This window comes from Filicampus tigris, chromosome 3 (assembly GCF_054856515.1).
Source record: "Filicampus tigris isolate MCC_2025a chromosome 3, RoL_Ftig_1.0, whole genome shotgun sequence".
NCBI lineage: Eukaryota > Metazoa > Chordata > Actinopteri > Syngnathiformes > Syngnathidae > Filicampus > Filicampus tigris.
The window spans coordinates 28,167,999-28,221,431 of record NC_141219.1 but is presented as its reverse complement, the minus strand read 5'-3'; the positions used below and the strand labels follow the sequence as shown (position 1 = coordinate 28,221,431).

Genomic DNA, 53,433 nt, shown 5'->3' with positions numbered 1-53,433 from the left:
GTCAAATTTGACCCAAATTTCTGGGTTGTTTTTCGCAGAATACAACCCCAAAAATGGGTCGTACAAAGCAACACGAGATGGGTCAAATTGACCCAATTAGTGGATCGGTCCATTTTTTGACACCAAATTATATTATTTTTAACCCAACTGTTTTTAAGGGTGTGCCCTGGCCAGCACCAACTTCCAGAAGCTGGTGTTCCTCAAAGGGAACATGTCCCTGTTGGTGCTGCCTTGTTGGCCGCCAGCTACAGGGGGCAGTATGAGGAGGAGGAGCAGTAATAGGAATATGTGTGTGCGTGTTGTGTACATACATATAAACATACATACATACATATATATAAAAATACATATGTATATGGATTCATATATATATATATATATATATATATATATATATATATATATATATGGATTCATACATATATATATATATATATATGGATATGGATTCATACATATATATATATATATATGGATATGGATTCATACATATATATATATATATATGGATATGGATTCATACATATATATGTATATGGATTCATATATATATATGTATATGGATTCATATATATATATATATATATATATATATATATATATATATATATATATATATATATATATATATACACATACACACACACATACATTCATACATACATACACACACACACACAGAGCTGGGCATTCCGTCTATGTGATGGCAGTCCATCTATCCGCCTATGACGGATGCCCGTTTTGCTGACGTTTGACAGAAATAGACTAATAGACTAAGCATATTCGGAAGCCCATGTATTTAATCCGTCTTTAGTCTATTTTTCGCAGCGAGGCTTTGGTGGCCGCGGCGAGGAACAATAGTGAGTTGTTTTTTGGGGGGACATATTGGAGTGATGGACTAGGCTGTGAAAGCAGTGAGTTACCCTTTCTTTTCAAACAACTCACTATTATTCCTCATCGTCCATACGTACATGGCTTTTGCGTGCACCCGAGTACAACGATCTGGAAATGTAATGTGTCTTCAATGAGCGTTCCACTTGTCTGACTGGAATCCGGAAATGTAGCTTTGTGCCTAAAAGTGGAAGTCAACCCAAGCATATTTTTTTCAAGAATTTGTTCCCAGCAGGCCCACTCGTTGAAACACGCCATTCTGATTAATTTTGTGTTTGGGGAATAAATTAAGCAGCAAAATGCACTTGTGTTTAGCCATCTCTGGAGGCGGCCATTTTGTCGTCTGTCGACTGAAAATGACATCACAACTGCTCACAATGACCAATCACGGCTGACCTGTTTTCTGAATCAGCACCGTGATTGGTCGTTGTGAGTAGTTATGATGTCATTATCAGTCGACAGAAGACAAAATGGCCGCCCCCGGAGATGGCTTAAAACGAATGGACTAACACTTATTCCACAAACGCAATATTTATTAGAATGCCCTGTTTCAACTAGTGGGCTTTCATATTCTTGAAAAAAAAAATGTTTGCGTTGACTTCCCCTTTAAATCACCTTGTCTGACTGGGAACGTTCATGTCAACACGCTGCTTATATAGAGCCCTTCCCTGCTTGTTTCTGATTGGTGGCCTTCGTTGGAGAATCAACCATCCAATCAGTGCTGATGGGAGGGGCCCCGCACTGATTGATTGGTCAATTTTTTATGTTGTATTTTTTTTATATACACTATATATATACCAGAGCTGGGCACTTGACTCTTTTTTGCCCGTCCGGCCGCGACCCTCCACCTTTGACCTGGGTACCCTTCTGGCCGCAACCCCCCCGGCCATATTCATAAACATTGTCGGCCCCCTTCCCGTTCAGACCCCCGCCCCCCCCCCCCCCCCCAAAAAACAAAAAAACGTGCATGATGGCCCCGCGGAAGAGATGCTAGCGGCACAAGAGATGCTAGCGGAAGAGGTTTATTTAAAGACAATTAGCTGGCTAACTTACTATTCAAACGCGCCACTTACTCACGTACTTACCCAGCTGCGTGTAATTACTTCCATTGCAAGCCCTGGGGTTGGTTTTGTCGTATTGTATAATTATTTGGGTCCAACAGACGACAAGTCTGCAAGCATTCAACAAGTTACTTATTTTCCACAGTTCCCGGCCTTCAAAATAAAAGCATGCCAGCAAACCACTACACAGCAGTTTTGCTACGGCATATTTCCGAAAGTAGGAAAGTGCATGATGTGCCATACTTGAGTGCTGCGCGCAGCTTGAATAAACCCCCGGGACACAAGTTGTTTTGAAAGAAGCCTAAAAAGAATCCTTTCACCGAGTAGGCTGAGATGAAATTTGGCCGCCTCGCGACCACGTCACACGCATGAGGGCCGATTAGTGGGCCGGACTGAAATCCACTTCCGGCCATGCTTAGTCCAGCCATCTTAAAAAATTTGTCACCCTCCGCCCCAAAAATGGGCATCTGGCCGGGCCGGAAGGTCCGACCGGTCCGGCCCAGGGACGGACTGCCCAGCTCTGCTTAACACACAAGCAGTGCATCTATGCTCTCATCTACCATTTTGTATATTCGCATAACCTCAAAACAGAGCTTTCACATTTATGTTTTCATCAGCAGCTGTCGGTCCATCATTAGTGACTGAGTGACTGTCATTTGTCATGCTTTGATGGCCTTCTCCTGCTCTAGCTAGTCATGTGTTCTTGCTGCTTTGTACTGTTATGACACTTAGGAATTCATGTCTCAGGTCAACGCATTTTGGTTAAATCAATCCCTGGACTCAGTCTGGCAGGTAAACCAGGACATTACAACCAGCTTGGGGATGGTATCACAGCCAGACCCGCTCCACAGTAAGCTGTGCCAAGAGCAGTTTCATTTCCATTGTTTGACAAACAGAAAAGACAAGTAAAAAAAAACAATTGATGTATTATTGTGCTGTTTTTACCCCATCAACCTCTACCACACACAATCTCATCAACAACATGGAAAACATGAACTTGAATGTGCTGTGTATTTATTAAAAAAAAAAAAAAAAATCTAGAGAATTTCCCTGTACTTTTTTTTGAAATCCTATATGAGCTAACAATTATGTAGCATTGGTTCTTTGTTCACCATTACGTACTTTAAGAGCAAGATTTGAAAACTTGGGCCTTTTGTTTACGTCTGCTCTTTTGTTTTGTACGGGTTCACTCCAGCTACTTCAACCATCAGCCCAAAATATGTTTGCTAGATTCACTGAAGACTTTGTAACAGGAGTGTCCAAAGTCAAGCCTGCAACTACTTTATTATCCCATGACAGTCTAGCGACACTAGAATAATACATGTATTTTGTTAAATATCATCTTTCTCTGGCCCCAACGTATCGTATCTTAACTTGTCACGGTGAGAACAAAACTAACCAATCCAAGACTGTAGAGAGCGAAGACGTGACCGAACGATACATCAATCACTTGCCCATGCACATTGTGACCTACAGAGGCTCATGAAGAGACACAGGCTTTTGCAAAGGTGGGTATTACAGTTCTGCAGCTGCTTACCCCCTATCTTTGTGTCTTTATCGGGCAGAAAAGTACACGATAGTATTCATTCCGTTCTCAGGACCTCTCTTTGTTTTCTGTCCAAAACACCTGGATAGAAGCAAGGAGAAAGGCTTTGCTTTTATTCTGCACCCGCAACCTGGAATCCCCTACAGAATGTCTTTAAAAAAAGCAACTGGTGTCCTTAAATGTTTTTAAATCAAAATTGAAAGACATGGAAACAGCTTCCATAGACTGCCGTTGTTGTAGCTTGGCTGTTTGAGCAATTGATTGATGGCTTCATCCAAAATGTTGTGCTTTGAGAACTATACGTTGTCTCTCTTTTTATGTTTGTTACTCTGTATTTTGCTCCTACCCGTCTCAGCCAGGTCTCTCTTGGCAAAGGGGTTATCTAGCAGCGTTTTTTTTTTAGTTATTCAAATGTAAAAATAAAGTTTCCCAAATAGTTCATTCAATTCCTCATTAAGAAGACGAAGTGACTATGCCAACAAATGTTTACATAAAAATGGTTTATTCTCTTTCAATATATTGTCTTTTATATCAGAAACCACTCAGTGTTAATATCGGAACTAGATCTCTGGTCACAGCAGATGACAGGCAAAGGATTGCAGCATAACACCTGCATCATTCCCACAGAACAGTCATTTGCTCAAAAATGTGGTACAAGTAATTGAGGTTTGGTCTCGGTCTGCAACTGTACTTTAGCTCCAAGCAGTAAACACGGATCGGTGAGCTCCGCAAAATTGACATCTTGCTCCCGTACGGCTGTTGGTGTGGAGGCAGAGATCTCTGCTAGTTGAGGTCACAGATTCTTCCTAGAGGGAAAGAACAAATACACTACTTATTCAATTCATAATAATCTGTCATAGACAGAAACATCTCACTATCAGTGCTGTGAGGACAGAGGCCAAGCAAGTTGAGTATTTATGGCAGATAGTGAAAGCAATGCCCTGACTACAGCAGAAAAGGACCACCAGATCATAAAGTCGTGGACAATCTTTCAGTTTTTTTGCTGTCGTCCAATGGGATCTCATTTGGAAACTGTTGCGCTGTGCCACTCTCTCAAGTCTGGACAAATGTGCTAAAAACAAAATATGATTGTTCAGCATTATCTGAGGAGGAGATTCTTTCCTATCTGGAGCTATGCTTGAACATTGCATCGAACATTCGCAGCGCTGAGGCTAGCTGCTCCCCGGGTAAATGATCAAACTACATCCTGCAGGCTACAGAGCTGTGACGAAAGGAACTATGGAAGCTCTAATGTGGTTTATTTACAGTGCATGTCTTAACTATAAGCCTGACAAATACTAACAAAGAATATACACACTATTATTTATTAGTACTTTCGAGCGATTAACATTTTTTAACTAATTAATCGCAAAATTTTCCACAATTGATTGCGATTAATCGTATTTTTCAACTACAATTTTTCAACTTCCTGTGGCAGCTGACCTCTGCTCACTTTGCAGCCAAACTTAGAGTTACTGTCGCAAAGACGGACTTTGACATAGTTTTACTTTAAAAAGTCGCTAGACGGCTCATTGGGTGAATCCCAAATAAATTGCGTACTTTACAAAGCCAAATTCAAATACCATATTAGTTGTACTTTGGTGTATCGCTCAACAGTTGTATTTTACAGGAAAAGAATCGTATTCAAGAATCAAAGAAAGCTATTACAGCAGTCTCTGAATCAAAATACTTGAATTTTTTTCCCATATTAATTCCAAGATTTTACTCAAGTAAATATCGGTTCCAAGCTGTGTAAAATGTAGTTGAAAATATGCTTAATCGTGGTTAATTATGGAAAATTTTGCAGTAAATTAGTTAATAAATTGTAATCGTTTGACAGTACTAATACACATATATATATATACATATATACATATATATATACACATATACATATATATATATACACATATATATATATATATATACATATATACAAATATATACAAATATATAAATATATATACATATACATATATACAAATATATACATATACATATGCTCTCTGCCGTTGTCAGCTTTTAGCTCCAGTGTTTCCTCACGGGGGAGCCTCCGCTTTGAGGGAGGGGTGGCTGCCCTTCCCGCGGGGGCTGTCATCGCAGGGACCCCTTGGATCTGGGTGACTACACTGTGTGGGGTCCGCCTGTCTAATCCGGGCCTCTATGGTGGTGGCGCCCCTGTGGCCGTGGGCTGTCATTCCCCTCGGCGCGGAGAGCTCCCCTTGGGTACCCTTTCCTCATATGGTTTCTCTGTGCCTTGTCATGTCTTTTTAACACATTTTATCAGGTTTGTGCACTTTGTGCGGGTGTGTGTGAATGATTGCTGATGTACTAATGGATATCTGTCTTGGGTTTGTTGGGAGGGAGTGCATGAACGGATTTTTTTTTTTTTTTTCTAATTATCTATGTTTTGCTTTGAATGTTTTAAAGCACTTTGAGTTGCATTTTTATGTATGAAAAGTGCTATATAAATAAAATGTGATTGATTGATATATACAAATATATACATATACATATATACATATACATATATAAAATATATATATACATATACATATATACATATATATACATATATATATATATAGAGCATAGGGGCGGCACTTGCAACTTGAAAGAAAATGCCCTCAAAAGCTGGTTATCGATGTGGCAAATATACACCGTTTACATTTAAAATTGTTTTTAATAAATGCACAGTAGAATCAGCCAAAATCTGATCTGCGGAGATGGAATTTTAGCCTCGAAATTGCCCACGCTTTTGCACAAATTTGCTCATTTTTCGGATCCTCTGACAATTCTTTGCCCTTTCTTTTGCCCATGCGCAATATGCTACGCACAGACACACAAACAAAGGCTGAGTCCCCTCTTTGCCATTTTAACCGGCTGCAAGTGTGATTGCTAAATTGTCAGCATCTGATACTTGTTTGCATACAAATAAAGGGAGCATGGCATGCTAGCAATATAATTATTTTATTTGCACATGCTAAAATGTTCTGTCAGAAGTGGTGCATGATCTGTCAGAAGCACAGGGGTGCAAGTGTTTTTGGCCATGACTGTTTTAGTGATGCTGTCTACGTACCCGTCTGCTGTTTATCATGACACAATGGAGGTGCTTATTGCCTTTGTGCTGACTGTATTGGCATTCGAATTGGGTTGTTTTATCACTGGATCTAGGAGACAAAAGACAGTCAGTCACTTCATGGCTATGTTGGAAGTTAACCTGCCTCATTAAAGTGGAAATCAACCCAAACATTTTTTTTTTCAAGAATATGGTCCCAGCAGGCCCACTAGTTGACATTCTGCTTTATATTGCTTTTGTGGAATATGAGTTAAGCAGTCAAATGCAGCCTCAGAAAAGAGGTCAGCCGTGATTGGTGGTTACCCGAGCCCTGAGCAATTGTGATGTCATTTTTAGTCGACAGAAGTCACAAAATGGTTGTCCCCGGAGATGGCTAAACATGGGTGGATTAACTCTTATTCCGCAAACGCAATATTTATCAGAATGCCTTGTTCAACTAGTGGGCTTGCATAAAACACATTCTTGAAAAAAATATGTTTGGCTTGACTTCCCCTTCAAGTTGCTACTAACAGAAATATGGATGCTTCATGGCCTCCAGTGCTGTTGATCTTTGCTGGTGGTCATAGCGCAGGAGCTTGTCCAGCAGATCCAAAGCCTCAGGGCTCACCAGGTGTTGATTTTCTGACTGGATGAACTGCTCCCAACGCTTCCGTGTTTGCCTGAATACACAAAGTAGGGGATGTGCTTAACATTATGGCGGCAACATGACTGTTGAAGCTGGAAAGGAATTACTGAACAAACAACTATCCTGTAGGGCCATTAGTAGTGTTATGGTTCACAGAGCTGACTTTGAAGCTGGAGGTGTGGAGCTGACCGGTCTATCTATGACCACACAAATATCGGTGACAGACTAGGGATCAGTCCATGGTGAGGGGGCAGCCTGTCCTCATGTCGATGTCGCGGCCATCATGTGTTGGAATTTGTCATCAACGGGCCGCCATGCGCCAGATTGTAGTCTGCGACGTTTGGAAAATGTCATTTTCTTGAAATTCCCAATGGCCACCCCACCCCTGTTATCGATACCAAATTAGACGCTGAAGGATCTCAATCTATATGAATGGCTTTATATTAGCCAACAGGTTCACCAAAAACCAAATTGGGAATTACACATTAGTTCAGTCAGCGCGCCCTGATCTGAGCACGGGCCCAGCTGGTGAAGATCAGCCCCATAGGCAGGGCCAGCCAGGGAGGAGACCAACCCACATTATGTTTAGATTTTGAAGAAAATATAAATGTGAGGGCTGCATGTTAGACCGCGGCCCTTTTCTGCCCTCGCCCATCTCGGGTGAGAGCATTCGCGAGGATGGAAAAGCTGGCCAGGTCTGATCATTGTATGATTCCTGAACTTCAGAAATGGTCAAGAAAAACTGACGAGAAAATTCAATCGACTGGTGTGAGTCTTTATTTACATTGGATACCTTCTTGAAAGATAAAACGAACACGCATTGACTAAGTAGTTGTTTTGTAAATTGCTAATTGGGCTTATGGACTCCAGACCTACAAAACATTCCAACAACGCAGAGAATTCTAAAAAAATATGGGCTTTGCTCAACCCCTTTAATTCACTGCATTACCATGGGTCCACATTGAATATTAAGAGGTGTTCACATTTTGAGTACATTTTTATTATTAGAACTTAAATTTCCCAAATTTGAAGCTCCTTCAGTTTCAAAGAGTGTAGGTAGTGAGGCCATAGGTTGATAATGCACACTACAGATGGGTTGGCTGACAGAAAAGCAAATCAAGGTGGAGTTAATTAGCTTGTTTGTAGGTAATTTACTGCAGATGTATAAAAGATCAAAAATGACATGGAAAATTTTATTGTAACCCGATTACTCTGTCGAACAACTTTCATGCTAGATACACATACACACGTATCTCCTTCTTGGAGAGGGGGCTAGGTGGCTGTTGCTATGTGGATTCTGCACTGACCAGATCTGCGGTGGACCACTTCTCTAGAGGCCTTGCTGTGGAGGATTCTGCATAGACCGACTGGGTCAGATCCTGAAGAAAACCATTTTCCCAGAGGCACTACCTGCCTGCAACCCCCCAAATGGGCTTTGGACTTTTCCCTTGCCCGGTTGAGGGGTTCAGACCAAGGCATGTTGCCAATCTGTGAAGCCTTTTGACTTTCTTTTGTGAGGGGAAGCAGAGTGTCACGACGCTATGCGCTGGTCCTCATGGGAAATGTGGTTTTCTTTCAGGCAAAACACTACCGCTTTTGTCCATGTGGCGCAGCCATAAACAACGAAAACTGAAAGTTCTTAAGTGTTGCTTTAAAAGAGCTTACAGGAGACGGGGGAAGGATTCTTGACAATCAGAATATCACCTGCTCAGTGCTGAATGAGCAAAGCAGAGTCAAGAGCATGGGAAATGTGTGAGAGTTAATGAATTAATTATGTAGGAATGTGTCGTTTATTACAACGGCAATAAATCTAGCTAATAAACCAGTGAGGATCATGCCATCACTTACTGTCCCAGCAGGTCTTTGAAGCGAGTGTCCAGTTCTATGTGGTACTTGTGCAGGTAGCCAAAAAGTTCATCAGTACCAAGAACTTTTGCAATGCGAACCAACTGAAACACAGGATTAAAGTGTTGGGATTTTTTTCACTCCCACATACTGCATGGCATCTTATTTCAGTTACAACAAATATAACGTCGCTGTGCGGTGGAAACCTCATATGTCCAAATATGGTCAAATTCATTTTTTCACAAGTCAGTTTTTATGGTTCATCCCTACTTCTTCTGTGCGGTAATTTTTACGCAATTTTAGCCAATTTAAAGCCATGAAAATAGCAAATACACAAATAAGAAATAAAAACAACAGACACACACACACACAACGTGGTGATCGGTGAAATAAAAACAATATGGGGCACACGTCATTGCGTCTGTGGAAGGTAAACAACACTTTTATTTTTTATTTATTTGGCTACGTGTCAGGTGTGCGGCACCTGCTTGTGACGCGGTACCGGTTAAGTCCATTCTCGACGCCGTTTGGCTGACTGGGACCACGTGGGTCGGCTAAATATGCAGACGGGAATTCGTGACGGTTTGGCGATGCCCCAGCTCTGACCAGTATCTCCTAAAACTAAATCCAATTCAAAGAAATGGATGTCATTTTCGGGCTAAGCAGCCCAGAATTACTCAAAAATCATTAACACATCTACAACCCCAAAAAAATGTTGGCCAGTGTAATTGAGGATGCCAACAGTACAGAGGGATTAACATCTTTTTAAAGGGACTATGTATAGAATTTAGTGCCCTCTAATGGTGAACTAATTGAATAACTGTGAAGAGGAGCCACCTAAAACCTTCTATTGTGGAGAAATTATTCTTTTTAAATAAAGTGTAAATACACCTCTCCTTTTGTCTTTTGTGTTCACAAGTACTCTCGTTATAAGAGATGCACACATCTCCAACATATTTACTTTATGAAAGAAAACTTTTTTTAAGGCAACATTGACTATTTAAATGAACACAAACAGTCTTTTTTTTTTTTTTTTTTAAACATTGACCGGTATCATACTTATTTTACCATTATTGCTGAAAGATAGGAGTGAGGGAATGTTTCATTCTTATGTTGCTTTGACTTCTTGCGTCGATGGCTCTCATGTTGCTTTCACCAAAGCAACAACGTTCCGAATCTATTTCGGCACAATTTGAATGAAAGCCTCAACACTTCATCCTTTACCCGCCCATCTCTATGGATAATTGGGTAATCACCCGTCCCCCCAAAAAAAGAAGCCTTTCCTTTCATGACTGAGTTGAAATACTGTCCACTATTGCACCTACTCTTCTTCATTAAAGTCTTCTTCTTCTTTTGTGCTGCGTCTTCTTCTGCTGTTTTCTAGCGATTACCCGTGGCTGTGTTAGAGCACAACTTCAGACTTTGCTTATATATTACCGGATTACTTTAGGGAACGAAGCTGTCTTAAAGCGGAAGTCAACGCAAACATATTTTTTTCAAGAATATGTTCTATGCAAGCCCACTGGTTGAAACAGGGCATTTTGATAAATATTGCGTTTGTGGAATAAGTGTTAATCCACTCGTTTTTAGCCATCTCTGGGGGCGGCCATTTTGTCTTCTGTCGACTGAAAATGACATCACAACTGCTCACAAGGACCAATCACGGCTCAGATTCAGAGAACAGGTCAGCCGTGACTAAAAGCATAACGACGGGAGTCAGCCGAAGGCCGCAAAGTATGAGGAAATGTTGAAAATCAGTGTGCATTCACAGCAGATGAGGAGGACGTGACAATCATTCGCCGAATCAGCGGGCAGGACCCGGTCACGTGACTCTGTCCTCACTGCAGCCGAGCTGTTTCAAATACAGTCTGGAGGAGTGTCGAGCGGCGATTCATAGCGAGGCGCGAGTCCACGTCGTCCGTAGTCTGTAAATGGGGGTTGACAGGACTGACGTCGGTGGGAATAACATTGTTAGATGTGCCAAAACGGTCACCGCGAAGAGCTATTCTGTTGTACCACGAGTCATTTGGATTACGAGGAAAACTTGGCGACCGCGCAAGCACGCCAAACGAAAGCTTAAATACACACACTTACAAAACAGTCGCTGGGTTGAACCAACAAATATAAACGCACGCACTCACGCACACTCAGTACTTTAGCGAGCAAGTCAAACGTGGCAGCCCGGTTGATCGTTTAACATTCAGTTTACGCGGTTGTAGTCCGCATAATTCATAACTAGCCTGTACTGCCGAGACATGTTGTACAAACTACGACGGCTTATTAGTGTGACGCCAGATACACCCAAACATGAATAAAGTCATAAGTCTCCATATTACAGCGATGAATGAAGGGAAAATGCACTTTTCAGTAAATTGCAATTTTGTTAACTTTATTCTGAATACGGTGGCCAATGTATGAGAATGGGTGTTGTCATGACGACGTCTTTTATTTCGCTCCGTCACACATCAATTTTTTTTTTTTTCCCCATTCTGATTGCTATAGTCAACACCTTTTTCCCATTCTGATTGCTCTGGTACAGGGGCGCCCATTACGTCGATCGCGATCGACCGGTCGATCGCAAAGGCATCGTGGGTAGATAGCCAGCCAATCATCCGTCCTCACTACTGTATTGCTACGTTCACACCAACTGCGTTGGGAGCGTTTCTGGCGGCGCATTTCAATTGGAGTCAATGTAGTTCGCACGGGCGGGCGCGGTTGCGTGCGGGGCGGCGCGAATGATGCGTTTGGAGCGGTGGGACGCAGAGCGAAGCACCAAAAATCTGCCCATTCGCACCATTCGGCCCGTATAAAACCAGTCAACTTTTTTGCCATTCCGCCTCACGGCAGCCAATCGGCATCGGGCATTCTACGTTGCACACAGCCATACAGTGTCCTGTTCACCAGGCGGCTTATTTTTTTATTTTTTTTTTTTTACAGTTCTTGAACTCTATCAAGACAGCAATATTGATAGCAATAGCATAGTGTGCAAAAAAGTTGACTTGTTTTATATGCGCCGAATAGAGCGAATGTGCGGATTGTTGTTGCTGCAAATCTGCTTGAGGCTGCCTATCAGCAGCTACTGTCCGGACTATGCGTCCCTGGCTGATTCCATTCAGTGCAAGTCATCAGAGTAAGGTCATTACAAAACATTTTTTTTGTTGTATTGTGCTATTTAGCTTGATGCAGTCACGCAAGGTACACCAGCATATACGGTACATATAAAAATAATCCTCGATATATTTATAAATAATGTGTTTGCGTTTTTAGTAGGTGGTAGATCATTTTGACTCGGTCGTGTCATAAGTAGCTAAGTAGTGTTGTCAGTTCCCAAACGTTTATTGAATGTTGTTCAAAGAAAAGGTGATTGAACACAGTGGTAAACATAAGCCTGTCAAAGCTTTTTTGGAAAGTGCTGCAGCTCTAAAATTCTAAGTTCATGACTATTTGCTAAAAACAATAACGTTTATCTGTTTGGACATTAAATATCTTGTCTTTATAGTGCATTGAATTAAATGAAAGGAATGAAATTAAGTTGAACACATGATTTGCAAATAATGATGTTCTGATTTTATTTGTTTTTAACACAATGTCCCAACTTCGTTGGAATTGAGTTTGCAATTAGCGATTATCCATGATTGTATATTTTTTTAAATGTACGTTGATGGGATGGATCTTTTTTTTTTTTTTACATATTGAAATGAATCGTGTTTTTTTTTTTTAAATGAATGAACATTGAAAAATCTAAACGTTCTACACACTGTCCTTTTAAGGGTGATTTTGGGGTACGCATTATACACCGGTTTGTGTTATTCACAGGATTTTACAGTATTAACTTGCATGAAGCTGTAGGGACTCAGAGGAACCTAGGCTAACAGAAAAATTCCTGCCAGCTAGATAGGATCTAAACCACTCTAGAGCGCATCCACTAATGCCTACTGTGTGTTGCTAACGAGTCAAAAGAATAGGCATATGGTTTATGGAATATGGTTTCATATGGCAAACCGCTTCCTCCAAAAATGTCAAAGAAACCGGCTCAAAGGAATCAAACACTGCTGAACAAGGAACTTGGACAGAGTGGTCAAATGTGGCGTTCGAAAACAAGAGCCCTAGCTGTGGCAACCTTGTCAATGAAAAACTGCAAGACTCTATCGCACATTTCAGGGGACGAGTCCGTGCAAGTCGGTTAACGGGGCCTCAGTACAGAGTCAATTGTTTTAAATAGGGCATGTGGATTTTGGCAATTTGCCTGAATCAGACATGACAAATGGTCTCTCTATGAATGGAGAATGTTCCCGAACTGATTTGTTGACCCATAAAGCCGGCGCAATTGTTGGTGTGGTAAAAGGCAAATAATCATGCTTATTACTTTACTTCTGGTATGTTACCTGATCATAGTTGTCCTGGCCATGAAAAAATGGCTCCTTCAAAAAGATCATGCTTGCCAACATACACCCAAGACTCCACATGTCCAAACTATAGTCATACATCTGGGAGATGGGAATAAATGACACATCAGTTGGGAGAAAATATTCAATCACCGCAACTTGATCCAGCAATTGGTAAAAAAAAAACACACACAAAAATCAGGCTTTGTACAGTGTGAATCCCTAAAAACAGGTACTGTACCTTGTAATCCACAAGCAGCTCTGGGCCTTTGAAATAGCGGGAAGCCACCCTGACGTTGTATTCCTGAGCAGGATGGTAAAATTCTGCCAAACCCCAATCTATAAGACGCAGCTAAAACAGAAAAACTCATGTTCACTTAATGAATTACACATCACAATGTTATCATGCTAGATTCACATATTTTAGACTTTTTTTTATTTCCTAAAGCATCTGCATCTTAAACTCATTCACTGCCATTGATGAATTTGTTTTTTTACAGTCCAGCCATTCAATCCCAGGAACTTATTTACTTACTCAAATTTTTTCAAACGTTAGTGTAAAAGAGGGTCTGAAAATGTCTGGCAGTGAATGAGTTAAGAAGCACACAAATTCCAACGGCAACTGGTTTTGGTGACGTAAACAGCTACAGAGCAAAGCAGTTTCACAACTACAAAGACTTTCGCTCTGTGCGCAAAGGTGACTGATGTGAATAGGATTGAGCATGGTAGAAACATTGAACCAACACGTCACCATAAATCAGGAAAAGCATTTGGGGCGAGACCACTTAAAGCACAATATCAGTTTGCATTACAATCAAAAGCTATCCATTCCCTTGTCGCAAAACACAGCACTTCGGGTTACACAACACACCTCCCACTTATACGATAAGAAAGCAGTGAAAGCTCTCAAGTTGAATGCTCATGAGGTTGCACACTTCATAATCAGGAAAAATACCGCCTCTAAAGTCACAAAAAGTCTCTCCTCTTCAAACTTTCTCTTTTTCAGGCAATGTTGTTTTTTCCAGTGGAGGGAAAAAAAAAATCTTGTACCTTGCTGACAGATTACCTTCAGCCTTCGTCAGAGCTGTCTGTCACTGCTTCCTTGTGATGTGACTAAAAACAGCTGACTGGGTCGGGAAACCTTCAAAATTGGGCTCCACTACTTTTTTTTTTTTTTTACTTCACTGGAGTAAAAAAACATTGTCTGAAAAAAAAGAAACGTTACATGAGACCTACGCACATCTCACAGGATTTCAGCTCAGAGAGCATCTAAAGTCCCGGGGGCCAGATGTGCCCCTCCACATCATTTTGCGATACGCTATAGCAAATCAACTGCGTCTGTGTCATATTTTGGGCTAAAATATGTACCAAAGTAGCAAAAACAAATAAATTCAACAATAGTTGAACAAACTATAATCCCTGTTGTCTTTTTTTCAAATGATGAATTGATCGATATGTCGTATGCAAAATATGAGGACGTTAGTACACATTTTTTCTGGTTTCACGGTCATAATGTTCCTATAAGGAAAACCTTAAAGTGGGAAGTCAACCCAAACATATTTTTTTCAAGAATATGTTCAATGCAAGCCCACTAGTTGAAACAAGGCACTCTGATAGATATCACGTTTGTGGAATAAGAGTTAATCCACCTGTTTTTGGCCATTTCTGGGGGCGGCCATTTTGTGACTTCTGTCGACTGAAAATGACATCACAACTGCTCAGGGCTCAGGTAACAGCCAATCACGGCTGACCTGTTTTCTGAAGCTGAGCCGTGATTGGCAGTTACCTGAGCCCTGAGCAGTTGTGATGTCATTTTCAGTCGATAGAAGTGACAAAATGGCCGGCCCCACAGATGGCTCAAAACGAGTGGATTAACTCTTATTCCAAAAACGCAATATCAATCAGAATGCCGTGTTTCAACTAGTGGGCCTGAAAGGGAACATATTCTTGAAAAAAATATGTTTGGGTTGAATTCCACTTTAACTATGATAAGGCGCATGAAGTGAAAATGGGAAAGCCTCGCTCTCCTGGCTACTCAGTACAAACGGGCAACAACAAGTTAAATATTATATGAGAACAAATGAAGGCACACTTGAGGGATTACTACAATCCAGCTGCATTTAGTCTTAAGGTGAAGACACTCAGCTCTGCTGCACAAGTCCTCTGCTTATTTGTCACACTTTAAAGGAGAGTACTCAAGAAATTGTTAGCTTGCTTATTCATTTACAACACATTCAATCTTCATTGTCTGGATTGTGTAGTGGTGACTACACAAAGCATTGAAACCGGAACACAACTTAACCGTAACTGCATGAACCATAAGCACCAAAGGGCACATATGTAAGAAACTTTCCTTAGCAAAACAAATTGCTTTTACTGAACTCTTTAAGTAGAGGTGTCAAAATTAGGTGATTAAAGCGACAACTAATCGATTATTAAATTAATCAAGAAATAGTTGTATTTTAATAAGCAAGTAATCGTTTAGAGCCATTTCAGCCCCCTAACAGCAATTACTCTCCGATTTCTGTAGTCCTTCATGAACACGGACTGATTATCTTTTGTGTTTAATTAAAATATGACATTTGCAAACATCTGCTTTTACTATGGAAAACAATGACTGAACAAGCAACTGCATGAGTTTTTATAAACGTTTGTGGGTACAACATCAATCCCTCTCGTGTGACATTGCTTAATTGTTGTTTATCGTTCATCACTGAACAATACCAAATAAACAGTAACAATTGGTTAATAAACAGTAATCAGGAAAAAAGTTTTTTAAATACAATTTAATGCAAAATAAAGAAAACATTTTGATTATTCGATGGATAATAATCGGTTCAAAATATATTGGATAGCAAATGCCCTATCTTAAAGTGATTCCCCAAACACTTCCTGGTTTCGATTAGCTCCACCCTCCAGGGTCTTATGTCAACCTATAGAAATTCACTTCCAGAACAATTGATTTGAATGTTCATATTTTTAAAAACCTGTCAGGAGCATTACAGCGGGACTGCACGCAGGGCAGTGCTAATATTGGGACTCATCTGCTAGCTTCCACTGCCCATGAGTGAGCACTACTACGTCACTGGGGCCACCAGCAGCAGAACGCCGCGTTTGTGGTGTGTTGTGAAACCTGCTCAAGTAATGTGAGCCTTGATTATTTTTTAAATATACGGAACAATCAGTTGTATAGGCGCAACAAGGTAGCAAAATATAGTTACGATTAAATACACGAGATTAAGATATCGTCGCTGTCATGTGAAAAACACTTATCTCCTTTTTTTTCAGTGTTCTTATTTTTACGTGAATGGAGTTCCCGCGTTACAGACATTGCATTGCCGTGAAAATTAAAAATAATAATAATTGGACATAAGTGTTTCTCACAGAACAACGACATTATGCAGGACTGACACATACAAAATGAAAGCATCAGTGACTCTAAGTAACTAATTAGGTAGCAGTAATTGATAACACACACACGCACACCTTTCTCAGCTGATGGTCGATCATCACATTGTGAGGCTTGACGTCTCTGTGCATGATGCCCATACTGTGAGAGTAGTCCAGAGCCTTGGACACACAGGATACATACGTGCAGACAGAAAATATACCTTTGATGTTGACATTTGTTTAAAACAAAAAAAGAAAGGCACCACACAATTACACAATAACATCACTATTGGCAACGGGTCGAGACTGCATCTAAGCCAGTCCACCACCTGTGTGCATATTGGTCACTTTTTTGGTGGGGGGGGGGGGGGGGGTTGACTCTGTCACATCATAGATCTATGGACAATCAAACCACTTCACGGACCCGAGAATAGACAGACACAAAACATGTAATAACATAACTACTGTGTTGGTTGTTTCACATTATTAAACCATTTAGTTATTATGCATAAAGGGAAAAAGAAGCACCCTTCTGCTGAATGTGAGGATTATTTCTTGTGAACTGAAATAAAATACCGGATATTTCAAGACAATTATCGTACTATTTAATAATTTGTCTGTGATTCAGAGAGAAAACTCTTTTGCTCTGATTAAGGCGTATTAACGAACGTTTTTGTCAGGCAAACGTGTGAGCAGCAAGTTAAAAGGCCACATAACAACAAGCGGGAATTTGAAGCTGCTGGTGTTTCTTTAGAGTCCCAAGAACCAATAGTTACTAACCCACAGCCTAAAGGTCACAATGGTGGAAACAGTTTTGAAATGATTCCTCTTGATCTCAATGTCTTTATATGACAAAAATCCGATATTTGATTATACTAACTGACAATTTCCTGCCATTGTATAAAAAGAAGAACCATAACTCCCACACGAAAATAATTCTCATCTAACGACGCATCTGCTATCAAATACAGGATTTCGTCTGGTCAATACATTGTTTAGACAACGAGGTGATCTTACCTTGAGAAGCTCATACATGTAGTAACGAATATCGTAGTCTGTCAGCTTCTGGTAAAGCTCCTGTCGAACGTGGATAAAGTCCGCAGTTCAGATAGCAACCGACATTAACGGTAACGGGGGTGCCTTGTATGCTTAATAACGGTTATCAAAGAGAGCATGTATTTATTAGGTCAAGAGTACGTACCTTAAAATCGGTATTATTGATGCACTCAAAGACAAGTGCTGGTGTTCTGGACTGCAAAGAGAGAACAACCACAAGATTTACAGTGCATATGACAAGTCAAATTCCATAGTTTTGTCATGTAAAAATGAGACAAAGACAAATTATTTTAAAACAGTTCCCATCATTAATGTGATCTATAACTTGTATAACACCACTGGGGAAAAAATTTTCAAGAGGGGAGGTAAAAATAAATTGATCTGCAAAGTGCACACTTGTACAATCATGTTATCTCAACTGTTTATTGTTACTCTCTGTAAAAGATACTTTTTTTTTTTTTCAAAATGAGTTGAACAAGTTATAGGTAACATTGAATGGTGGAAATAGTTTGGAAATTATTTAACTTGGTCCCCCCCCCCTTTTTTTTTTTTTTTTAAATCACAAAATCCAGTAGTTGAAGAGAGCAGCAAGTAGTCACTGCAGTTGTGCTCATAAGTTTACACAGGGGTGCCCACACTTTTTCAGCATGCGAGCTACTTGCTGTATAAAATGACCAAGTCCAAGTGATCTACCGACTTCATTTATTCATTTATAAATATAATTAGAATTCTTTGTAGGTACAATATATATTGGTATATTGGTATACCTTGCATAACTGCATGAACCCATATTGCACAATACAACTACTGTACATTTTCTGTCCTTACTTCACTCTGATAACTTCCGCTAAGCCAAGGGATGGAGACAGGACAGGACAGGACAGGAGCTGCTGATAGCGAGCCGTTCGCATCAGTCATGTTGGAACGGTACTTGGACTTCATGTTTCTATCATGGCCCGAAAACGCTGCTCCACCTTCCCTCCTTCAGCCGGACATTAAGCATGACGCGCCGGTCAGCCGGACATCCCACTCGCCGCCCCAACCACCACCACCACCACCACACCAACCGGCAGCCGCGAATCGTGTGCTACTGGTACCGCTGCCCTAGGGTATGTACACTTATGAGCACAACTGTAAACACGTAAAACACAACAGTACATGAATATACAGAATACACCACTACAAGTGTGACCTGCGTTGTACATTCAATTGCTAGTAGGCCGCCATTCAGCAAGATAAATAAATAAAATAAATCCAACTCACCACAGGGTCTTTAACTGTGTCAACCAGGCGAATGATGTTTGTTCCCCCGCGAAGATTTTCAAGAATCTTTATTTCCCGTTTGATCTTCTTCCACTTGACAGGCTGTGTTCAAAACAAATATATATTTTTAAGTGATCTCTGAGCCTGTGTCAACAAAAAGATATTTATGCCAGAATTTGTCCAAAGTGATTTTTAGTTGTCTTGCAACTGGTGTTGGCCTGGCCCATCATTAATAATGACAAATGAAAATTGAGAGTTCCATCCAGCCATGCATTATCTGAACCGCTTACCTTCACACGGGTTCCTTTAGAGAAGACAGACAAAATGCTTTACATGATTTTATGTTGTTTAGAATAAACAAAAGAGATAACACAGAATTGTTAAAGTGCCATTTTAAGCACATGAAATATTAGCGTTCCAATTAAAAGTGAAGTGAAGTACATTCACAGTTGAAGGATCATGGGCTAAAATCGATGCTATTCAACACCGATGCAGATTACAATGCCCATAATGTTCATGGTTGACATGGCATCAAATCATCTCAAAAGGGCATTTCAGATATAGCATAGTGTTTGCAATCAAGAGTGATGCTGGAACAAGTCATCCCTCACTTTTAAACAGTGAGCGCAACAGGAACAATGCGCTTATTTAGTAAACTTGGAAAATTGGAACGATTACAGGGCACAGATCATTTGCATAAAATTAAATAATAAAATTAAAGAATAATTTGACACCCTTCTCACTACAAAGATGAAAGCTGAACTCAGAACTCTATAAGCATAAATAGCGTTATAAACAGAGATGGGCATTCTGTCCCAGCGATGAAAGCGTCCGGACAGACGCCCATTTTTGGGACAGAAGACAAGAAGTTTTTGAAAAAGGACAGACTAAGCAACAACGGAAGTGGGTTTTCATGCGTCCTGAGTTCTTTTAAAAAGTGGGTTCTCTTAAAAAGAAAGACCACATTCTCTTCTACGATACCACAGAGCTGCCTTTAACAGCTTGCACAGAATCGTAGAGTCCTTTGTTTTCTTTTTCACGCGCCTTCTCTGCAGTAACATTGTACTCACAGCCATAGTCTGCCCTCTAGTGGTTCAACACATGTAATAGCATGGATTACGCCACAGGACTCCCATTTCACTGATGAGGAAAAAGGTAGAGAGCAAATTTGCAAAGTATTTAGCAAGTGAAGTGGAAGTCTTTCGTTCTCCTCCTAAAATAACATTGCGTTATTTTGGAATAATTATTTTCATTGCAAAACAACGCAATAAAAACAGAAAACGTATTGCATTATAATGCAAAGGTTTTTCAATAAAACACAATAGTATTGCGTTATAAAGCAATCTTAATTATTCTGGTGATGTCCCCTGGCGGGCTCCATAGTCTGCATGGTGACCGATGTTGGTTGTGTTGTCAGCTAAATGCTATCATGGGTGGCACTTAAACAGTTTCAAACAATTAAATCCACTCCCGATACTCCCAGCCGCTAAGTGGATGTGAATAGGAAATTAGCCAGCTAATGATCTTAGAGAATGATTATGGATTATAAAACCTCTACCGTTAGCATCTCTCCCACGGCGTCATGCACGGACGCTTTTTTGGGGGCGGCGGGTGGACGGACTGATAGAATGTAAGGACGGAAGGAAGCGCTTTAAAAGGAAAGGAATGGACAGGGTCGGAGGACGATTTTTTTTATTTTTTTTTATGAATAAGGACAGAGGGATAATGACGGAAGGGTGCCCATGTCGCGGACGGAGGACGGCCCGGCAAAAGAGGCTAAAGTGCCCATCTCTGGTTATACATATGAGAAGGAGAACAGCTGAAACCTTAAGTCCTATTCTGTAAGAGAGAATAGAATTCCCAACTATTTATGTTTGTGCAATAAAATTAAATAAAATATGTAGTCTCAACCGGTTTTCTCCAGGTACTCCGGTTTCCTCCCACATTCCAAAAACATGCATGGTAAGTTGCTTGGACTCTCTAAATTGCCCCTAGGTGTGATGCGAGTGTGGATATTTGTCTCTGTGTGCCCTGCGATTGGCTGGCAACCAATTCAGGGTGTCCCCCGCCTACTGCCCGAAGACAGCTGGGATAGGCTCCAGCACGCCCCGCGACCCTTGTGAGGAGAAGCGGTATCGATAGTGGATGGATGGATGTAGTCTCAACCATATACTTTGTGCGTAAATATTGTCCAAATCCTATACAGTATCTGTTAACATCAAATTAGAGAAAGCACTGGACGGATGGTGAACAACAACAAGGAGTGAGACAAGAGGCTCAGCAAAATAAGACACACAGTTTAGACTCACCTTGAGAATTTTCACCACTACTTTTTCACTGTTGCTCACGTTCATGGCTTCAAAAACTTCACTGTACTTCCCTCGACCCAATTTGCGCACCAACTGGTAGTTGTCCTGATTGCTGGGGGAAAAGACAAAGATCAATATTTTCCATTTATGTTTATCTGACCTTTGCACAACGATGTAAAAAAGATCTGTAAGATGGAAATGTCCTTGTATGCAAAAGGAAATGTGTGTTACTATGTGTGAAAATACAATAAGCTTAAAAAAAACATTTTTCCATAGAAAACAAAAGGAAAAATTTTCAGTTGAACTGTCGCCTTCATCCTACCCAGCCTGCTTTAGATGTTTCCGTCCTCCAACACACCCGCTTCAAATGATCAGGATCGTTATCTGGCTTCTGCAAACCTTGCTGATGATCTTTGAATCAGTTGTTGGAAGAGGGAAACATGTAAAACAGGATGGATAGGTGCTCTCTAGGACTGGATTTGGGCACCCCTGTCATAGAGTATTTGGTGTAAAAAGATACCTCCAATTTGACACATGTGTGTCATAATCCCAGTAGTCTCTGTTTTTCCAGGTGTTGACATCTGTGTAAACCCGAGCCTTGCTGCTGGCCGGTGATGATGATCCAGGCATCGCAAGCTTTGAGGCTCTGCGGTTAAGACTCGTCGCTGAATTTTGGTTGATCCGGTACTGGAAGGCAGCGCACTGATTCTCAAGAACAAGTGGCTTTAATATCTCTTTGCTGCCTTTACCATTGGTTTTGACGGATTGTGAAGTGCCAGGCTGACCTATCACAGCTGATGTGCAAAAGGAGAGGGCGACGATGAGGGGATGTGTGATGCCCCTGAGCAGGATGTTGGGCAACATGAAATGAAGAGCCGCCAGCTGCAAGACACAAGAGAGAAAGTGGACACTACTGACAAATAAGATCAAAATCTATCAAATGATAGGTTTACTTTAAAGTTATCAGGTTACACTAAAAAAGAAGAGCTGACAACACAAAAACGTAGTAACAATGTGCTCACAGTGACCATGTTTTTCGTTTCATGTGACTATATATATATAAAAAAATGCGCTTTTTTTAATCTATTAGGACACCAAGAGAATTGAGGCATTTCTATCTAAACAAAATGAAACTAAACTAAAAGGTGCCTTTACAATGTTTATTTTTGGGTGCGTGTGTGGTTTAAAAATGCGTAATTTATTTCTTTATTCATTCAAAATCAACAGACAAGAGGCTTAGCGATCGAGACTGAGCGGGTTAATTTATCATTTACGCCTTCAGGATGTTGAGACGTCAGAGACTGGTGACTAATGCCCTGAAGTAAAATGAGCAATAGAAGTAAAGTTAGGAGGCTAACCTCGTCGAGGAAGTGTCGAATCCGGCCGACATCTACATTAGTTTGTGAACAACACAACTTTTCCTTCACGGGGCTATGGTGGTCGCAAGTTCGCAACTAACGATCTGTGTAATCCTCCTCAGTACTGGGGAAATAATTCAACTGGCTACTGCGAACACTTCAAGGGGATGGACTTCCTCTTTTTCTTAACCGGAAGCAAACCTTTAAGCCCTTTGGAGTTGAGCGTTTTATCGCATGTTTTTTTTTGTTACTTCGAATAACAAATAAGCGCCACATTGTCTCTCGATGAACACCTCTTAATTTTGTTTATGTAAATTAAACGTGTAAGGGGCTGACAGATGTCTTACACAAATGTTTGCGTGCAGATGATGCAGTATCTGGCGCTAAATTGGAAAGCTTTCTATTACTGTGTATGCAATTTAATATATAAAGGGTAAAATGCGTCCACACTCAACATGTTCAAATAATTTCCAAATGCAAATGTTTATATGCTGGGTAAGGTCACAAAGGCTGCACATGACTGGAAGAACGGTGCGCCCCCTACGGGCAGATGTTTACACAGTCTAGCAACCACATTTTCCCCAGTTTAATATACTGTACTTGTACTTGTTGTCAACACGTCTCCCTCGCGTACAGTTCTCGGCTCCGGCCTTCCTCCTGTGTGCACTTTCCATATCCAAATTCCAGTGCTTTTCTGAGTTATTTCTCCAGGTACTCTGGCTTCCCCACATGTTCCACAAACATGCACTTTAGCCGACGACTCTGCAGGTGCTGCTGAGTGTGGATCGATTCTTTGTGCCTGACCAATCACCTCCAAATTCTATGTGGTGGGTGTAGATCGTTTCTTTGTACGTAACCAGTCATCTCCAAATTCTATATGGTGGGTAAAGGCAACAGCAAGTACCACAATTGCTCACATTGGCTGCTGCGCCAACCCAAACTGTTGAAATGTATGATTCAGTCACACATGGCTGGAAGTCAACCCAAAAATGTCTTTGCAAGAAAATGTTCTATGCGCTTCAACTATTCTAACAACAGCATTCTGGTTTGTCGAATATGAGTTAAGCAGCAAAAATTCAACCGTTTAAGTCCATCTCAGAGGCGGCCACTTGCTGTCGAATGAAAGTGACATCACAGTTGCTCAGGTAACGACCAATCATGGCTCAGCTTCAGAAAACAGGTGAGCCGTGATTGGTCATTACCCGAGCAACTGTGAGGCCATTTTCAGTCGCCATAGGTGACAAAATGGTCACACCCCGAGATAAAACATTTGGTGGTGATGATTTTGCTGCTTAATTCATATTCTACAAACGCAATATAAACCAGAATGCCAGGTTTGGACTAGTGAAGGGGAATAGAACATATTGTTGCAAAGATTTTTGGGGTGTTGACTTACCCATTAATTGAGGCGCACGCACACACATATATTAAAACATGTATATATTGTGTCACATTACCCAGCCTTTCAACTGTTCTATCAAATGAAATTAAAAATCATATTTGTCAAGAACTACTGTTGTTATTTTTTTTATGTTTTAAATGCAATCGTGATAGTTCAATCCCAACTCCGCCAAGGCCATCAAATAGCAATACTGGCATTCAGTACCTTCTACAGGGGCTCACAAGGCATTTTACAGTATACACAAGGCATGAAATCATAAGGTGCACAGGGTTACAACACCATTGAGACATTATTTAGTATGACATAATTTGCCTGCAAGTTGTGTGACTTACATTAACTGTGCATGGTCAACTTTATTTGTAGCAAGATCTGCCTCTGGATTTACAAACTACCGTACTCATTGTATGTAAAACCACATGCCACAACAGTATGTGCCCTACATGATATATGATTGAAAAAAAAAAAAAAAAAAAAAAGCCTATCATCATTCAGGAAATCCATACAGTTTGATATTCCTCAATGTGGTTTATTTTTCTTGTCTGTGTACAGTATGAACAGGAGTCTAAATGATATCTTTTGAGAGTTTATGCCGAATTCAAGTGTGAAGTCATCACCCTCTCTGCCAGTCCCTGTGTCCATGACAGCGATGTTCATGAAATCATTCCTTAAATATACTGCAAAAAGTTTGACTTACAATAGAAATATCACACTGTAAACTAACTCATACATTTTCCCACTTTATCCCCAGAACAAACATATGCTGCAGCTTGAGGGTGTGTGGAGTCAAGTACTCAAGTATAGATGAGGAATCGTGGGATTTAACAAGCCCCATGACTTAATTTTCATCTATCACACAGTAATTAGCTAATTTCATACAAGTGAACATTATGATATCTGATTAGATTAAATGTCAGAATTCAAATGGAAACTTAAGTTTTTGCAAAATATCAGTAAGCTTATCAACAGTAAAAATCAAATCTAACAGAATCACTACACATTTTCAATGTTTACATGAGTGCATACACACAATCTATAATAACAGGGTAACTATGCAATGGTATCAGTAGTTATAAATATTACATTGTGCATTTCTACTGCACGTCAAGTGTTCTCATGACATGATAGGTATGCGTTAGTTACCAAATGTCATGTTTGAATACAAAGATGCAACAACACTTTTTATAGGACATCGGCTATACAGTTTTCACAAATCCACTTGTTTTTTCCCCTCTTGTGTTTTTCTAAATAAAACAAACCTATAATACAATAGTGATATCAAGTGTGATAAATATTCATGCACAGACGATACTATCTAAGGTCTAGTATGTGAACATACACTGCTGCACAGAGCTGAGACTGTGCATGGATGGGAGGGAGTCGGCTATTACTGGACATTAACTCAATAAAACAAGGTCAGTTAAAAAAAAAAAAAAAAAAAAAAAAGGCACATGGACGTCAGGAGCAAAATACGTGAGCACACAAAGGACAGCTGTCTTGCGATCCACAACAGTAAACAATTAAAAAAAACAGATTCAATCACATCACATGCAACATCAGAAAGGAAAAAAGTCCCGCACAGTACTGATCTCGCCACCTTTTTTTTTTTTTTACATCAAACCCCCTTTTTTGCTCTTTACCTTAACTTACTGAAGAATTCCTGATCCTGAGTTTCACCTTTTTTACTCAAGGAAGGGTAATTGAGTCTTAACACAAAGGACATTGTACTACAAATCAGGACTCTCCGTGAATGGGCGCGTGTGAGAAGCAACAAATGTGAACGTTGGAGGCTACGACGTGTTGCTCCGTTTGCTGTCCAAGGTCGCCGTGTCACGGCGGTCACGGAATACAGGGCGCTTCGGGGAAACTCTCCCCTTCGGCCGTGTGCTGGACCGTATGTTCCTGCAGAGCGGCGAGGTCGACGAAACGCTCGCCGCACCACACGCATTTAAACTGCGTCTCCCGCGAGTGCACGCTCTGATGCTTGGCCAGGTGCTCGCGTTGCTTGAAGCTCTTGTCGCAGCTGGCGCACTTGAAAGGTTTCTCCCCAGTGTGGACGCGGCGGTGGCGCTGTAGCTCGGACGAGTACCTGAAGCGTTTCTCACAGTCGGGACATTTCAGCGGTTTCTCGCGGGTCGGGTCGCAGCGGTGCTGGACAAACTCTGAGGATGACACAAAGCGCTTGTCACACAGAGAGCATTTCAGCGGCTTCTCTGTGCAGTGAGTGTTTTGGTGGCGCTGCAGCGTGGAGTTCTTTTTGTAACCCTTGCCGCACACGTCGCACTTGTAGGGCTTCTCTACTTCGCCTCCACATTTGTGCCTCAGCAGTTCTCCGGATTGACTAAAAGACTTCTGGCAAGATGCGCACTTAAACAAGCTTTCCATACCGTGCACCTGCTGATGGTAAAGCAGGTGGGAAGGCTGAAGGAAGCCTTTATCACAGAGATTACACTTGAAAGGGCGGTCGGCCGGATTCTTGTGAGTGCGGCGGTGGCGTACGAGAGCGTACTGCTGCTTGAAGCTCATCTGGCACTCCTCGCACTGGAACGGCCGCTCCTCCGAATGCGTGCGTTCATGCTGCCGCAGGTCCGACGGTCGCTTGAAGCTCTTTCCGCACGAGCCGCATCGGAAAGGCCTTTCTCCTTCTGGCTGGCATTGATGGTGCAGGAGCTCCGAGGACTCCTTAAAGTGCATTTCGCACAAGTTGCACTTGAAAAGGTGCTCGCCTGAATGGGCGTACATGTGGCGCACCAGGTGGGAACGGTGCTTAAAGCTCTTCTCGCACACAGCGCACTTGTATGGCCGCTCGGAGCTGTGTGTGCGCTGGTGGTGAGCCAAATGTGAAGACTGGCTGAAGCTTTTATCGCATGTGTCACATTTGTACGGCTTCTCACCTGTGTGGACCCTTTCGTGGCGGGTCAGCTCGGACAAATGCCGGAAGGACTTATGGCACACAGAGCACTTGTACGGCCTATCTGGCGCAGAGGCCTCAAAAGTGGGCGGGGATTGGGCACTGATTGCCGCACCGCCGCCAGATGTCTCTCCGGTGGAGGGCTGCTGAGGATTGGCCGCCGACGAAGTGGGAGTGACGTTTCCCGATCCGGGACGGTACGTTTTCTCGCAAATGGAGCACTTCATTGGGTTGTTTCCGTTGCCGTGGGAGTTGTGATGCTGGGCCAGGGAAGTGAGCAACGAGAAGCCCATCTTACACACGCCACAAACAAAAGGCTTCTGTTCCACTTGCACACACTGATGCTCCAGCAGGTCCGTGGCTTGGCTGAAGATCTTCATGCACTGCGTACACTGGAAAGACCTGTCTTGAGTCACCATGCACTGGTGCTCGTGGGGATTGGCCAGGTGAGATATGTCGTGTCCGCAGGCGCCACACTTATGCACTCTTTCACCCCCGAGCTGCATGGAGGCTTGTTGAGCTTGCACAACATGCTGCTGGCCTAGCTGCTGCTGCAGAGAGGAATCTGGTTGCAGGACAACGCCGTACACGGTGCAGGCCAGAGTGTCTGTTGTCTGGGGAAGTGTGTGCACTACAGAAGGTGGAGCCACCGTGTGCTGCTGCTGCTGTTGCTGCTGCTGCTGCCACGCCTCCGTCATTCTTCCACTTTAATATTCACAGCTCAGGAGGTGAGTTTTTAAATGACACACAAAGTAGATTGATGCACTTTATGACAGTAATCAGGGTGATGCGCGCTCTGTAGGTACACACGTTCTTAGAGATAAACATGAACACCTGGAGGGACACAAAACAATCAGAGAATTAGGATGTGTGATGCATGTTCATTAACTGTCCATAATCATTACATTGCACATAAGTAGGCTTATCGGCTGTGAATGCCTGATTAACGATACAATTTGGGTCAGGGAAAAGTAAAGCACCTAAACATCAGAAAGTGGCAGGGACTTTCAGCCAGGTTTTCTAGAGACAACATGTAAAAATTAACGTTATGGTTGACAAAATACTCTTTTGGGAAACGCAACACAGTAATAGTATACCATTGTGAAAAAAGGAAAATGAAAGGATGCCAACTCTTGGCTGGATAGATTTCAAGAATGTCCCTAAAATGCTGCCATCAAATAAAAGCGTTTCTGACCAAGCCGGGCTCAGTCTATTTCCTGAATTAAATCTTCATGCACCAAAATATATTGAAGAGTTCGCCGAACGCGTAACTTATGAGCGCTTCGTTTCACACAGCTACATTCACTAGCAACCTTGTGGCCCATGCAAAAGTGGTAACGATTAGGAATCGAAATTTCACTATTTTGAAGCCATAGCTGTAGCTAGTAGCTGCGGCAGCTAACAGCTAACCGCTAATATGCACCCTTAACGTTACTACACAAGTGGACCTCCTATGCCATTGCTATCCTCAAATAACTGCCGCTTTCGTTCCTCTGCTCACTAAACACTGTTTCGTAACAATTCATAGTCCTTTAGGACATGGCAAAGGAGCGACGGAAGCGACGCTGAAAAGCTACCGCCGCTTTGCCCGATAACGCGTTTTATGAAAGGCCACCATAAGACTGACTGGTCCAACGTTAGATGGGAGCCTCCATGGAGAACTGACCCCGAATCTAAAGAAAAGTAGGCCTCCGCCGATCGGCGGGGGGAAACTCGCCTCTTGCAGACCGAGGTTCTCACATCTTCAAAGGTCACATTCTGCAAACACTCATTCACCAAAACGTACCCGCGTCGCTTAGTGATGTTTCTCACGGCTGTCTTCTGTCCGGGGCCGACAATATTCGGCGTAAGTGGAGGTCGGAGGACCGGCGGCAGAGGGGATGCGGTAGAAACTCGACGCCATCCTCCTGCAGACGGACGAACACCGGAAACCACGCAGTGAGCTCAGCTACCACTGCAGCCGCTCCATCACGGGGGACTAAAACAATCACGGGGGGGATAACCCAGAAGGTTTTGTCACAGGAACAAGCTAACAAAGACGACGAGGAACTGGAAACAAATCACAAATGTAGCTTTTGCAGCGCAACACTAGGGGACAGTGTTTCAACCAATCAAACCGAACCGACACTAGCTTGGACACAGCACACGCAGTCACGAACCAGTTCCATAAGTTGCCATGAACCGCACTCACTGCACATATAAATGGTAGGGGGGAAATGTTACTTATGTAAGGGTCATTTCCTGACTAATGTTGCCATTTTCGTCCCCACGAAAAGACTTAAAATGTTATACCGTCGCTTGTACCAGGATTTTATTTATTTATTAATTTATTTATTTATTTATTTTTTCGTTTGTTTCTTTATTTAATTTTAGATGATTTGTTTTTCATTTGTACGAAGTAATTAAATGAAAGTCTTGCGTTGAGGTGGATAGTGGTAAGTACATCTCCCTCACAGTTGGCTCTGGACTTCCTCTATGACGTTTTCATGTTCTTCCCGTGCTTTCTTGATTTAACTCTTGTCCTGCAGTGTCACAGCTGAGGACTGATTTTGATGATTGATTTTCTTTTATTTTAAGAACTAAGTCATACAGCACTTATATGCTCAATATGCATTTGCACTAGTGTTATTGTCATTATTTTTTATTTAAGGTGTGTACAACTTGCATGATTGATTATACAATTTTAAAGTGAACATTTTTGATTGCAACCTTGTTTTTTGTTGTTGTTGTTCAACCTAGAGCTATTGTAGCATTGGATCGACTTTTTTGGTATCAAAACAACGTGTTGCTAACACAATGTTACTAACATTGTGAACTGATTTAAAAAAAAAAAAAAAAAAAAAAAGCTTTAACAACCTAATGGGCACAATGAGGGGGAAAAACCCAGACCCCATTTGAAGTGTTTTATCAGATTTGAAATATATGTCTTATTTTAAGACGCATGGGTATTTGGTTTGCACGCCTTCACCAATAATTATTAATGCTGTAACCAACAATGTGAAACAATTATAGTTGTTGTATAGTTATAATATAGTGAATACCTTTAAAGCACTTTTAAGACGTCACTGATAGTGTAGTGGTACACACGCCTGAGTTGTGTGCGGGCAGTGTGGGGTCGATTCCCGCTCAGTGACGGTGTCTGTGTGTACCCTGCGACTGGCTGGTGACCAGTTTGGGGTGTAGTCTGCCTTCGCCTGTTGACGGCTGGGATAGGCTCCAGCACCTCCCTGCGACCCTGTATAGGATAAGCGGTTTGGAAGATGATGACACACTTTTAAGACATTTAATGTTTAAATTCATGCAAAGACTGGATGCATCTGTGAACAGCATTATAGTGGCCCTCTCAGGCCCCAGTGTGAGCAGTTCGCGATACACATCCAGACTAAGGGTCAACTGGCTGAAATGTCTGTGTACATTTACTGTGGGCTGAATCATGTATCTATTTTCGATTTTTTTGTGTTTTTTTTATTGTCTTTTATGTAAACTCCTGTGTGTTGTTTTATGGACCTGAGTCTGATAATAATGTTTGAATTGAAATTGAATATAAAAAAGGCAATTCTTGGGTATTATCTTGCTTCTCCGAATCAGTTACAGTCATCAATGATGCTGTGGTTTGCAACCGCCGTTAACTTTACCTCTTAATACTTACATCTTTTTTTTTTACGTAGTATCGTCATCCCTGGAGGTTGAAATGATAATAAACCTATGGTGACAAAGTTAGGAGTAGAAAGTATCTGTTTTAAAATGTAGAGAGTAAGTAAAAAAGACATCATAAAAATAAATTGCCTACTCAAGTAAACACATACCTAAAAAATACTTTTGTTACTGTCCACCACTGCATATCAACTCTTTAGATACTCAAAGAGCTATTTTGGTCTTCTCAGGAAAAAAAAAAAAAGACACCGAGAGCCACAAAACCGTTTTGACATTTAAAATTAGGATAACAACACATATATTGCTTTTTGTTTGTTTATTTTTTTACCTGTATGTATATAAAAAAATATATATAGTTTGTTGCTTTTATGAAATCATGAGCGGCTTCATACGGAGAACACATGATTTTATTTCTGCATGTAAGAAAACATGTTGAACTTTGAAAAAAGCTGCTTGATAAAAGCTTACTTTGAAATAAATAAGTCAATGTCTGTTCGAGTCATCGTATATTCATGAAATTAAAGCCAAACCTAAATTATCCAGCTGCTGTTAACAAAAATGCCACCTGCTTCTGTGATCCATCATCGTTTTATTGCATGTAGACCGTGCAGTCAACTGTCAACCTCTATGTACATAATTTATTTTTATTTCACATTTTCACTTAATAATATACAATATATATTTTGCAAACTAATAGACAATCAAAATATTTATTTTACCTAGTTAATGTGATTTTTATCCTGGACCTCGGTGATGGCAGAAGACCTTAATTGGAAGCAGTTGTCTGTGAGGCGTGAGCGATGTTTGTTTTTAACATACTAAAGGTATCAAGTAGCATTAAACAGTTTTTTAGAAACTCTTCTTGGATTTATCCATGTTTTGTCTACAACGTGGGTTCGCATAGCTCAATATAAGTCTCACATCAGGTGTCACCAGCCGGTGTAGTGCCATTACACAACTGTGCTTGTGATGCATATTTTGAGCAAGGACAAAAAAAATATGTTAATGTTACAAGAGCAATATTTTAATCTTCCAAGAGAAATAAGCAAACAAGAGCAATTTGAAGATAATATTCAAATGTAGAATTAGATTTGCAACACAAATGTATCTTAATTTAAAACTTTTTTTCCAAAGTCACAGAGTCACAGCAGAAGGATCAAAGGTTGCCTACCTCTAGTTAAACTAAAACTTACCCAAAAGTCCTACCTTTCTGCTCAGTTCGGCACATTTAGAGTGCCCCCATATTTATTGGCATCCCTAGTCCCTAATCAAGATCTTCCCATGACCATCTCAGTCCCCAGACCTCAACCCCATTGAAAACCTGTGGATAGGGCAAAAGAGGAGCGTGTACAGGAGAGGACCAGGTCACTGGATGATTTAGAACGATTGTGCGAAGAGGTGATCAAATATTCCTCTTTGTATATTCTCCCAACTTGTAAAACATAGGAGAAGATTAGGTGCTGTTTTGTTGGAGGTTGTAAGAAGTATTAACATTGGGGGCTAATAACTGTGGCACACTTGATTTGATGTAAAATATAATTTCTTAATTCTTTTCGGGACAGTGGCCACCACTGTGAACCGCTATTCAAAAGTTACTCTCTCCTACATAAACAAATCCATCCATCCATTATCGATACCGCTTATCCTCACCAGGGTCGCGGTGGCGTGCTGGAGCCTATCCCAGCTGTCTTTGGGCAGTAGGCGGGGGACACCCTGAATTGGTTGCCAGCCAATCGCAGGGCACACAGAGACAAACATCCGCACTCACAATCACACCTAGGGGCAATTTAGAGAGTCCAATCAACTTACCATGCATGTTTTTGGAATGTGGGAGGAAACCGGAGTACTCGGAGAAAACCCACGGAGGCACGGGGGGAACATGCAAACTCCACACAGGGAGGCCGGAGCCGGGATCGAACACACGACCTCTGAACTGTGAGGCGGACGTGCTAACCAGTCGAAAACCGTGCCGCCCACATAAACAAATCCCTCCCCCCAAAACCCCTAAAAATCCAGAATTTGTGCATGAAAGGATTAATGTGGGAGTTTTTATTTTAATTTTTTTACTACAAAAGACACTTGCATTAAAGGGTGTCAATCTGACCTCTGACCCATGCATGCCTGCATGTGTGTGTGATCTGGCAGAGTTGAAGCTCAACTCCTCCTGAGGGATTATAATGAGTAAAAATTGGAAAAGAAAAAAAACAGAAACGTGTATATACTATATAGCAGTGTTTTTCAAACTTTTTTTGAGTCAAGGCACATTTCTGCCATTGAAAAAATACACCACCATCTGAAATTTTGAAAAAAAAAAGCTTATTTTAACAATATAAGTATCATATTGTTTGTATAAGCATTTTTTAACATTGAAGAATTATGTTATATTATAACGTCTTGAATAAGAATTAAACACAAAGAAAAAAGTATTTTTAAATGTTTCATATTGATACTTCCTCAGTATGAAACATGGGCCTGTTTGGATACAAACATGCATCACTAATTCGCTTGTGTCTAAACAAGGACAATTAGCTACCTGCAGCTGCTGCTGCTACCTACTGGTATGGAAGAGTACTACAAAGTAGTAGCTACATGATTACGTGCCAGGCGGCGGCGCAAGACCACACAGGCACACAAATTAGACAATTTCCCACTGCACACCTGACAATATCTCGCGCACCGTGTTTGAAAAACACTGCTATATAGTATTACAAATTGCAGTTAGTACTGTGCACAGCAAGAATGCTCTGTGTTAGGATTTGTGATACAACATCATATATAGGCTACTGTACTGTCACTTTTATATGCAGTCATACGTGAACAGTTATGTAACACTGTCCTTAATGTGTGAGATCCAGTGAGCAGTTAGTAGGTCATAATCCACAACTGTGTGTTTTAACATCTGTACAGTACGGACATCAACTGTGTTATCAGGAAAAGCGAAACAAGTTTCAAATGGTCATTACAATTCTCTATAACTGTGAAAAGATTTGGAATAAAAACAAAGTCGAGAATACCTCCCTTCAGGCTCATGTTTATGTTTTTTTGTACCGCTTTTAAAAACGGTTTATTAAAATGGAGACCACAAGCAATAATCATGAGTCATACATACTTAATATTTCAAACATTTTATTGTTTTCTCCACATTAACATCCTCATAAACCAAAGCGTAAGAAAGAGCATGCTCGGGCATGCAATGATGTCACAACATGATGATGCCACTGGGTGCGAAGTATAAAACATATAATAGTAGAGAGTTTGTTTTCATATCATTCATAAACTCATGACATTTCCGTATCCACTGAGAGTTAAAAGCTAGCGTTTATTTTACACCGCTCTCCATGTCTCGCGTAGCCTTGTGTTACTAAATCAAAGAGACGAGAAGGAGAGACTTTACAAAGTGACACCAGATTGAGCAGGCTGAACAAACATGCGGAAAAATCTCATCCGGCCCAAAAAGTGTCAGCGAACGACACCGTAGAAACCCCACCTACCCATTTTGAGTGGTCCAATGGGTGACTAAGAGACAGAGTCAAAACAGTGCATGCCATTCCTGGTTAAGTGGGGAGTGCGTGAGTTGTGTTGAAGGTTATTCCTTTCCTCGTCGCCTGGCATGATTTTTATCGCAATTTACATTGAAATTCATTTGAGAGGGAAACTGAATTAATATGAGGCACTCTGCATTCTCTCTGGCTCGCAAAATGTGTCCGATAGGAATAATAATGACACATACACATATCATAGTATAATTAGCGGTCATAACATAACAGTCTGGAGGCTGTACAAAGGGACAAGGCTGAATTCTTCTCAGTATGTCAGCAGTTAAATGTGACATTTGTCGGGTTGCCGTGCAAATGTGTGTCAATGTACAAGGAGTGCTGACATAAAAATTGCTCTTTGCCGACAAAGTTCCTTGAGTATAAATTTGGTGTTGGTGATATACAAAAGTCCACAAATCATACATGAACCTTTTTTTTTTTTTTCCCCAGACCCAAAGATTTGGTGGTGTGGAATGTGTGGCGACCTCAAACAAGTGCAACAATCACTAGGATGGAGTCCAAACAAATGAAGACAATATAGTGATGTTAAAGGGATTGACAATGCATTTTAACACCCCCTCGCGACCTCATGCAAAAGTTTCAAGTGGGTTTGGACTAAATTAAATAAATAAATATATCATGGCTGAGCCCTTTAAATGGATCTACTCTTGCAGCATAGTTCTGTATGTAGCGCATAGTGCGAACAGATGAATGAAGTTGATAAATGGGACAGAGAAGGGGAAAGGTTGAAAAACAAAATGTTTGTTTTTATGTGCAGTGCAAAAATGTAGTGTGAGTTTCATGTTCTTGACTAGCATGTAAAATGATAACCAGCTTCATATGTGTTTTCTTGAGGGGTGGATAATGGACCAACTCTGCCTGTGACAGTCCATTCAACAGTATGCAATGGACACCCATGCATATGTGTCCATAAATGCCACAATCATGTAAAGCTGCAATCTTCACTTCGTTGTGAATCTTATTCAATCGCCTTTTAATGGTTGCAAGCTCAAAATCAAAGATTAAAAGGAAAGGCGTTCATGCAGAAACTGAAATGGGCCTCTTCACCAAGGCTCTGTGTCCGTCATTCAGGCTGTGGGCTACAGTGGAGTAAGCACAATGTCCATCTCAAGAAGTCATAATATAATATACGGCAGTAATCAATAAGTCTTAGTAGATCATACCTGTTTTAGCTTAAATAAAGAAATGAATGAAAAGAATGGCTACTCCAATATTGAGTAAGATGACCATAACCACCAGAATGGAGCTGGAGCCCTAGAAAATGGGAGGATGAAAAGAAAAAAATAATTGTTCAGTTCTCTATGAGGAATGCTTGTCTATAAAAGTCATTTTCTGTGCTTCTTTTATCTTATGTTAACATCTTTGCCAGAAATTAAAAATGCATAGTTTTGCCTCTCCTGTGCTGTGAAGAAATGGTTGCAAAAGCAAGATGGAACAGGACTTACTGAGTTTGATTTGAGGGTGAGAAGCTCTCCTTCCTGCTCCAGAGTGATGGGCTGAGACTGAAAGGGTGGGGAGAGGGTGAGGTCCCTATGCAGCGGCCAGTCCTCCAGCTCCGCCCCCGCACTCAAATTGTCCAGCATCTGGACAGAGTCCACGGATCCCTCTCTGACTGCTCTCAGGCCTCGGGATCGCAGCCTGTTGTTTTTGGGGGCTGCCGATTCCGGAGCCGAGCCTCGAGAAATCTGCGCTTCCGGACACTGAAGCCTCATGTCGACTGTGTATTCATTCATCCTTTCCTCATCCTGCTCTATGAGGCGTGAGTGGGCGGGGCTCCACCTAAGGGTGCTTTCTGCAGTCCAACCCTCGGTGAGGCCATCTTGCCTTTGGTCAATTACAGCATGCTCGTTCAGCTTGGGGTTGGAGGGATTGTGCTGCTTTAGGTGGTGGTTGGAGAAGACATGCTCTCGAAGGTTGTAACTGGAGGCAACGTGGTCGGCGGGCTTGTGATTGGAGGAGACATAATCTTGGGAGTTGTGATTGGAGGAAGCATGCTCAGAAGTCTTGTGATTGGACATGTTATGTTCCAAGGCTTTGTGATTGGATAAAACGTGTACCTGCCTATAGTTAGAAGAGGCATGTTCACAGGCCTTGTGGTTGGTCGACGAATGATCCCATGTTTTATGATTGGATGACGTGTACTCCCTCGACTTGTGAGTGGAAGTGGCATGCTTGGAGGACTTTTGGTTGGACACCGAATTCTCCCATGCTCTGTGGGAGGAAGCGTGTTCCCGGGCCTTGTAATTGGAGCTTGATTTCTCACGTAGCTTGTGGTTGGTCAAAGGGACTGGATCGTGACCATTAATCTGGCCCTCCTGTTCTTCTAGTAAAGAGGGTGTTGTCGAGCGGCTGCTACATCCTCGATCCGGGTACATGTCGTCCGCCCAGTTGTTCGCACCCCCTTTCAGCAGGTCCGTACCCCGTGACTCGACCAGCACCTGGATCTCGGACCCGCCCTGATCATCCACGGCACTCTGTCTCGTGAAGCAAGCATTTCTGGGGCGATGTACATGATTGGGTGGGCTGCGGGTCGGGCAGATGGGGAGACTCAGCACAGGGCTGAGATCGGGCGTTATTACCGGCGGTGTCGTGTCCGGAGTGCACAGCTCCGGACTGTCTGTTCCGGTGGAGATGACCTCGTGGTCTTTGTCCTTGACATTCTGGTGCTGGGGCTTCTGACATTCGAGCCCTAGGAAAACAGTTGGATAATAACACCAGTGAAGTGATCTGGCAAAACTCCACAGTGAACTCATTAGATGGCAAGTGTGTGCGAGAATATGGGGCAGTGTTAATAGCATGCTGAGTAACACAAGAAAAGCGGCAAACAAACTGAATTTTGTACAGGCAGTCGCAGTTAGCTTCAATCTTCAACAGTATTGAGTACAATTTTGAAAAGTATCTCTTTCTTGCTTTCTCTCTCTAACAAACTTTTACTGTATATATCTTAACTTAGTTGTGTTCAGTTCATTTAGTTTTCTTTATCATCTATAGTTTGACTGATTCATTTATAACAGACAATAGTGTTTAGGTCGTTTAATTAAACGACCTAAACACTATTGTCTGTTATAAATGAATCAGTCAAAAATGTATCTTAACTTACCACATTATTAGGTATGCCTGCACAATAAATGAGGTACAATTTTGGAAACAATTTGATTGAGTGCAGTCCTATATCCCTACAAAAGAAAACTACAAGAATAAACTATTCATATAAGGCATTCAATGAGTATGTGTTACTGTTTACACAGTTTTCTGGAAGCTGAGTTTTACACCAGAAACACATTTTTGTCTTTTTTTTTACAGAAATAGTAGACATGGAAAATGCAGCAGAAGTAAAACAAAATCTGTAACTTGATTTGAATTAGTGGAGCCCCACAGTGCTTCTTAAAGTGGAAGTCAACCCAAAGATATTTTTTTTAACAATATGTTCCCAGCAGGCCCACTAGTTATTTTTGCATTTGTGGAATATAAGTTAAGCAGCAAAATGCACTTGTTTTTAGCCATCTATGGGAGCTGCCATTTTGTCTTCTGTCGACTGAAAATGACATCACAACTGCTCACAACGACCAATTACGGCTGACCTGTTTTCAGAATCTGCGCCGCCCCCAGATGGCTAAAAACGAATGGATTAATACTTATTCCACAAACGCAATATTTATCAGAACGCCTTGTTTCAACTAGTGGGCTTGCACAGAACATATTCTTGAAAAAATATGTTTGCGTTGACTTCCCATTTAAAATGCAGCTGCAAAGTTATGACCACAGGATCTATCAATGAGACAGCTAAGAGATGAAAGGGGAAACAGATAGTAAACTGGAACTGGTTATTGATTAATCGAGCCTTGAAGGAAGTGATGCAAAATGGGTTTGACCACTTAGTTGTAGTCACCAGAGGTGCTGTTCATTCAGTCTCAGCGATTTCTGTGGTCTACAGAAGAACAGGTAGGCAGCCTGACATGACAGCTACTGCTTTATTTCAACAAGCATGCACCCGTGAATATATCTTGAAGCTGTTTTAATGATCTAATGTCCGATTCCATGATTTCCCAAGTCCACCGCTTTCTGAAGTACTAGTAGTGTTAACATCTGACCAGCCATGTGTCGTGTACACTGAACACTTTTCCTTCTCATATAGATCTTTTGTTTGCTCTGCACATTTTCATCTCATTCAAGTGAGCATTTGGCATGCTAAATACAACATTGAAAATGAACAACTAAAATTTTTTTTAATGTAAATAACATGACGAACGTAAAATAATAGGAAGATATTGAACTACCGTACTTTGAATTATGATATAAAAATATTGACATTATCCTGCTGTCAAAATATTATGCTATTTCATAGAAAAAGTACTGCTACTCCTGATGTATTGTAAATCAATGATGACAGAATTCATGGATATAAAACAATATCCATAATCATTTCATACTGTTTTGGTTGTGCATAGATGCCTCACCATTGCCGTAGATGTGAAAGGAGGGCGAGAGCTCTTTGGCAGCTACCCGTGACAGTCGACATTCTTCCATGGCCTTCTGCGCAACTCCCTCAGCCGCCTCTGCCTTTCCACGAGCGTGGCTCATTCTGGTCACAACAGTTAGAAACATTTCACTCATATACTTGTGAATTCTGAGAGGAAATGGATAGGCGCTCTATCGTTTATAAACTGAAAATGGATTTAGATGCAGATTAAGTAGTATGATCATCCACCGAGCATACCTGTCAACTTGTACGTATTTTATACGATTTTTTTTATCATTTCAAATTATGTACGCCGTATAACATTTTTGTACGGGGGAAAAAAATTTAAAAACTCGTTTTTTGTTGGACCGATCTCGTCTTGCCCATTTCGGCTCTAATCAGGAGCGTCCGTTAGCGATTCCGACTGCAAACTTCAACCGACTTTCACGAGTAAAGTGCCCCCCACACCCCCCCACTCGCCCCGTTGAGCGATAAACACTGTGTAAGAATCTATATAAAAATATCCGTTACGTTTCCAACACCTCTCCCGCTGAGCGATAAATACTGTGTAAGATTATATACAGAAATGTATGGGTAAATTACAACTTTTGTAAGATTCAGCACAGCCCGGTGTTGACAGGTATGTCTTTTTTCAGTGATTTATCACCATTGGCAATGGTTACAATAATTCCTCTGACAGATTGCTTTTGTTGAATATATTTTGTTATGAGTGAGCTCCTTCACTATTTTGAGCTGAACACCAACTCCATGCAGTTACTTATGTGAAAGAGTTGCACATTTGTGGACACACAGCTACGGAAAAAATTAAGATCCCGCCATTTGTTCATTTTAATTTCCGGTGCCACTAAAAGTGTATTAAGCGAAAAAGTGACACAAAAGAAAAGACGGAATGACGAAAAGCGCCGCTTTTGGCAATACAATGCCATAGCTACTTATGTAAGAACATTTTGTTTATTATGAAAAAAGGCTTTGGAAAATGTCTCGATCAGTTCTTCAATTCAACTCTTATATGCTGTTTTTGTTGTCATGAATAATACTCGTATATTTGGTCCAAACCTGCTTTTAGTTGCACTAGGCAACAAGGGACATCTCTTAATTTTTGACACGGCTGTACATACATTAAATGACATATTACCTTGACATGGCAATCTCCGCTTTCTGCTTGGCAATTTCTGCAGCCTTTTCTGCAGCTTCAACAGCTCGGTCCACCTTCTCTCTGATTTTACTGGCCCTCAGCGGGATCAGGTTCTTGCGCTTGCCGCTCACCAACACGTTCTGCTTGTACTTTCCCTCCTCCTTGGTGCCATCAGGAAAGGTAGTGCATCCGTAGCCGTGTCTTTTGTTCCCTGCCCATTCACCTGCGTAGTGAAGGCCGTCCGAGCGTCGACCCACCCCCCAGCCGGCCCTGTGGTCGCTCCGCCACTCACCTGCGTACATTTCTGTCACAGTTGCATCCACAGGAGCGCCCTGTTCATTCTCACTAGCATTGGAGTGGATGTCGGATGCAGCCGAGCTGACCGTGCTCATGCCAGCCTCGCTGCAGAAAGAACTCTGCTTGCTCAGCTGACTGGCAAGGGAGCTTTTGGATTCCGAGCGTCGTAGTTTCAGGCCGCTCAGGATGGACTGCCGGAAGCGACCTTTCCTCTTTCTCTGGCGCTCGGCTTCACTTGGAGCAGTTAGAGCGAACCCTCCTCGGCCCACGGGGCTGCCTGCCAGCCCGGCCGCCACCCCATCCGTGGGCGTATTGGCCACGACGTCCTCAAGCACAGCCGGGGGGCCGTGACTGTGCTCAGAACGGAGGGAGTTTATGGACGTTCGCAGGGGGAAGAGGATGACGGCCGCCATGCCGTATGGCACGCTCTGCCGCACGCCGTAGCCATGACGCATCCCACCCAGCCATTGGCCCTGGTAGGTTCCTGGCCCAGACAGAGACATGAGTCACAAGTCAGACAAGATTGGCTTTCGCTTACTACTTCTTAACTGTCATTATGTCATCATTTCCTCTTGGAACAGGATCACTCATAGGTCAACCCTTAGTCTCAACTTGTAGAACATTTTCATAGACATTTCATGAAATAATGACACCGTCCAGGGATGCAGCTCAGTTATGCACAATATGTGGCTGCAGCGTTGGCACACAATAACACTTCCAAATTGGCTCAATAAAACATTTACATTTCAGGAATATGGAGAGACACTGGACTTGCCTCCTCAGCTGCGCCAAGACGTCATTGAGCAAGGCACCAAACGCATCCTCAGGGGTGCAATACAGTTGTGCAACCCCGTCACTTTAACTCTCTTACATACTTCAACGGCAATCTGTCTCATCAGGTTGATCTGTTCTTCTTCGGCAAACATACTGCTAACTGCATCTTGTATAAATGGTATATGCTTCCCTTAGGAAGTTTCCTTTGCAAATACTCCACCGTAATGCACCCTTGTATCTGATTTCAACATGACCGTAAGTTAGTCAACCTTCAAGATACAACTAGGAAAAACAGAATGGGAAGCTGTGTTTTCAGCCCTCATGCTCCTTTGGTGTGGTGAATACAGTTTCGAGTTAGGGCTGACTCAGGCTTTTCCTGAGTCATCGCTCCCTTATAGGCTAAGATGGCCATAATGCAAAAAGCCTCTCTCTCATCTTTTCTATATCCATGTATAATTTCAGATGTTGCTGAGCGTATCTACTTGTTTCTCGCTTCCCTTTATACAGCAGCAGCCACAGCCTCAGAGGGGGAAAACTCATTAACGAAAGTGCTGTATAGTAATAGTCTTAACAGCAGTCCCATTGATATCAATTATATTACTACTGCATATTATGACACATATATCCGCCATTGGTACAGTATTACTATTTAGGCTACTCAATTTCTCGATATTTAGCCTTTCTTTTTGCGCCTAACCTGTTGAGGCAGGCGGTCACGCCACACTAAATCTACGTTTTGTTCAAGGTTTCTTCCATTAGAGGACAGTTTATCTGTTTATGATGGGATTTGTGAGGTCTCAATAGATTACTTTAAGGCACAAACGGTCTCTCAACCTGTTCAAGTGTACATAGACCTTCAGTATGGAGAAGTAAACATTTGAAAGTGGCTCTTCTAATGACAAGTGTTGGAGGAGATCTAGTAGTAGATTTAGTTTATCTAGAAAACTCTCTTTCGCTTTGCATCCAATTAAATTAATGTTGTGAGCTGTTTTTTTGTCCCAAGAAGTGAAGTGTAAGAGGTGACCTATGAATCCAAATTAATAATGCATGCCTATGACCTCAGACAGACTTTTATCCTTGGGGGGGGGGGGCGGCGTGGGGTGGCCAAGGCTATCTCAAACAAAAACTTGGAAACAAATTATCAATCATCAGCATCCATTTTTATATTGGGGGAAATGTGGGGAAAAAAATCCTGAAAAAAATAAATTTCAATCAAACCCAAAGTCAATTATCTGCCTTGGCACCTCGGGGTCCAAGCATATTTCAGGGGCCACTAAAAAGATCAATAAAACGGTTGGTCAACTATATTGCTGACCAACCGTCTCCAAGAGAGTAATAGTTCGCTACACTTACATTGCATGAACATTGAATGAAGGTTAATGAAACTATCAACGATACTGCTTTAGGGTACAGCGTCTTCGGCAAAAAAGAAAATAAGGACGCTAGAGGAGCAATTTCGCACATTACTCTACACTACAATGTACACAAACAGTGTAAATGCCATGAAAATCTGTTTTACTAACTAATAATTTTGCTTTATTTAATTGATTAATTTCAAATTTGCATTTCTTATTTTAAATAATAATAACGACAGATTATTGACTGACACAAAATAATCATATTACATAAACAATTTTCAGCCATATCACCCATTCCTACTAAGCATATTATGTTGGAAAGGTGTCTTTAATTTTTATATTGACCAGTTTATTTGACTTTTTCTTAAGTGCATTGAACTGTCATTAATCAAAGGTCAAATATATGTTAAAATAAAATGACCTACATTCAGCCTTTTTTTCTCCAGATCCTTATTTTGAATAATGAAAAGAAATCAATAATTATCAATATCGATCAATATGAAATTCTTATATTGTGATACACTTTCAGCCATATCTATGGGATGAAATATGTGCCACAAGGAACTGGAGCCGATGACTTCAACCACAATGGTGAAAAGAAAATGCTGTTAAAGCAGCACTGGGCAAGAATTCGACCAAAACATTCTAAACATTGACGTACAAGTAGTTGAATGGGACTTTTGTCATGCCCTGGGGGGGCGGGTTTTTGTTTGGGGGGGGGGGGGGGTCGGCTCCTTTCGCTATAAGGATGGAAGACGATTCAAATGTCTATTCCTGGTTTCATGGCAGAAGCCACAAAACAAACAAAAAAACAAGAGTATTGTTTGAACAAAATTAGATTCATTAACTCATTGCTATTCATCTTTCACACAGCCAATGGAAATAGAAATGTAATTCAGTCCAACTTGCAGGCCAGGATTTCACAACACAATGCGCTGGCGCGCATGAGAAATATGGTTGACTTTTGTCAAAACACTACCGCTTTTGTGCTCATAATCAACAAAAACTGACATATGACGCAGTGTTGCTTTAAAATTTAGAGCCGCTTAGGAGATAACATTTTCCCATAGACTGTGTCAAATGCTCAAAACGGAAGGTGCTGATTGGACAAAGAGGAGCTCTGTGACTGCATTTACATGCCTCCAATAAACCTTTTAAAACCCTAATGTTGGGTTTTTAAAAGCAATGTAAAGGCGCGGAATTAACCGAATATGCCCTTATTCGGGTTTTTAAAATTCCGAACATCACGCCTGGGTTACTCGGTTTCCAACCCGAATTTGCGTGCGTGTATATCAGAATATCCCGAATGCACGGTACACTCCACCCTCAACTACAAGGAATCTTGGTCTTTGTAGTACAGGAAGTGCTTGTACACATTTAGTGATAAACAAAATATGGCGAAAGCTAGAAAAAGTGCGACACCGCACTTTTAAAGCGAGGAGGAGGTGAGTGAAACGAACATAACCTGTTTTATTGACGGAAGCAAGTAACAAGCGGCGATGATGTAAATTGCGTCATGCCTTCCATGCGTCTGTCATGTCCTGTGTTTTTGGCCTTTGGTTAATGTCTTCTCTCCAGTCTACCCTAGTTGTTGAGCGTGGGCGCGGTCTCTCAGCTGCAGCACCTGCAATCAGTCAGACCACCTGTCTTCAATCAGCACTTGTTGGTATTTAAGTTCGGCTCCAAACAAGGGAAGGTGCCGGAGTATTGTTTTTGTGCTGTCTTGCTGCTTGCCATTCCCGCGTTGACTCGATTGCAACCAAGGTCGTCGTTCCAGTAAAACTTAAGGTTTGTGTAGTTAAGTTCTACTGTGATTTTGCGTTTATGTTTTTGTAAATTGCTCTGCGGTAGCCCACCTTCCACTGTGGCTCTGTCACCCGTCTTTTGGTTAGCGAACTAGGCTCACTTGTTCTTGCGTTCGTGTTCCATAATAGTGGCTTTTCTTTACTGTTATTTTCTTGTGCTGTTATAAAGCCCGTGTCACTGCTCTCAAACCGTTCTGTCTGTGTAGTGATCCATCCCTGGCTGTAAGGCCAACCATAACAGCGTCTCAGTTTCAATCTGGTTATTTAAATGTGGGGGGTAACTGTCCGCTCAAACCATGTAAACGGGTTCTTCTGAATGACTCAGAAATCGGAATTTTGACCTTAAGCCGAATAGTGACTGCATGTAAACGTAGTCTGTTTTCTGTGATCAATTTGCTCTTCCTAAAGTATCAGGATGTCTGTCAAGCAAGCTGAATTTGTGTGGAGAAGATTTTAATTTGTAGTTGTAGAACTGAATGTGAAAATATACAGAATTGAACGTTCAGTGAGGATCAAATACAGTTTTAAAAAAAAAGAAATTTATAGTCTTAGATTAGTTTCAAATTTATTCAGACTCAAACTAAAGAATTCAAATGATACAATTCAGATTCAGTTTTTCAATGTAAAGATTCAAATTAAACTACAAGTTCAATTTATGTAATTCAAATTCAGTTTTGAATGCAATTACTCAAGCTTAGCGATTCCAATTCACATAAATTATTCAGGTTCTGGTGGCACATATTTCAGCCCAGCCATATCATCCAGCCCTACTGGCTCATGAGGGCAAGACTTGACTCGTACTGCTGTGTCTGTTAAGTCGACTATGCGGTGCAGAAAAGGGGCACTAAAAGGGAACATGTTGCACCGATTGCATATAGCGAAAGGTAGAAGAAAAGGCGGGTCCGTGGTCCTGTTTTCTCAGAGGACTACTGTTCAGTTAGCTTTGTGTATAATTAGTATGTGATATGTAATTGGGACACAGGCCGTGTTCCAATTACATTATATCTTATATTAATTTCTAATTAGGCCACACAAACAGGAAATAATGCAGAAAAATATTCTTTGAGTGCAAACATCATAGGAGGATATAAAAAAAAAATAATAATAATAAATAAATTTTAAAAAATCACTTTTATAATGGTTACTGGTTAGCACATTCACCTAACAGTACAGAGATCAAGGGTTTGAGTCCGGGCCTTTATGTGTGGAGTTTGCATGTTATCCCAGTGCCTGCCTGGGTTTTCTTTGGGTACGTCGGTTTCTTCCCACATTCCTAAAACATGAATGGTAGATGAATTGAACACCCTATATTGTCCTTAGGTGTGATTGTGAGTGTTAACGGTTCCAGTTCACCAGTTCAGGGTGTAGGCCGCTTACTGTCCGAAAACAACTGGGACTGGCTCCAGCACGCTCGTGACCCTCGTGGGGATAAGCGGGTCGGATGAGGGATAATGGTTACTGTACTTTACTTTCCTCAGAAGAATTATTGTTGTCAATCCAATTTAGTCCTAAAAAAGAAACAGGCCACGATCTAAAGAAATTCAAGAACGAATGCGGAACAAAATGATTGAAATTATTCAATCTGAAAGAGCTTTCAGAGCCATAGTCATAGCCATTATTACTATTAAAGTGCTACATAAATTTCATAGGTGATGGTGATGATTACTTTCACAGCAGTGGCCAGCCAAACAAAATTACTACAAAAGTCCAAAAATGACTTATCCAGCACTCTAAAAACAGTTAGGCCCAAAATAACTAATTTTGGGTTAAATCTGACCCAATTGTTGTGTTGAAAAAGGACCAACCCAGACTTGGGTCAATTTGAACCAAAAAATAGGTTATTCAGTTTGACCCAGTTCAAGGGTTAAATGAACACAACAAATTGGGTCAAAACAATGCAAATAATTGGGTTATTCCAAGTATAACAAGTGAAAGTTTAAAAAAAAAAAAAAATGGTCTGACACCCATTTTTAGGGGTGATATGTTTGAAAAAAAGGGCTCGATTAAGCAAAGCCGCAAGCGGATTTGAGTCCGCTAATCAGTCCTTATGCGAATGACATGGTCACGAGGCGGCCAAATTTCAGCTCAACCAACTCGGTGATATGCGCATGTTAACATGGCAGGGAGGTCATTGTTTGTTGTGCGGTCAAACTTTATGGTTTCATAAAGTAGAATGCATACATGTCCAGAATTTTGTTCAGCACATTCATGGTGGAAGTGAGAAAAAAATCTAAATTAAAAGTAGTGTTTAGAATTGGATCCAATTCATATATTTTGTGCCATGATACTTTTTAGATATGAATTGAATAAGTCACCAACGGCAGTCTGCAAAGTGGTGTCAGTAATAATCACTCTGATTGGCTGTCAGCCAGGAAATGCAAATCAGTGCATGAGAGAAATTTAGTAAGGTTGATTTATTTATTTATTTATTTATTTTTTTTTTTTTTTTAAATCAAAATCATAAAACATTACTAGTATATAAACCAATATATAGTTAATTTGAACCAACGATTGGGTTAATTTATAAGAAATAACCCAGAATTTTGCCCTGCGACTGGCTGGCGACCAGTCCGGGGTGTAGTCTGCCTTCGCCCGTTGACGGCTGGGATAGGCTCCAGCAACTCCCCGCGACCCTGTATAGGATAAGCGGTTTGGAAAATGACATGACATGACAACCCAGAATTTTGACTCAACACAAACAATCCAAAAATTGGGTTAATGAAATAACCCAACTGTTTTTAGAGTGAGGAGTCTACAAAAGAACTCAGAATGACATTCAAAGAACTGGACTTCTCTTTGGGCTCAGTCAAGGTAAATTCTCATTACTCAACCATAAGGAAGACACTGTGCAAAAAATGCCATCCAAGTAAGAATCCCAAGGCGAAAAGAAAAAAAAAAGCCACTGCTGACAAAAAAAAGAACAAAAACAGTCATCTCACATTTGCTTGAAAACATATTTGTAAAGACTTTTGGTGAAATATTCTGCGAACTAATGACATTTTTAGGTGTGCATCTTGTTACACCTGGCATAAAAATGACAGGATTTGCTGAAAAAAAAAAATCATGTTAACCGCCAAGTGGCAGTGTGATGGAATGGGGCTGCGTGGCTCATTCAAGAACTGGATGACTTGCTGTGATTAATGGAGCAATTAATTCTGTTGTATGCCCCAAAAAAGAATTTACTTGCGTTGTCTTTGTGGGATATCAAAATTGCTGTGATACAAGTGTATATACTCAAACACCGTACAGTAAATAAGGAAGGGGTTTTCATGGCAAAGCACATCCAATCCAATTATTGATTATTTTCAATTGTTTATTTCCTAATGGGATAGTTAATTACAGTCACTTAGTGGCATGACCTGTTATTCTTTTTTCCAGATGGGGAAAAAAGGAGGCGACTGTTTGAGGGGCTGCACTCATTTTCTCCTGTGCACAGCACACTAAAGCCAATATTTGAGGAAACACTGTAATTATTGTGTCACAGAATGAAGTCTGTCTGCCACATATTTTATGGTAGTTAGAACTAGTGTACACACTTTTGGGAACCACTGCAAGGCAAGCTCCATACCATAGTTTGATAGACAGTGATTCTTGACAGTCAGTTGTAAAGACTGAAAACATTCTTCAAAAAAAGTTGTTATTTGCAATTATTTTCATGAATGAATATTGTATAGTTCATATAAAACTTCTTTGCACCCACTTTTATTTTTCCATGGTGTCAAAGTGCACTTTTTCATACTGAGGGCTGTTTCTAGTCCAGTGTTTTGGTTACCGGTACTTTATTCAACTGCACGAGAGGGGCGAAATTAGAATCAGTATGATGCAGTGTATTGCAGTCAGTATGATGCAGGGCATTGCAGTTCATTGCAAGCGTACACTGATGAGAAGACTGTTTGATTAATGACTCTCCAAAGTTGGTATTTTTCCCAAGCAGTGCAAACACACAAAGAAAAATATATCGGATAGTGTGGAAAGATGCTCCAAACGTGTGTGTGTGTGTGTGTGTATATGTACATTTATTCCAATAAAGCTTCTCCCCAATGTATTTGTTAGCATCATCTACTGTCTGGGGTTATTGCCTAATTGTCCACAACGTGACCAGGAGCTGTCTATGGTTCTGAAAGCAAGCACGCTTGTCCTGCGTGGGCCCACGAGGCCTCCATTTCATGCCCATTTTGGCTCTCCTGTGTGTCGTGTGCCTAGAATTACTGGCTTGGAGAAAATGTGTCAGCTCGTGCATGCTGAATTCCTCTGTCGGCGGTCCTCCACGTGAGCGGAAGACCAGGGCAGGCGTGTTATATGACGCAGTGTTTTTTTTTCTTCGCCCCCTTGCATTCACCGTCTAGTTTATATTTCTAGTGTTAGAGCTTTAGTAACAGTAACTTCACAACAAACACCCTCTTTGGAATGCACGAGGCTGTGTTCCCTCCTCCTCCGTCTCTTACTGAGCTCCAACATTCTCCTTTGCTCGGCCTGGGCTGCATCACACATTAAGGGGCCTAAATTAGAAGTAAGCACAGGGAAAAGACTGATGGCGTGGTGGGGGCCAAACAGCCAATCAAACTGCATGAGAGCCGTGCTGTGGTCTCTAGTGACACGCTGACCTGATGTCTTGGCGTTACCATGGTGACTTTACAGCACAGAGAGTGTGATGCTGAGCGAATGAGGGGCGGGTTGACTGTCTTTTTTTTTTTTTTCCTATATTAGCTGTATTATAAGATACAGGCACAGCACTCCTGATGTCTGTTGTGAATGTGACCCACATTATATTAATGCGACTGCACGGGAGAAGTCGTGCGTTTCACGCCAGGCTCAGCAACTGGTTCAATTTCCATCCACCCATTTTGTACACTGGGTGAGCAGGAGCCCACCCTAGTCAACTTTGGGCAAGAGTCAACAAAAGTTTGCATTCACACAATTTATAGTCTTGAACTATCTCACATGCATGTTTTTGTAACAGTAATTTTGGGAGGGCGCTGGAGTAGACCCGTGCAGGCAAGACTGGGAAGAACACAGAAATCCACACGGGTAGGCCGGAGGGACGATTTGAAGCCCAAACCTCAGAACTGTGAGAACAATTGTGCGAAGCAGTACTGCATGCTCACGATTGTTCAGCTTGCGGCCTGAAAATAAATTTCTAATCACCAAATGGTAGTTTTATTGTGATAGCATTCGCAGAGGATGTAAATCAGAATGATGACGAGACTCTAAATCAGCTTTACCTCCATCGGAATAGGTTTCAGTTCCGTATCCATCCTGGAGGCCGTTGCTCCACGTTCCCTCGTAGCGGGCGCCACTGGCTGTGCTCTCCAGCTGCCCGTAGCGCCCTTTGAACCCTTGCGTCCATTCCCCTCTGTAATCCCAGCGGCCCTTGCTCTCCACTCCGATGCCGTGCCGCTTGCCTTGCGCCCAGGTGCCCTGATAGCTGTTGCCACTGGGCCACGTGTACACACCCAGGACCTCAAAGCCGTGACTCCACGCCCCTGCGTACTCGCCCTGACCCTGTGGCCCCGTGCAGACCCCTCTGCCGTGGGCTTTTCCCTGCTCCCACCCCCCACAGTACGACCCCCCATCATCAAAGTCAAACCTGCCTCCAGTGGACATGCATGAAACAGGTTTAGGCAAATCCTTAGAATGTCAAGAAAAAGAAATGCAAAGGCCTGCTTTACTCAGAAGTAGCAAGTAGGGAGGCGGCCTTGTTCGGGGGGCTCAGGCCCCGTACTTCCTTGCCTCCAAATGTGAAATCCAGTTTCCTGTTAGGAATGACAGGAAGGCCTTATGCGCGTCGTCTATGATGGAGAAGAAATCGAAGCTTCAGTGACGGGGCTGGAGCGATGAACACAGTTGTTGTACGTGCTCTTTCCCATGGGCATGCAGGCTAACCGTGCCCCTCATCTTCGTCAAATGCCTCCTCCACCCTTCCCGCTCTCCGGGAACTCTCCGGGAGCTCTCGGGCCCGCCGTCTCAGTCGTGCGGCGAGGCGCTCCGGACAAGCGAGGGCTAGGTTTTTCCACCAGTCCCGCAGGCCTACGGAGCAGCGGCGGCGGCAGCAGCAATGGGGCTCGGCTCAGTTAGCCATTAGAGCATCCCGACGTCCCTCCTGCACCGGCAGACATGGAGACGTGAAGCTGAGATCCGACCGCACGGATACGTCACTCGCGGAAAGTTGAAGCGATTTCTCTCGAGCGTGGCCCGGAAAATAAAACATTTAGGCTACAAACCGAGTCTTTGAGTCGTTACAGCACAGACTCGGAGGCCAAAGCGAAGTGGAGTGTGATTCTCTCCCGTTTCCTTCCCCTCTCCACTCTGCACAGGAGGCGCTCTCCTTAGGATGTCAAGAGATGCCGAAAAAAAACATTCTGCTCCATTGTCCTCTCCATCGCAGCGTGCCCCTAAAGCGGAATTGTCGCTGTATCCGTCAATCCACCAGTTCATCTGCCTTCCTCTTGATTTTTGGCCTATTTTTCTCCATCTACCTCTCGTCTCTTGCATCTACTCATTACAGGACTGTTCCACCCGAGCCAATACCCCTCCCCCCACACGAACACATACGCGACGCGCTCCTTCCCTCAGCTCTTAAAGAGGTAGAGACAGGAGGATGGTGCCAATAGCAGCATGTCTGGGGCTCGATGATCTCCCTTCGGGGACACAGCCTGCTTTTCCTGATTATCCAGCTTCGTTTCACTCGCTCCCTCTGTTCCCCTCAGACTGGTTGCTCAGCAAACCGATTCCCGGATAACCCGCGGTTGGCCTGGTCATTGATCTTGTGCCACTATCTCCTCAGCGAAATATTGCCAGCCTTTTTGGAACCAGTGGATGATAGCCGTCACATCAGTGGGCTTTAATGAGTACCACATCGACCCAGACTGACCTTTAAGATCATCCAAAATCCACAAATAATCTTCAAAACTGGCATGCAAACAAAACATTACGGCATCATTACAGTCCAACTTCCACGACTTTATTCTCAAATGTTACAGTACCTTAATTGGAATCAGTAAATTGCAAACTGGATACAGATGATTGGGAATACAACAAAGCCATCAAGTGTTTGCCAAAGTGAAACATCAGACCAGCAGATGAGATGGATAACTAACACAAATAAAATTTGGGTGAAACAGCTGTTTTGCAAATTGATAAACTGATGCAGAGGTGCCCATTATGTCGATGGTCAGCTACCAGTGGCATTAACTCAATCACTGCCAACCCTCCCAGAATCATGTCATTGATTTAGTCGCCTGTCAACAGCAGTTAATGTATTCAAATAAAAAAGTACACTGCCGCTTTTCATTAATTGTGAAATTTGTCACTTGATTCACATACAGCAGTGGTCCCCAACTACTGGGCCACAAGGCCACTTTGCACCAAGCCTCACGGATGAAAGAAAAACAAAAAACGTACAGTACTTCCGCTTTATTTATCATCCGAGGCTGAAAAATATTTTATTTTGAAAAATGACCGGATTCTCTCCGTTACATTAATCTATGACTGATTCTTAACGCATGTCAAGTTGTCTTTGTCGCGTAATCCTCTATCCCACTGAGAGGCGAACATTTCTGACTGTTGGCGACGGTAGAAAAACGTGCATTCACGTCAGAGTTCGTTCAAGGTCGCAAATGTTTGCCAAACGGTCATCAGACATTCGCCTGTACTTTTCTTGTCACAAGGGAATTTTGAACGTTCAAAATTCTCTTGTTGGCGAGCAACTGCCGTACGTTTTGCAAACATTTGCTACATCGAACGAACGATGACGAACTCTGACGTGTACGCAACCTTCGCTGCCTTTGAAATCGTTTGAAACAGAAAGGTAATTTGACAGACAATACCAGAAGACCTACTTTAAATACAGATTTACGGCGACAAGTGATTCCCACGCACGACGTAAGCCCGCTCCGCACAATATGCGCAGTCAATGCAGACTTAAAACTGATTCGTCAACAAATGTAAGTGCTTTCAGAGCGTCATACTTGGTGGCTAACCACATTGCTAAGGGTAAAATTCATTGAATATTGGTGAAAAAAAATCAAACACTTGTGCATTCCTCTTTAGTATTGTAGCATTGCACTCAAATAAAGTAGGTAGATCATTTGGACTTGGTTATTTTATAAGTAGCTCTTGATCACTTTTTATGTGGGTCGCATGCCGAAAAGTGTGTGCACCCTCGCTCTAGAGCAGGGGTCACCAACATGGTGCCCATGGGCACCAGGTAGCCCCCAAGGACCACATGAGTAGCCTGTGAACCTGTTCGAAAAAAAAAAAAAAAAAGATCACCGGTGATGGGACATAGTTATACGGTAATTTCCGAGAAATGTTGTGGAAGTGATCGAAATGTAAACACTGTCAGAGATTAATAGGATATGTCTCTATTTTATTATCATTGAGAGAAGTCTTTAAATTGTTCAATGTCACATAAATAAATATCATTAATTATTAACAATAACACATCACCAAATAACATGAATAAAGGTCATTTAATTTGAGCCAATGTGTTATTTCAGAAGTGTGAATCAAAATTGTAGCCCTTCACAATAATCAGTACCCATAAGTAGTTCTCAGTCTCAAATAGGTTGGTTAGCCCTGCTGTAGAGGTTCCTACGCAATCATTTGCGGACAAAAGTAGCATTTACATCTTTCAAACTTTGCTTTGGAACAGAGTGTTGCATATTCAAGCCCCTCTATATATGGAAACAGATGCCGACGCTGTGTCCAAGATGTTCTCGAGCAACAAACCAATCTCCCAAAGGCTCAAGGGGAGCATAGCTGCAGGCCCTACCTCTGACTTTGTCACGTTACGGGGGAATTACTGTGGAGGCGTGGAGGACCCAGACGCGAGAGGGCGAGGCAGGAGGACAGCTTAGCGTATTTTACTGAAATGGCAAAAGGTGCAGGGAAATACAATCGACAGGGTAATGATACTTGGCGTGGTGATGAGGCTTGGCTCCACCTGGATTGGCTTGACTTGGCTGAGAGAGTTAACTTGGCGTGGCACAAAGAAAGATCACTTGGCGTGGTAAAGAAAGTTGACTTGACTGTAGGAAACTCTGTGGCACCAACAGACATTGATAGCAATAAACAACACAACAACAACAATGACCCAACAAGGACTGAAAGGAAAACTTTGAACTAAATACAGACATACCCACGAGATGATGAGAAACACCTGGACAAGACACAAACGGTAGGAGGGAGCTGATTAGTTCAACACTGGGGAGTGGAAGAAGCACAGGTGGACACGATAATCATAACGAGAGACAG

The 53,433-nt window shown here is 41.8% G+C and overlaps 3 protein-coding genes across 7 annotated transcripts; all 3 read right to left on the bottom strand.

Moving 5' to 3' along the window:
• Positions 1–3,983: 3,983 nt before the first annotated feature.
• Positions 3,984–23,921, bottom strand: csnk2a2a (casein kinase 2, alpha prime polypeptide a). 3 transcript variants are annotated; one of them, XM_086026212.1, is made up of 13 exons: positions 23,409–23,921; positions 21,971–22,332; positions 21,451–21,562; positions 19,142–19,243; positions 18,024–18,074; positions 17,840–17,899; positions 16,919–17,002; positions 13,674–13,784; positions 13,433–13,534; positions 9,051–9,151; positions 7,088–7,236; positions 6,578–6,668; positions 3,984–4,304 (listed from the first exon to the last, which is right to left on the bottom strand). In XM_086026212.1, exons 2-12 carry the CDS (start codon positions 22,312–22,314, stop codon positions 6,592–6,594), a joined length of 1,293 nt encoding a protein of 430 aa, XP_085882338.1. In that variant the 5' UTR covers positions 22,315–22,332; positions 23,409–23,921; the 3' UTR covers positions 3,984–4,304; positions 6,578–6,591. The 3 variants fall into 3 exon arrangements, with proteins under 3 accessions (XP_085882338.1, XP_085882339.1, XP_085882337.1); XM_086026213.1 differs by having other exon boundaries at positions 23,415–23,921; XM_086026211.1 differs by lacking the exon at positions 23,409–23,921 and adding an exon at positions 22,809–22,980.
• Positions 23,922–24,529: 608 nt separating this feature from the next.
• On the bottom strand, positions 24,530–29,559 carry znf319a (zinc finger protein 319a). Of its 2 annotated transcripts, XM_086026662.1 has the most exons (3): positions 28,905–29,559; positions 26,595–27,952; positions 24,530–26,369 (listed from the first exon to the last, which is right to left on the bottom strand). In XM_086026662.1, exons 2-3 carry the CDS (start codon positions 27,814–27,816, stop codon positions 26,047–26,049), a joined length of 1,545 nt encoding a protein of 514 aa, XP_085882788.1. In that variant the 5' UTR covers positions 27,817–27,952; positions 28,905–29,559; the 3' UTR covers positions 24,530–26,046. The 2 variants fall into 2 exon arrangements, with proteins under 2 accessions (XP_085882788.1, XP_085882787.1); XM_086026661.1 differs by having other exon boundaries at positions 24,530–27,952; positions 28,905–29,557.
• Positions 29,560–33,881: 4,322 nt separating this feature from the next.
• Positions 33,882–50,716, bottom strand: jph3a (junctophilin 3a). 2 transcript variants are annotated; one of them, XM_086026120.1, is made up of 6 exons: positions 49,401–50,716; positions 39,945–40,725; positions 38,787–38,911; positions 35,775–37,018; positions 35,493–35,583; positions 33,882–35,408 (listed from the first exon to the last, which is right to left on the bottom strand). In XM_086026120.1, the coding sequence occupies exons 1-5, from the start codon at positions 49,780–49,782 to the stop codon at positions 35,503–35,505; spliced, it is 2,613 nt and encodes an 870-aa protein (XP_085882246.1). In that variant the 5' UTR covers positions 49,783–50,716; the 3' UTR covers positions 33,882–35,408; positions 35,493–35,502. The 2 variants fall into 2 exon arrangements, with proteins under 2 accessions (XP_085882246.1, XP_085882245.1); XM_086026119.1 differs by having other exon boundaries at positions 33,882–35,583.
• Positions 50,717–53,433: the final 2,717 nt, after the last annotated feature.

What these genes read in the sequence shown, in the direction of transcription:
- csnk2a2a (XM_086026212.1), bottom strand. Translation starts at nt 22,314, where the DNA reads ATGTTGCCCAACATCCTGCTCAGGGGCATCACACATCCCCTCATCGTC. An exon ending in ACATGTATGAGCTTCTCAAG is followed by an intron (nt 17,003 to 17,839) that starts GTAAGATCACCT and finishes TGTGTGTCCAAG; the next exon opens with GCTCTGGACTACTCTCACAG. An exon ending in TCGACCATCAGCTGAGAAAG is followed by an intron (nt 13,785 to 16,918) that starts GTGTGCGTGTGT and finishes TTTCTGTTTTAG; the next exon opens with CTGCGTCTTATAGATTGGGG.
- znf319a (XM_086026661.1), bottom strand. Translation starts at nt 27,816, where the DNA reads ATGACGGAGGCGTGGCAGCAGCAGCAGCAACAGCAGCAGCAGCACACG.
- jph3a (XM_086026119.1), bottom strand. Translation starts at nt 49,782, where the DNA reads ATGTCCACTGGAGGCAGGTTTGACTTTGATGATGGGGGGTCGTACTGT. An exon ending in TGAAACCTATTCCGATGGAG is followed by an intron (nt 40,726 to 49,400) that starts GTAAAGCTGATT and finishes TGTCTGGGCCAG; the next exon opens with GAACCTACCAGGGCCAATGG. An exon ending in CTTTCACATCTACGGCAATG is followed by an intron (nt 37,019 to 38,786) that starts GTGAGGCATCTA and finishes CTGTTTTCCTAG; the next exon opens with GGCTCGAATGTCAGAAGCCC.